The 72,089-nt window shown below is 42.1% G+C and overlaps 1 protein-coding gene and 5 non-coding genes across 6 annotated transcripts; 1 reads left to right on the forward strand and 5 right to left on the reverse strand.

The window, feature by feature from the left end:
* Positions 1–7,762: 7,762 nt before the first annotated feature.
* Positions 7,763–8,372, forward strand: LOC149593701 (uncharacterized). Its single transcript, XM_089861696.1, has 3 exons — positions 7,763–7,932; positions 7,993–8,179; positions 8,261–8,372. Exons 1-3 carry the CDS (start codon positions 7,765–7,767, stop codon positions 8,317–8,319), a joined length of 414 nt encoding a protein of 137 aa, XP_089717822.1. The 5' UTR covers positions 7,763–7,764; the 3' UTR covers positions 8,320–8,372.
* A 32,769-nt stretch (positions 8,373–41,141) lies between these two features.
* TRNAS-GCU (transfer RNA serine (anticodon GCU)) lies at positions 41,142–41,213 on the reverse strand. The gene has a single exon. It is a non-coding gene; the product is annotated as a tRNA-Ser (tRNA).
* Positions 41,214–42,801: 1,588 nt separating this feature from the next.
* Positions 42,802–42,874, reverse strand: TRNAY-GUA (transfer RNA tyrosine (anticodon GUA)). The gene has a single exon. It is a non-coding gene; the product is annotated as a tRNA-Tyr (tRNA).
* Positions 42,875–43,190: 316 nt separating this feature from the next.
* Positions 43,191–43,262, reverse strand: TRNAC-GCA (transfer RNA cysteine (anticodon GCA)). Its single transcript has one exon. It is a non-coding gene; the product is annotated as a tRNA-Cys (tRNA).
* A 3,113-nt stretch (positions 43,263–46,375) lies between these two features.
* TRNAC-GCA (transfer RNA cysteine (anticodon GCA)) lies at positions 46,376–46,447 on the reverse strand. The gene has a single exon. It is a non-coding gene; the product is annotated as a tRNA-Cys (tRNA).
* A 6,338-nt stretch (positions 46,448–52,785) lies between these two features.
* TRNAC-GCA (transfer RNA cysteine (anticodon GCA)) lies at positions 52,786–52,857 on the reverse strand. The gene has a single exon. It is a non-coding gene; the product is annotated as a tRNA-Cys (tRNA).
* Positions 52,858–72,089: the final 19,232 nt, after the last annotated feature.

The following is a 72,089-nucleotide window of genomic DNA, read 5'->3' on the forward strand; positions in this document are numbered from 1 at the left end:
TAAAGGGGGATTACCAACCCGAGCCTTTCACGTACGTTCAGACGAGACTGCGGCAGAGGGTTTTTTAACAGGGATATATAAAGCGCGCCGTCTTGTTTTTCCCTATCAAGGACAAATTGAATTCCTATTCCGAGTATTTCCCCATTTATTGCGCTTCACCGGACCTAAGCCGTTCCACAGCGCGCCTATTTCTCTCAGATTTCGCATCCTCCCGCCATCATCCTTGATTCGGCTTTGATTTGAACTAAAATCTATAAGTCCGGTAGATTGTACTGCGCATGACACGCCGATAACTCTGTTGTAATTTCCGTCTCTCTTCGAATTCCTCTTAAAGCAACTAGTATCCTTGGCCTTACATTCGTCGCACTATTCCAAAAGCGGATTATGCTTCACACATAAAGTACGTAAGTCCCAATTTTCCATAGCTTTGGCCATATATTTCATGACATTCCCGAAGTAAAAACTAAACAGACGAACAAAAAAGCTTTTAACCAATCATAAGTCCCCTAACCGTAGATAGCCTCTTTAATGCCAGACCAATCGGCGACGGCTATTACTATTTTCTTGCATGGGACCTCGACTCGACCTCGCCGGCGACATAACCGGGAAGCTTGAAAGGCAAATTTGCGGTATCGTTCGTTAGTCGTTATATTATATTCAACGTTTTAAAGCTCAAGTTTCGAAAATTTTCTAGTCATTTAATAAGTCAACTAAATATTATAATTTTTTTAATTTCAACTGAAAAATAGCTCTGCGAATAATAGTAGACTCGAAAACTAACTAAGCCTCGGCTAGGTATCGGCGGTATCCCGATTCCCGAGCCTCCAGCGGCTGGGCTCGACGTAGCCGCGAGAACAGAAAAAAATCCTCGTAAAAACCAGATACACGGCGTCTTAAATTGTCTAAGCAAAAGCTACCCAGATTGATAAGATCTTCGTGCCTTACTCCCAAATAATCTTTGGTATTGTGTATAGTTTTAACTAAAGAATATTCAGTCTTTATAGTAGTTTCCTAATTTATGTACCTGGTAAATCGGTTCTTAAAGCAGAAGGATCGCAAGGATCCGAAGGATCCGCCCTACCGAATTATATTCCTCCGCATAAGGGAGGTTTTTTCCCAGGAGCTTGGAGAACATCGTGTAGCTCCTCCAGGCACAATGGCACATGTTACGTACTTCATGTCTAAAGCCTAATCGGCTTCAGACTATACTAGACAAGAGCATGCTAAAAACGCGTTATTTTCAGAAGACCAGTTGCACTTTTCAATCCCATCCCTCATTCCTTCCATTATTTGTGTGAACGGTCAACGAAATGTTGTAGTATCTAAATTTATTTGGCGTGAAAACCATGAAAACCAGCCAATCTGGTTAGGATGGGCTGCCAGCCGCTGCTGCCTTGACCGGTCAATTCACTTTTTCAACGAAATGGAAAAAAAATCTCTTAGAAACTACATTTTTTAGCCACATCGTATGATATACATCTACGATGTGGACATTAGTATGACCTGCGCTGTTGGCGGTGGCATTGTAGGAGTATCTCTGTACTGCCTTCTTTGTACTGCCTTTGGTAGTATAAATTTTTTCTTTCCTAATTGAACGGAGAGTCATTGAAGTAAGAGTTAATATGAGATGATTAAGCATTGCATTAAATTTAACTAGTAAAGTTAAGCATTGTTTGGTTCATATTTGCTCTATGTTTCAAGCGAGAGAGAGGATTATGATATAGCCTTAAAATGGAATGTTAAATCTCCCTTTAAAATTCCTATCACCCGTCGACAAGTATTTCACGCTTTCAATCCCACTCCCCTATTTCAACATTCAAAGAAATCGTGGAGAATTTTAAAAGCAAAAGCTTCTCGGAACCGGGTTATTACAATTATAACATAAGTAAATTTCAAGTTTTCTGTTTATCTCGCACTATTACAAATATAACAGAAGTAAATTTCAAATTCTCTTTTTATGTCGCACTATTTCAATTATAACAAAAGTGAATTTATTGAAGTAAGAATAATTAAGTAGATACCGATGGGCTACTATTATGGCCAGACCTTGGGTCATCTTGTTTACATTTTACAGAACAAAATAAAACTATTCTGTTCGGAAAACACTGCTCTGTAGTGGTTTTAATGGTTTTTTGCAGTCATTTAAACGCAAAAATTATTTTTATGAGGTCACTATCTTCATGATTTCGGTATTATGGATGACAAATTTTTGGAGGGGCCCGTGGCCACTTCTAAACTTTTTGGGGGGGCTCGGGCCCCACGGGCCTATAGAACTCTACGCCTATGGATCAGACTGACTCCAAACCAATAATAAAGACAAGAGAGGAGGAGGCAGTCTAATTTTGGTTAAGAAAACCTTCAAAGTGAAGAGAAGAACGGATCTAGAACTTAGATCCAAAACCGTGTGGGTGGAGATGAGCGATTCTAACGACCAAAAAACGCTAATCGGTAACCATTACTTTGCACAAAGGCACCTAAAGAGGAATACGTGATGTACTTTGACAACTAGCCAAAGTGTTAGAAGACCAGGATATGCAAATATTCATGGTAGGTGACTTCAATGTCCCTGGAATAGACTGGGAACTTGGCCTGACTGATCAGTGCAATTCGGGGGTAAAACCAAAAGCGGAAGCGATTCTCCATTTCGTTCTTAGCCTCAATCTCACTCAACATAACTCCTTTCGGAATATATCGGGAAACATCCTGGATCTTGTCCTCAGCAACTGCAAATACCTTAAAATTAGAGCAGATGAGACACCACTGACTACAATCGATAACTATCATCTCTGTTGATATCCTTTGTGATTCATGAAAACTCAAATGGAAATATTAATGAGGATCAACAAGGGAAATATAATTTCAAGAAAGGTGACTATTCAGGCCTATATACATATTTACGAAATCATTCATGGCATGATACTGTATCTACTAAAGACATAGAAGTCTCCGTAGAAAAGCCGCACGAAATTATTGAAGCTGGATTGGAATTATATGTACCAAAGCAAGTCCGCAAAATATTATAAAATATCCTCACTGGTTTTCATCTGAACTCAGAAAGGCACTGCGTCGGAAACAAATCTTTCATAGAAAATTTAAACGGACAATGAATAAGGGAGACCTACAGAGATTTCAGGAACTGAGGAATCTAGCACAAAGGCTACTGAGAAGTGACAGGGACAAATATGGTCGTTCAATTGTAAAAGAATTGGAGGACAAACCTCAAAATCTCTGAAACTATGTAAACAACAGGGTCAAACCAAGGTTTGGCGAGAAAATAAGATTGGAAGTTAAAAATAAGATGACAATCACAGATAATGAGCTAATAGCTCGACAATTTAAAAGCTATTTTGAGGAAATAAGCGGCTGCAAAAGAAAAGAACTGAATTTGGAGGCGAAGGATATGTTGCGAGCGAAAATGAACGGACAAGAGCTTCAACCATTTCTAAAACTTCAACTGACAGAAAAGGATGTCTATGAAGGAATTAAAAGGCTTAAACCAGAAAAGGCCAGCGGAATGGATAACATTCCGGGGTTTGTAGTTAAAGCTTGCGCCCAGTCACTAACAGCTCCACTTCTGCACATATTCAACCTTTCCATGGAGCAAGGAGCCTTCCCTAAAAAATGGAAAACATCCTTAGCTGTCCCAATTCACAAGAAAATATCGAAAGGAGATGTAAACAACTACAGATCTATTTCCATCATCTCCGTTTTTGCCAAATTATTTGAGACAGTTGTTCAAAAATACGAGTAGTAGGAACCACCCAGATATGCAGAGATCCAAGATGGCCGCCACCCCAAGATGGCCGCCACTACCCAACTCCAACCAAACTTCCAACCCTAGATTGGTTTCAAACCAAGGTTTTGAGACAAGTCCGGACTGGCCCGAGCTCTTACAGGCTATTTTCAAACCCCATGACGTCATCTTCTTAACTCAAACCAAAACTTAAACTATATTCATCGCTGGCCTGCTAGTAATGGGCTCGATTTCGTAAAGAGTTAATTCCAAGATGGCGGCCAGAACATCATCCACCAAACTTCCAAACAAAGATTAAGCTAAACTCCTACCTGACCAACCCTACCTGCCAGCATGCTATGACTCTTTAGAGGGGTTTTACCCATTTTTTCCCCCAAAACAAGCTCGGCTTAGCCCTCGGAGGGTGTAGTTCTTTTTGCAAGATCCCCGTTTAAATTTAAGACCAAAGATTACGTTATTGTATGAGAAAATCTTACCTGACATTCCCTGCCTTCCACCGTGCTATATCGCCGTCGATGAATATTAACGGGGGTGTTTAACCCATTTTTCCCCAAACAAGCCCGGATTAGCCCTCCAACCAAAGATTGGGCCATGAAAAAAAATCCTACCTGACTTACCCTGCCTTCCACCATGCTATTAAGGGGGTTTTACCCCCTTTTAATAGCTCCAGACTACCACGAGTTCCTACCTTGTGTTATTTTCAACACCCATGACGTCATCTTCTTAATCAAAACAAAAACAAGCTATATTCAACCTTGGCGTCATCCCCCAATCTTACCCTGCCTGCTAGGGTGCTAGTAATGGGCGGTACCCCTTTAATAAACCCAAACCAGCCCGGACTTTAAAAAAGCTTACCTCCAGTCCTACCTTCCAGCGTGTTATTAAGGGGAAATGACCTATTTAATAACCCTCCAAACAAGCTCGGACTACCAGCCCTACTTGTAAAGCTGCTTTCAACCTGGGCATCCATGACGTCGTCCTTCCAACTCAAACTAATATGAAATTATTGGCGCCATATTTAAAAAACTTCTCTCCAGCCCCGCCTTCTAGCGGACTATTTTAGTAACCATTAATAGCTGTGACCCGTTCAATGGTCATGAACAAGTTCGAACCAGCCCCTCCTTCTAGCGGATTATTTTAGTAACTAATAAGGTAATTTACCCATTTAATCAATTAAAACAAGTCCGGACCAGCCCTAGTCGTAGAGGGTGCTTTCAACCTGGGTGACTATGACGTCATCCTCCAGACTCAGACTCAAACCAAAACTAAAATATATTAATTATATAATTATACGAGCCATGGCTTCTAGCGGGCTATTTTAGTAACTATTAAGGGAATTTACCCATTGAACAAATCGAAACTAGCCCGGATTAGTCTAGGCTTATCGATGTAGAGGTTGTAGCCCAAGAAAAAAAAACCGAAACAAGTTCAATCCCTGCCTTTCACCCTGTTATTTTAGGCTTTAAACTATACTTTAAATAGATGTCACCCATTGAAGGGTTTCCGAACTAGTCAAAACAAACCCAATTATGTCTGGTCCAACCAAGTTTCGTCCAAGTATAGATTTACCCCCCCTTTGATTGGACTAATAATGGGTGGATTACTTATGTAACTGCTACCGTTTGATTACTTAACCATGTAGATGTTCCAAGGATGATGTTTTAACTAGGGTGTCCTCGTTGGTTTAGCGAAAATAAACGTTGTCAGTGGTTAGTTGACGAACAGTAAGGTTTTCTCATGCGGTAAACGAAAAGGTAGCGGGTTCGAATCCCGGTGGATAAATAAACAAGCGCGGATTAACCTGGATTTGTATACAGGGTGTTACTGTTTTACGTAGATTGGACTATTTACCCTGACTACGCCATTAATACGGGTAACCAATTTAACTACGTTTGCCTTAACTCGAACACGTACAGACCGTCGCTGTTTAAATTTTCCCGCCAGCAATTTATGGCCTTTTATTATTCGCCGGCAAAAAAAACTTGATTTTGAAACAAATCAACTTTGTTTCCTTCTAATTCAAAAGTTAATGAAAAAACAGACACACATTTTAAAAGACAAAAGATATTTACTCTTACGTCTTGTACACAAATTTAATACAAAATAAACAAATGAGTAGCCACACAAAGGCGTTATTCTTAAAGTATCCATATATTTATACAAAAGAATTCATTTCTAAATACCTAAATTTTCCATTTAGCCGTTAAGAGAGAGAGAAATTTGGGTTTGCGGGAGTTTTATTCGTCTCAATATAGCCAGGGGGCAAAAAAAAGAGATTCTAAAAAAAGAAGGTCATTCTTCCCGGCTTCAGTAAGAGATATTTCCGGAAGCGTTTTACCAATTTTAACGAGACTAGAGTTTTAAACTAGATACAGAATAAATCTTTATAATTTTTAGCTTTAACAACGACAAATAGGACGGGGAAACTAATATTTTCATCCTTTTGTCAGGCGAAACTCAAATATTAGCCAATTAGTACGATCTTTAAGGGAAGATCCTGCTCCACATTCCGAAAACTCAAAACATTTAATCTGCATCAAGAATGCGTAAGGCAGAGCAGGATCCCCCCGTAAATAGTAATTTTAGCATTCCTTAATTACTTTACGAGAACCACCAAAGAACCCTCATTGGGCCCCCTGGTTTATGAATCTCGACAAGTAAACAAGCGGGTTTTTTGTCGCATATAAAAAGATTTCCTGTAAAGCTTTTACAGAAAAACCTCATTATGTGGCAAGAAACTCGCTTCCTTGCCTATTGAAACTCATAGATTAAAGGTAAATGATAACCCATTGGGGGGCCCGCGTAATTCCCGGAAAAAAAATCCGAGCCGCATCTTGACAAAATATTAATAATCCTCAAAATGCGGGCTGCAACAAAAAGAAGAAATTAGCTAAATTCTGGTACGTACCAAGTGGCTGTACATACCGAGTCATGATTCGAAACTTTGCCATCAAATAATCCCTGTTTTTTTGAAAACTTTTAATATAGAAAACATTTGGCTGCGAATCCATAATTTTAGGAGTGACGAGCCCCTCTTTATCGCTTTTTACGGGTTAACAATGGCGTTAAAGTACAGTCAACAAGATCGTAATGCGCGGCCGTCGAATTCATCTTAAATATTCAAGAAATTTTTTTCACAAATATATATTGCTAAGTCTAAATATATTTCCTTAACTTGCGCGCTAAAAATAAGAGATTCTACCCCGTTACTCACCGATTGTAAAGAGAGAGACGCATTCAGGGTTTCAAAGAGTTTAAATTGTTAACATTTAAAAAACCAGTATATATACCGGCAAAAAATTAGGTCACCCCACCCTTTTTTTACGTCTAGTCTTGTACTCACCTTGATTTTCTTTTTTTCCCACTACAAAAAGCCAGTTTTTTCCGCGTAATTTACTTTCTCTCTCTCTCTCTTAGCGGCGAAAGACTCGCAAATAACCTTGAGAGGGAGGATTGAAATATTTCCGTACCCGTTTACCTCGTTACAAAAGACCTAAGAATGGTTTAAAGTTACATGGTAACTCTCTCTTTAAAACACGACTCTTATATACTAGAATATCACGTAGATGTTTCAAGGTTGACGACTTGAAACTTTCCTTGTTTTGATGAAAATATTTTATTGGAAACGGGTCGGGTTTAATTAACTATTCACGTAGATGTTTCAAGGATGACGACTTAAAACCTTCCTTGTTTTGAGGAAAATATTTTATTGGATGCGGTTTAATTAACTATTGACGTAGATAGTTCGAGGATGACGACTTAAAACCTTCCTTGTGTTGAGGAAAATAATTTATTGGAAGCGGGTTAATTAACTATTCTTCACGCGCATTCTTCATCCATGATGAGTCTACGAACATTTTTCTTACATAGTTCCGTCGCGTATCTTGCTTTCTCTAACGCCTCAGAGGCTCAGAGAAAAGGAATATAATTCAAAGAGGGTAAGTATTAATTAATGTTATTTAGTTAGATTAATTACTAGTAGGATTAATTGTCTCAGTCGCAGGAGTATGATGTGGGATTTTGTTACCGATGCCTTGATGTCTCGACGATACGGAATGAATTTACATACTGTTGAACAACGAGATAATCGCTGGATTTTCGCTGTTCGTGCGATAAATCAGAAAGCGTTTCAACCGCATCAGTCTGGACTTAAAGATCAATCCTGGGCCTTGTTTCTAGTAAGTTATGTCATTTTTGTTAAATGGTAGAGTTGGAAAGTCAATTAGTATTAATTTCAGGATTACGGGAAGTTGAAAGGACGTAAAAAACCAGAGACGTCGGAAGAATACACCAAGTTGAGGTCTAATTTCTTTAATGCCATAATCAGATGCGCTTGTGATGGGATCATCTCAAAAGTTGATCGGCAAACGGCAGCTGATCTTGGTATTACACTCTTTAAGGATTATAAGTACTTTATGTATGAAGGTATGTCAATAGCGTTCATTTTTTTATCTTGAATTTATATTTTATTTTCATTTAATTCAATTTTTTTATTTTTAACTATAGGAGAAAATATTCAGAAATATGAACACCATTTCCCCATTGTTGATAGCAGTTGTAAGTAAATGTTTATTTATTTATGTTTAGGAGTGAAGTTCTAAACCTTTTTACTTAAATTTTTGGTCTTTCTCAAATTAATTCGCGACCCTTTTCAGAGTAATTCGCGACCTTTTTCCGAGTAATTCGCGACCTTTTTCCGAGTAATTAGCGACCCGTTTCCGAGTAATTAGCGACCCGTCTCCTATTAATTCAGGTTAATTAACATTAGTCTCTTAAACATTTTCAGCTTATGCATACTCGCACCACAACAACGGCAGCCAAGACTCGAATGATAAATACCCAAATCCTGATCGCGGCCAAAATGATTTTGAAGGTCCGTTGCCTCAAGGCGATTATCTTTTCAGCGTCAGTATTGACGAAAACGGCAAAGTCACCAACACAAAATTATTAGGAGCGATGCCAGATGGTTATGACGTTAACGTCAAATCTGTTGACGCTCCTTACGAGTTTGTCAACACCAAAAAAATGCGTTTTGAACGTGTGCAACAAAATAATAATGTCAACAATAACGACAGTAACTCTTCACATTCATCGGGTGACGAATCTAGTAGTAGTGATTTAATCGTTGAGGAACAACGTGACGCTGGTGGTCAAATTGTTGACAAAAATAGTACACCCATTGTTGTTAAATTAGATCCAGGTTTTATATTGACGAATTTTGGCGAATCTGGGGACGAAATAGGTCAAAATTTGGATGTAGATGGGTTAAGGGAGGTGAAAAGCAAAGTCCAATCTAATTATATCGCGAATGGACAAACTGTTCATGCTCAAAACGGTGGAATTCATAAAAAATGGGTAAATGGAGGTAGAAAACTGGAAAATGGATGTACCGGTAGAAACACGATTACTGTACAACCTCGTCAAAAAGTTAAAAATGGGCGAGTTCGTCTGAAATCTGTAAATGGACAAACTCGCGAATATTCGGTTAACGGAACTTCTCGTAAAAGTTCTGTAAATGGTACAATTTCACTTTGCGATAACGCTTCCAAATATAGTGTTAAACAGGAGCAAGTTGATATTAGCTGATAAATTTAATACCTCACTTAACAGTCATCAGACACGCATTAATTAAATTTTCATTACCCACAATCAATGAATTATTAACTTTAATCACCATGATTTCATTTTGACATTAACAGTCACTGCTGTTTTTTTGTTTTTTTCACGAACATATTCTCGAAGTTGTAAGCATTTAAAATGATTACGGGTAATCTATTTTCTTTAACGCATGAGCTGTATAAAATTTAGGTTAAATCTCAACACAAGGATGCCGTTGCTTTAGTTTTCGAGACTTCGGCTTTTGGGCAAATTTAGTCCTCTTTAACCCTCATAAATTAAGACACCGGTTTTATCACTCAATCCGATATACCAAGTTGGACTACAAAAGACCTCTATTCAATCTCTTGATTGATAAACTTTATCTTTTTCGCTTAATTTTATATTTATTTTTGCTATATTATTTTTTTTTTTAGTTATTTGATATATTATTTTTTCTATTTTAATTTTTGTTTTTTAGTTATTTTAATATATTATTTTTGTTAGTTATTTAATATTTTATTTTTGTTAGTTATTAGATATATTAGTTTAAAAAAAATATTTATAAGATATGGATTTATTATTTGGATAATTGTATTTTAACATGCAAATGTATACATTAAAAAAAGGTTCTAATTGATGCCTTGATAACCTCAAAAAAAAATAATCACACTTTACTTTAAAATAAGACAGATCTTGATGTCTTGGAGTTAAAAAAAAAAAAACTTTAATAATCTTTGAATAGCGGGAAAAATGTGTGGAAATTAGTTTAGCCTGAAGTGTTTAAGAAAGTATTTGATTAAAATATCTTTAAACTACTGTCTAACTTTTGTTTATTAAATTTCAACCCGTTTATAAAATTTAAATTGACCAAAAATATTTAATAGAACATATTATTGTGAAATAAAAAATGGCATAGTACGCTATAAAACGAATTTTATTTGCTTAATTTGCTCCAAATACCCACCTTAAAACTGTTGATTTTCAAAGAAACACGCACTTTTACCGGAGAAGTAATGCGGTAAAATGCTGTGTCTCGTATGGTGATGTCATAAGCGGATAATATGGCAGCTTCCTATAATTACCGGACGAAATAACACACAGCGATGCATTAGCATTTTCACCCAGCACATCAGAAGACGTTTAAAAAAAAAATCTACAGTTTAAACAACAAAATAAGCAATTAAAACAAGCCTAATGATTCTCTTTAGGGAGAAACAACTTGGAAGTACTTTCCATAACGAATTGCCTTCAATAATTTAAGCGAGACCAACTTGGTCTAAATTATTTCAATGGTGGAAAAATTAAATATTTACATTGGGTTTTTATTTAGAAAGCTTTTCACGCCTGGGTATTTAAAGGTTGCCTGATTTGAATTCAGTTCACAATTGGTCAGTTATTTAGGGTAAAATTTAGGTAATACGCCAGCGAATGTTTGTAAATTTGTTCTAGTTTAGACCGTGCTGCTGACGCGGGTGTACCAATTTTTTCAAAATAGATCAGTACTTTATCCGACATTTAGATGTACAAAAACAACTAAAGTCAACTTGATAAAATACGTTCTATGTTAATGGAACATTTATATTCATCAGGGTTCGTTCGTTATGGTGTTAGAATTTTTCTATGCTAATGGAACATTTATATTCAACAGGGTTCGTTCGTTAAGGTGTTAGAATTTTATAATAAATGCATGCATTTTAAAAATCTTTGGGGATTTACATTTGCAAGTGTATTTGGAACTATCTTGAGACATAGAACAAAAAATGTCCGTACATTCGCAACTAAGATCCAGAACACAATGCGCGTTATTTTTGGCTCAAATTTCCTTCTCCTCTCGTTCGCAAACGTCCTCGCATTGTCCGTTTTAACTTAAGACCAATCCCGGGTAACACTCACTGTACTGTTATCGGAAGATTTGGGAATGCAAACGGCTGTGATGTCGGAACAATTATCAATTTCCTCGATTTCGCATATATCGACGCACTTCAAATCGGAATAAGGGAAAAAACCAATGGGACATTGGCAATAATACGTTGCATTATTAGTTTCATTAACGTGACATTCTGCATTAAGATTCTGACATTGAATAGCCGCTTTTGCTTCGCAAAAGTCAACGCAAATGCCGTCTTCACTTTTATAGTGGCCAGCTAAGCATTCGCAGTAAAATGTAGTATTTCCCTGACTCGATACGGCGCATTCGGCTTTAAGCTCTGAGCAGGCATTATCTCCCATAGTTTTACAAATATTTTCGCATGTTTGGGGTATTATGCTCAAAAAGTCCAGCGGGACATTCGCAGTAATACGTTGAGTTGTCAGTTTCATCAACACGGCGTTCTGCTTTAAAATCCTGGCATTCACTGTCACCTTTCACTCGACAAATATCACCGCAAATTTGGTTTTCATCTTCTAATAGCCCGGCGGGACATTCACAATAAGAAACAAGATTTGCATACGCAAAAAAAAACATTTTCTCTCCCCATTATACAAGGTGTTTTCGCCTGCCATAAATCAAAATGTGTGTTCTTACTCGAAAACCTGAGAAACACGTGAAACAGTGTTACGATTAATTCATCATATAGGACATGTCAAGAAATTTCTCTATTATTGTCTCTTTGTTTTTATTCGCCTTTCAGCTCCAAATACATTAGGATTTTTTTCTTTTGCATTACCCTAGAGTAATATTTCAAAGTACATATCTTGTCAAAAATGATTGGCTAGCTTATTTACAGACTCCAAAAAAAGCTCTAGTATAAAAATAGAAAAGGAAACAAATGTATTCAACACGTTAATTTTACAGCTTAAAAATGAGCCTTGGCATTAATTTCACTGTTTCACGTGTTTCTCAGGTTTTCGAGTAAGAACACACATTTTGATTTATGGCAGGCGAAAACACCTTGTATAATGGGGAGAGAAAATGTTTTTTTTTTGCGTATGCAAATCTTGTTTCTTATTGTGAATGTCCCGCCGGGCTATTAGAAGATGAAAACCAAATTTGCGGTGATATTTGTCGAGTGAAAGGTGACAGTGAATGCCAGGATTTTAAAGCAGAACGCCGTGTTGATGAAACTGACAACTCAACGTATTACTGCGAATGTCCCGCTGGACTGTTTGAGGATAATACCCCAAACATGCGAAAATATTTGTAAAACTATGGGAGATAATGCCTGCTCAGAGCTTAAAGCCGAATGCGCCGTATCGAGTCAGGGAAATACTACATTTTACTGCGAATGCTTAGCTGGCCACTATAAAAGTGAAGACGGCATTTGCGTTGACTTTTGCGAAGCAAAAGCGGCTATTCAATGTCAGAATCTTAATGCAGAATGTCACGTTAATGAAACTAATAATGCAACGTATTATTGCCAATGTCCCATTGGTTTTTTCCCTTATTCCGATTTGAAGTGCGTCGATATATGCGAAATCGAGGAAATTGATAATTGTTCCGACATCACAGCCGTTTGCATTCCCAAATCTTCCGATAACAGTACAGTGAGTGTTACCCGGGATTGGTCTTAAGTTAAAACGGACAATGCGAGGACGTTTGCGAACGAGAGGAGAAGGAAATTTGAGCCAAAAATAACGCGCATTGTGTTCTGGATCTTAGTTGCGAATGTACGGACATTTTTTGTTCTATGTCTCAAGATAGTTCCAAATACACTTGCAAATGTAAATCCCCAAAGATTTTTAAAATGCATGCATTTATTATAAAATTCTAACACCTTAACGAACGAACCCTGTTGAATATAAATGTTCCATTAGCATAGAAAAATTCTAACACCATAACGAACGAACCCTGATGAATATAAATGTTCCATTAACATAGAACGTATTTTATCAAGTTGACTTTAGTTGTTTTTGTACATCTAAATGTCGGATAAAGTACTGATCTATTTTGAAAAAATTGGTACACCCGCGTCAGCAGCACGGTCTAAACTAGAACAAATTTACAAACATTCGCTGGCGTATTACCTAAATTTTACCCTAAATAACTGACCAATTGTGAACTGAATTCAAATCAGGCAACCTTTAAATACCCAGGCGTGAAAAGCTTTCTAAATAAAAACCCAATGTAAATATTTAATTTTTCCACCATTGAAATAATTTAGACCAAGTTGGTCTCGCTTAAATTATTGAAGGCAATTCGTTATGGAAAGTACTTCCAAGTTGTTTCTCCCTAAAGAGAATCATTAGGCTTGTTTTAATTGCTTATTTTGTTGTTTAAACTGTAGATTTTTTTTTAAACGTCTTCTGATGTGCTGGGTGAAAATGCTAATGCATCGCTGTGTGTTATTTCGTCCGGTAATTATAGGAAGCTGCCATATTATCCGCTTATGACATCACCATACGAGACACAGCATTTTACCGCATTACTTCTCCGGTAAAAGTGCGTGTTTCTTTGAAAATCAACAGTTTTAAGGTGGGTATTTGGAGCAAATTAAGCAAATAAAAGTCGTTTTATAGCGTACTATGCCATTTTTTATTTCACAATAATATGTTCTATTAAATATTTTTGGTCAATTTAAATTTTATAAACGGGTTGAAATTTAATAAACAAAAGTTAGACAGTAGTTTAAAGATATTTTAATCAAATACTTTCTTAAACACTTCAGGCTAAACTAATTTCCACACATTTTTCCCGCTATTCAAAGATTATTAAAGTTTTTTTTTTTTTTAACTCCAAGACATCAAGATCTGTCTTATTTTAAAGTAAAGTGTGATTATTTTTTTTTGAGGTTATCAAGGCATCAATTAGAACCTTTTTTTAATGTATACATTTGCATGTTAAAATACAATTATCCAAATAATAAATCCATATCTTATAAATATTTTTTTTAAACTAATATATCTAATAACTAACAAAAATAAAATATTAAATAACTAACAAAAATAATATATTAAAATAACTAAAAAACAAAAATTAAAATAGAAAAAATAATATATCAAATAACTAAAAAAAAAATAATATAGCAAAAATAAATATAAAATTAAGCGAAAAAGATAAAGTTTATCAATCAAGAGATTGAATAGAGGTCTTTTGTAGTCCAACTTGGTATATCGGATTGAGTGATAAAACCGGTGTCTTAATTTATGAGGGTTAAAGAGGACTAAATTTGCCCAAAAGCCGAAGTCTCGAAAACTAAAGCAACGGCATCCTTGTGTTGAGATTTAACCTAAATTTTATACAGCTCATGCGTTAAAGAAAATAGATTACCCGTAATCATTTTAAATGCTTACAACTTCGAGAATATGTTCGTGAAAAAAACAAAAAAACAGCAGTGACTGTTAATGTCAAAATGAAATCATGGTGATTAAAGTTAATAATTCATTGATTGTGGGTAATGAAAATTTAATTAATGCGTGTCTGATGACTGTTAAGTGAGGTATTAAATTTATCAGCTAATATCAACTTGCTCCTGTTTAACACTATATTTGGAAGCGTTATCGCAAAGTGAAATTGTACCATTTACAGAACTTTTACGAGAAGTTCCGTTAACCGAATATTCGCGAGTTTGTCCATTTACAGATTTCAGACGAACTCGCCCATTTTTAACTTTTTGACGAGGTTGTACAGTAATCGTGTTTCTACCGGTACATCCATTTTCCAGTTTTCTACCTCCATTTACCCATTTTTTATGAATTCCACCGTTTTGAGCATGAACAGTTTGTCCATTCGCGATATAATTAGATTGGACTTTGCTTTTCACCTCCCTTAACCCATCTACATCCAAATTTTGACCTATTTCGTCCCCAGATTCGCCAAAATTCGTCAATATAAAACCTGGATCTAATTTAACAACAATGGGTGTACTATTTTTGTCAACAATTTGACCACCAGCGTCACGTTGTTCCTCAACGATTAAATCACTACTACTAGATTCGTCACCCGATGAATGTGAAGAGTTACTGTCGTTATTGTTGACATTATTATTTTGTTGCACACGTTCAAAACGCATTTTTTTGGTGTTGACAAACTCGTAAGGAGCGTCAACAGATTTGACGTTAACGTCATAACCATCTGGCATCGCTCCTAATAATTTTGTGTTGGTGACTGCCGTTTTCGTCAATACTGACGCTGAAAAGATAATCGCCTTGAGGCAACGGACCTTCAAAATCATTTTGGCCGCGATCAGGATTTGGGTATTTATCATTCGAGTCTTGGCTGCCGTTGTTGTGGTGCGAGTATGCATAAGCTGAAAATGTTTAAGAGACTAATGTTAATTAACCTGAATTAATAGGAGACGGGTCGCTAATTACTCGGAAACGGGTCGCTAATTACTCGGAAAAAGGTCGCGAATTACTCGGAAAAAGGTCGCGAATTACTCTGAAAAGGGTCGCGAATTAATTTGAGAAAGACCAAAAATTTAAGTAAAAAGGTTTAGAACTTCACTCCTAAACATAAATAAATAAAAATTTACTTACAACTGCTATCAACAATGGGGAAATGGTGTTCATATTTCTGAATATTTTCTCCTATAGTTAAAAATAAAAAAATTGAATTAAATGAAAATAAAATATAAATTCAAGATAAAAAAATGAACGCTATTGACATACCTTCATACATAAAGTACTTATAATCCTTAAAGAGTGTAATACCAAGATCAGCTGCCGTTTGCCGATCAACTTTTGAGATGATCCCATCACAAGCGCATCTGATTATGGCATTAAAGAAATTAGACCTCAACTTGGTGTATTCTTCCGACGTCTCTGGTTTTTTACGTCCTTTCAACTTCCCGTAATCCTGAAATTAATACTAATTGACTTTCCAACTCTACCATTTAACAAAAATGACATAACTTACTAGAAACAAGGCCCAGGATTGATCTTTAAGTCCAGACTGATGCGGTTGAAACGCTTTCTGATTTATCGCACGAACAGCGAAAATCCAGCGATTATCTCGTTGTTCAACAGTATGTAAATTCATTCCGTATCGTCGAGACATCAAGGCATCGGTAACAAAATCCCACATCATACTCCTGCGACTGAGACAATTAATCCTACTAGTAATTAATCTAACTAAATAACATTAATTAATACTTACCCTCTTTGAATTATATTCCTTTTCTCTGAGCCTCTGAGGCGTTAGAGAAAGCAAGATACGCGACGGAACTATGTAAGAAAAATGTTCGTAGACTCATCATGGATGAAGAATGCGCGTGAAGAATAGTTAATTAACCCGCTTCCAATAAATTATTTTCCTCAACACAAGGAAGGTTTTAAGTCGTCATCCTCGAACTATCTACGTCAATAGTTAATTAAACCGCATCCAATAAAATATTTTCCTCAAAACAAGGAAGGTTTTAAGTCGTCATCCTTGAAACATCTACGTGAATAGTTAATTAAACCCGACCCGTTTCCAATAAAATATTTTCATCAAAACAAGGAAAGTTTTAAGTCGTCAACCTTGAAACATCTACGTGATATTCTAGTATATAAGAGTCGTGTTTTAAAGAGAGAGTTACCATGTAACTTTAAACCATTCTTAGGTCTTTTGTAACGAGGTAAACGGGTACGGAAATATTTCAATCCTCCCTCTCAAGGTTATTTGCGAGTCTTTCGCCGCTAAGAGAGAGAGAGAGAAAGTAAATTACGCGGAAAAAACTGGCTTTTTGTAGTGGGAAAAAAAGAAAATCAAGGTGAGTACAAGACTAGACGTAAAAAAAGGGTGGGGTGACCTAATTTTTTGCCGGTATATATACTGGTTTTTTAAATGTTAACAATTTAAACTCTTTGAAACCCTGAATGCGTCTCTCTCTTTACAATCGGTGAGTAACGGGGTAGAATCTCTTATTTTTAGCGCGCAAGTTAAGGAAATATATTTAGACTTAGCAATATATATTTGTGAAAAAAATTTCTTGAATATTTAAGATGAATTCGACGGCCGCGCATTACGATCTTGTTGACTGTACTTTAACGCCATTGTTAACCCGTAAAAAGCGATAAAGAGGGGCTCGTCACTCCTAAAATTATGGATTCGCAGCCAAATGTTTTCTATATTAAAAGTTTTCAAAAAAACAGGGATTATTTGATGGCAAAGTTTCGAATCATGACTCGGTATGTACAGCCACTTGGTACGTACCAGAATTTAGCTAATTTCTTCTTTTTGTTGCAGCCCGCATTTTGAGGATTATTAATATTTTGTCAAGATGCGGCTCGGATTTTTTTCTCCGGGAATTACGCGGGCCCCCCAATGGGTTATCATTTACCTTTAATCTATGAGTTTCAATAGGCAAGGAAGCGAGTTTCTTGCCACATAATGAGGTTTTTCTGTAAAAGCTTTACAGGAAATCTTTTTATATGCGACAAAAAACCCGCTTGTTTACTTGTCGAGATTCATAAACCAGGGGGCCCAATGAGGGTTCTTTGGTGGTTCTCGTAAAGTAATTAAGGAATGCTAAAATTACTATTTACGGGGGGATCCTGCTCTGCCTTACGCATTCTTGATGCAGATTAAATGTTTTGAGTTTTCGGAATGTGGAGCAGGATCTTCCCTTAAAGATCGTACTAATTGGCTAATATTTGAGTTTCGCCTGACAAAAGGATGAAAATATTAGTTTCCCCGTCCTATTTGTCGTTGTTAAAGCTAAAAATTATAAAGATTTATTCTGTATCTAGTTTAAAACTCTAGTCTCGTTAAAATTGGTAAAACGCTTCCGGAAATATCTCTTACTGAAGCCGGGAAGAATGACCTTCTTTTTTTAGAATCTCTTTTTTTTGCCCCCTGGCTATATTGAGACGAATAAAACTCCCGCAAACCCAAATTTCTCTCTCTCTTAACGGCTAAATGGAAAATTTAGGTATTTAGAAATGAATTCTTTTGTATAAATATATGGATACTTTAAGAATAACGCCTTTGTGTGGCTACTCATTTGTTTATTTTGTATTAAATTTGTGTACAAGACGTAAGAGTAAATATCTTTTGTCTTTTAAAATGTGTGTCTGTTTTTTCATTAACTTTTGAATTAGAAGGAAACAAAGTTGATTTGTTTCAAAATCAAGTTTTTTTTTGCCGGCGAATAATAAAAGGCCATAAATTGCTGGCGGGAAAATTTAAACAGCGACGGTCTGTACGTGTTCGAGTTAAGGCAAACGTAGTTAAATTGGTTACCCGTATTAATGGCGTAGTCAGGGTAAATAGTCCAATCTACGTAAAACAGTAACACCCTGTATACAAATCCAGGTTAATCCGCGCTTGTTTATTTATCCACCGGGATTCGAACCCGCTACCTTTTCGTTTACCGCATGAGAAAACCTTACTGTTCGTCAACTAACCACTGACAACGTTTATTTTCGCTAAACCAACGAGGACACCCTAGTTAAAACATCATCCTTGGAACATCTACATGGTTAAGTAATCAAACGGTAGCAGTTACATAAGTAATCCACCCATTATTAGTCCAATCAAAGGGGGGGGGGTAAATCTATACTTGGACGAAACTTGGTTGGACCAGACATAATTGGGTTTGTTTTGACTAGTTCGGAAACCCTTCAATGGGTGAAATCTATTTAAAGTATAGTTTAAAGCATAAAATAACAGGGTGAAAGGCAGGGATTGAACTTGTTTCGGTTTTTTTTTCTTGGGCTACAACCTCTACATCGATAAGCCTAGACTAATCCGGGCTAGTTTCGATTTGTTCAATGGGTAAATTCCCTTAATAGTTACTAAAATAGCCCGCTAGAAGCCATGGCTCGTATAATTATATAATTAATATATTTTAGTTTTGGTTTGAGTCTGAGTCTGGAGGATGACGTCATAGTCACCCAGGTTGAAAGCACCCTCTACGACTAGGGCTGGTCCGGACTTGTTTTAATTGATTAAATGGGTAAATTACCTTATTAGTTACTAAAATAATCCGCTAGAAGGAGGGGCTGGTTCGAACTTGTTCATGACCATTGAACGGGTCACAGCTATTAATGGTTACTAAAATAGTCCGCTAGAAGGCGGGGCTGGAGAGAAGTTTTTTAAATATGGCGCCAATAATTTCATATTAGTTTGAGTTGGAAGGACGACGTCATGGATGCCCAGGTTGAAAGCAGCTTTACAAGTAGGGCTGGTAGTCCGAGCTTGTTTGGAGGGTTATTAAATAGGTCATTTCCCCTTAATAACACGCTGGAAGGTAGGACTGGAGGTAAGCTTTTTTAAAGTCCGGGCTGGTTTGGGTTTATTAAAGGGGTACCGCCCATTACTAGCACCCTAGCAGGCAGGGTAAGATTGGGGGATGACGCCAAGGTTGAATATAGCTTGTTTTTGTTTTGATTAAGAAGATGACGTCATGGGTGTTGAAAATAACACAAGGTAGGAACTCGTGGTAGTCTGGAGCTATTAAAAGGGGGTAAAACCCCCTTAATAGCATGGTGGAAGGCAGGGTAAGTCAGGTAGGATTTTTTTTCATGGCCCAATCTTTGGTTGGAGGGCTAATCCGGGCTTGTTTGGGGAAAAATGGGTTAAACACCCCCGTTAATATTCATCGACGGCGATATAGCACGGTGGAAGGCAGGGAATGTCAGGTAAGATTTTCTCATACAATAACGTAATCTTTGGTCTTAAATTTAAACGGGGATCTTGCAAAAAGAACTACACCCTCCGAGGGCTAAGCCGAGCTTGTTTTGGGGGAAAAAATGGGTAAAACCCCTCTAAAGAGTCATAGCATGCTGGCAGGTAGGGTTGGTCAGGTAGGAGTTTAGCTTAATCTTTGTTTGGAAGTTTGGTGGATGATGTTCTGGCCGCCATCTTGGAATTAACTCTTTACGAAATCGAGCCCATTACTAGCAGGCCAGCGATGAATATAGTTTAAGTTTTGGTTTGAGTTAAGAAGATGACGTCATGGGGTTTGAAAATAGCCTGTAAGAGCTCGGGCCAGTCCGGACTTGTCTCAAAACCTTGGTTTGAAACCAATCTAGGGTTGGAAGTTTGGTTGGAGTTGGGTAGTGGCGGCCATCTTGGGGTGGCGGCCATCTTGGATCTCTGCATATCTGGGTGGTTCCTACTACTAATACGTTAGCCATTGGTTTCAACCAGCTCTGTCCCCTGCCCAGCATGGATTTTTGAAAGGCCGTTCTATCAACACGAATCTTATTACGTTTACAAATTACTTAGTTCCAAGAGTCACCAGTCAAAAGCAAGTGGACTGCCTATATATGGATCTGAGTAAAGCGTTCGACAGAATGGACCACGAAATACTTTTACTGAAGCTCTCTGGGTATGGCATGGAAGGAAAAATGCTCCAATGAATTGAGGACTACCTGAAAAACAGAACCAATATCCTAAAAATTAATCAGCACACTACAAAAATAAGTTATAAAAAAACGGTAAGAGTACCACAGGGTTCCGCGCTAGGGCCACTATTGTTCGTGATATTTATAAATGACTTACTTAGGGCCAATAATAGGTCATGTTTGGCATATGCCGATGATAACAAGGCATTTGGAGACGCCTTTTATTGCCCTAATGGAAACAGAAATAAATCGAAATCCCTAACCTTTATAAATGTATCCCGTCTAAGATTTTAAATAATTATTTTAATGGACGACCCTTTTGTTAAAGAAGAGTTACGTGATATATGTTTTAAGAAAAGCTAATTTAACGCGTGTATAACTATAAAAAGTACGATTTTGTATGTTGTTATGCACGTAATAAATTCAAATTCAATTCAATTCCATTCAATAATGAACTTTAGGTAATCGGACCAATTTCTAGCTCAATACTTCAGTTTTGCGCTAATTTCAGGTATACAAGTGGGGACCTAAACCGTCTTCCTACCTTATATCTGGGGACATTTGTGTATAAATTATTAGATTTTTAATTAATGTCAAAGCCTATATGGTTCCACCAAGTATTTCAAGATCTCTTTTAACACTCAGTGTCTAGTGTCATTTGAGACACTCGATTAGTTAAAATTCCTCCGTGTTGCCAAAAGTTTATTCTACCCCGCGACCGAGGCCTAAGTACGGGAAAAGTGCGCCGCGTAAAGGTTTTCCGCTGTCCATTGACGTCCTACTTCCTGAAAAAAGAGAAAATACAAGCCTTCATAGTCTCGAAAAAGGGAAAGGGGAAAAAAGGAAAAAAAATTTGATATGGCTCCAAGTAAAGATAAATGTCCCAAGTGCCAAAACCCATTCTACGGGCAAGAACATTACGTACCTTGTCGAGAATGCCTTGGAAGAGAACACGGAAAGTGCCTGAAGGTTTCCCGTGAAGAGAGCTACTTGTTCTGGTACGGTGAAGATAGAAAAAAAAGAAAATACATCTGCTCTGCGGGCAAATCGAAAATGACTCAAGACTCTAGGATCTCTAGTCCGCTCCCCAGTAAAGTATCCCAGGAGAGGATATATCATGTCTCAGATTCCACCTCTAATGTAAAGGCACCGGAATCAGAACTGGACAAGAATAACTTAAAATATCCTTCTAGGGGTGGCAAAGTTGTCAAAGAGGTGGGAATATTTGCTATACTAAATTTGTTTATAGCATAATCCTTTCTAAAGTGATTTCAGGAAGAACGCTACTATATCGGTTAAATGAACTTTTATATGTCAATAGGCCTAATGAACCAAAAAGAAAACGCTTGGGTTTGGTTTTCGTTTCTGTAATGCAGAGAAATTAACGGTTCAGAGTGAGCCAAAAGTTATTATAATAAAAAATAATTAGGCTTAGATTTTATAATCATTTTGGAAATTTGGGCCGCGTTCAGCAGAGCTCAGCGCTGTTAGCAGTGTCCTACAGAACGGGATTTTGTTTTTGAATTTTGACGTCACGGTGCTCAGCGCTGAGCTAGAGCGGTCTTCAAAGAAAATAGTCGGGTTTTTGGATAAAGTGACGTAAAACGCGTAGTTCTTGGCTTGGCCAAAAAAAACATGGAGGAATTAATACAAATAGCTCTTGCTGTTTCTGATGGGACTATAGCTATTTAATTGGCGTGAAACCAGTTGATTACGCAAGAATTTTAAGAGACATGTTAGTTTCTAATTTTATTTTAATTATAAAAGTTGTTGTTATCTATCTCTCTAAATATGTTATCATACAATTTTTGTTAAGCCTTGGTACCTTGCACGCTTTATTGCACTAGCGTCATTTCTAAAACACCGATGACCGGCGAAAAGCTATGACGACACAGCTGAACGCAGCCCAGACCAGTGAAAGGTCTGATCGTAATCGGATTATAGCTTTGTGTTTTCATGCTTTTTATGGTGGGCATTTACTTTAAGTGTGTGTAGCCACAAATTAGCTTTGGTGTTATGTAACGTTAACAGTCATGTTGACAAATAAGAAAATTGTTGAGGTGAAACGAGAGGATAGTGTATACACGGCAACCCTGTTGTAAATATGGCTTTGAACATAGAGGTTATACAGTTGAGGAGTAGAAAATTGGACCTTTACAAAACGTATAGGTAATATCCCTCCAAAGTTTTATCTCTTCATTTCCCGTTTTTCCCCCATCGGATGATTTTAATGTGTACAAGTATATCCTTATAGGACGTAAAATGTAGTCTGATTTACAGTATATTTGCTATGCTTTGTAGTCTGATTTACAGTATATTTGCTATGCTTTGTAGTCTGATTTACAGTATATTTGCTATGCTTTGTAGTCTGATTTACAGTATATTTGCTATGCTTTGTAGTCTGATTTACAGTATATTTGCTATGCTTTGTGGTCTGATTTACAGTATATTTGCTATGCTTTGTATACTGCTTTAATATTTCATAAATTTCAACTTCAGTATTTGTTCATAAAAAAAGAAACATTTCCATATCTGGGCAAATAAGTTTGTAAGTAGTCCTCTTGACTTGGAGAGGTAATATTTTGGTTTCCCCAACTTGTCATTTATTTACGTACAAAATATAACTCAATTAAATATGGAAATCTACGTTCACTGCTATGGAATTAAGAAGTTTCAATGCGGCTTGAGTTCCGTTAAAATTGGTGTTCTTTGTTTCGTTATCATAAAGTGAAACAGCATTTTTGTATCTTTCATTGAATTTGAGGAATTTTTTCCGGGTGGATTTGGAGGTTTTCCGACATCAATATCAAGTTTCTTCCCACGAAAATCTACTTGTAATTTCTGAATTTCCGCAAGAAACGGAAACAATGCTGGCTTGGTAGAAAACTTGCTATTTAATTTGAAGTGCAGTCCTTGTTGGTGCGTAATTCGTTGCATGAGAAGTGATTCCACGTTTCCGGTGGCTGCAGGGTGTTTGCCATCCAAGTGTTTACACATATAATCTAGATATTTCGTTACGTTTGGGTCATTTGTTGGAAATGTATCTTGCATTATTAACCATAGTTGGTCGAGCTCGCTCGGTGGAGCTAATGATAATCCCATGAGCTGGAGAACCATTAGTCTAACGTTATTGTTATTCTTATACTGTTCCGAGAGATGATTTAATTGCCCCAAAGCGGCTATCAAATTGATATTTTTAGCTGCTGCTCTTTTCTTTTTATTTCCCGATCTTTTTTAGACCTTCCTTAGTGGTGACATCGTAACGAATGATGAAATCTCGGAAATGTTGTTTGATTATATCGTTTTCTTCTTGGGAGTATAGATGGCTATTTGTTCTCCCGGTAAAAAAATTGTTCTAAACCTTAAATCGGAATGGCATTTTTGGGCTAAATTGCACAGTAAATACCCGTGAGGTTTCTCAGTTGCATCCAGATAACATTCTACTATAAATTTCGAGTTGTTGGGTTCCAATTGTTTAGAGAGGACCACTAATTGCATAAGATCTCTCACGGTTTTCATAAGAATCATGTAATGAGCCATTAAGGAAGTTTTTTTCAAATATATTTTGTAAATGGGTAATTACGAATAATTTCCTATGGTGTGATTGTTTAGTAATAATTTCTGATAAATTATTGTTCTTATTTTCTAATTTGAGATCATCTAAGATATTCATCATCTAATATTGTTTGAGAGCCGTCGTATACAGTGACATCGGGTAAACCTTGACGCGTAATTACACCAATTTCTTATAATTCATCGTAACAAGGCTGATATATACTGTAATGCCAAACAACTTACGGTGGAATTCATAAACGTCGTACGAAACGCAATTTAGTACAGGTAGAGGCAGAAAGTTTGCGCATGAGGCCCTGCCCTCGTTTGTACTGAATTGCGTAGCGTCCGACGTTTATGAATTCCACCTTAAATCGACTACAGGTTCGAAAACTTTATCCTTGTTTTCTATTATTGGTTTACATAAAACTGTTTTACCAGATCCCGAAGGACCGAAAATAATCCAATTTTCAGGTGTGGTGAATGGTATCATAGCTAATACTCGAATGACACTAATTTGAAATCATCATTCATAATTAAACGCGATTAATTAACACGTGAACGTGCGCGCCCCGGGTCGCGAATCCCAAACGCGGTAGGAGCCCCCCAACGGCACGCGGCGAAAAAAGCGCGCGGGGGGAGGAGGCAGGTCACCTCGAGCGCGTTGAAATAGTTTGGAATCTTCTTGAAAAGTAATTGCGCTATCCTGTCTCTCACTATGGTGGCTTTTTTAAGCCTTTAACATGGTCTGTCACTATTCAATGCAGTTGGTTTTCTACTGCTAAGTCAAAGAAGCTTGTACGGGCACGACCGGCTAAATGTACGCCATTTTTATAGGGGGGAATAGAGAATGATACCGATACGCCGTCGCACGCACGCCGATTGGTTGATTGCCCCTACGAGGGCCACGACACGTGCCATGAATCTGATAGACAGACAAATAAACCAATTTTTAAAAAATTAAAAAAATAATACAGTTTAATACTGAAATGTTTTGAACTAGTTAGTGATTTATGTTTAAAAATTTTGACACATTGGATTAAAAAATAGTGTTCTCACGTTAGCAGGGTATTAGTTTTTAATAACTATATATTTCAAAATGGATAAAATCCTTTTTTTCTGGCAATGGCTTACAAATAAATCTTTAGTTAGTTCCTAGTTTTGAGCAGAGAAATAATGATGAAGCGGAGAAGTTTTCTTATTAAGGTATATACTGTTTTTAAACCTGTATTGGACGTTGAAAATAAAATATATTTTTAGGGAAAACTTAGAAAAGAGCAAAAATTACATTGGAAAGGAAAGTTCAGATATTTTAATTTCACCAGTTACACCCCAACGCAGACATTACAAACATAGTCATCATCTATGTCGCTTTCACTATATCTAAAACATTGCCAGTGATACCACTTCGTGCAAAGATGACATTCACCCTATTTTTGAGTGTCGTCACTTCAGTGCATGAGAAAAATTTTCAATTTAGCCTTTTTACATTGATTAGTTGCACAATGGTTAAATAGGCGACAGGTGAAACGAACAATTTGGCAGTTTCTTCAACTTTTATGTTAATGTTGATAATGATGTCATCTACGTTTTCAGGACCCATTTCTACATCCTCTTCTTCTATTTTGGAAATTTGTTTTACCGCTATGTCAACCGCATCCTTATTTTGAACTACTAGCGTCAAACATTCTACAACTTTTTCCATTTCTCTAATAGTTTGTGATTTTCTTCAAAGCTTACTAGCTTTCAGTTGTGGCCATGCTTTAGGGTTATCCATGGATGAATACGCGTGTTCTGATTGCTGGTTTAACTTTCCCAAAGTGTTTTCATTTACTAAATGCTCTTTTGTTGCTGCTTTTACGTAAAAGTTCCCTTTTTCATACCTTATATTGCAGGTCCTTTTTTAACTGCACAGAAAAATCCTATTTTTTTCTGCTAATTTGTTATGTGGAATATTTACAACATCTTTGATGTTACTTTTTTTAATATTTGGAATTTCGTCAGTCGCATCGTTGGGTTTTCATGAATAACTAGTACCAAGGAGTGATTTAAGACACCCTTATTTGTTTCGTGACAGCTGTTATTACACCCAAGTTTCGACAGCTTCTGACACCATGAATTACAGGGCCTAACAGATCCACTTGCGTTGATTAACGATGGATCTGATGCGGTGACACACGCTTCCACTGCGGTTCCAAAAAAGGACCAGCGGATGGTCCTCACGACGTCCAAGGAGACCAAAACGCTTCGAACATGCAGGAGCAGGATGAAAATCAGTATAGCCTTGCACCAGGCAACGCCTACAAAATTTTAACACAGCCCGAGGCTTTGTTGCGAAAACTATCTGAGGGTGAAAATCACTACTCTATTCATCCGGTGAACGTCCAACCACGGAAAGATTTACTGGGCGCTTACCAAATGAAGCGCGTCGAAGCCGAGCCAGTTAGCACTTGGGACAAAAACTTGGAATACACGAGTTTCGTTCATTTGTTCCCTAAGGGTCGCTTTGGCAAGCACGATGATAGACCATTTGGGAAAATAACGGAAACCGGGTATCGTTTATCCCGTATTTTGAACAAAAGTCCAATTTTTAGACGAGACTACGCCTATCTCTACCATTCTTATCAAGAAAGCGAAATGAAACCGATTTCTATCAGTTTGAACTACGATCTTCGTGTTTAAAAACCCATGTGAATTTGGGTTGAAAATTTGCTCAGTCGAGTTGAATCTGGCGATAAAGAACTTGAGAGTAATTTAGCTACTTTCTTGGGTCATATTCGAGGAGCGAAGGACTACTGGTATAAAGTTCTTAGAAACGTTTTAGCGATGATTCGGGAATTTGGTCCTCCCTTCTGGCTTCTAACTTTTAATCCGGCCGAGTACGATGATATGGAACTGCACGATCACTTGAGAAAAGTGAATTCAGACGTTCCAGGAGTAGAGCCGATGACGGTGGCTGAATTGTTGAATTTCGACCCACTTAGCGTCAATTTGCACTTTCACAACAAAGTGCGGTCGCTGTTAAACAACTTCGTCTTGTGTAAGCAAAATCAAGTTCTTGGCATGATAGAAGATCATTTTTGGCGGGTTGAATACCAATCTCGAGGTTTACTTCACTAAAACATGCTTTTGTGGGCCAAGGACGCTCCAAAGATTGGAATTCTTCGCCCAAGGCTATTTTGGATTACGTGCAAATACACATTACGTGTTCAATTGAACTGCACCGGCTGGTAAAAAAATTACAATTTCACAACCTGTTGTTACAAGAAGGTGAAAAATTCCAAAAAAAAGACGGAGAGTGTGTCGTTACGGTTTCCCTCGAAACGTAACAAACGTTTCGACTATTAATTCCGTTAGATCAGTTACTCCTCACCGTAAAATGAAAAAGGTGCAGAAACGATTGTGCGACTTGCCAAGAAAAGAGCACTAAGAGTTAGTCATTGATTACAATCCCACGCTACTTTTGGCTTCCAAAGCCAACATGGATTTGCAATTTGTCGCTGACAAATCGGAAATAGTTACAAACTATGTTACGGCGTACGTGACAAAGGGAGACCGGGCTAACATGGACCAACCACTTTTTGCCTAGAAAGGGAACGAAAGTTTGTCCAGAAAATTAATTTAATTACCTATAGATGGAAATCTGTGACGTGCAAGCAAATAGGAATTTTTGAAGCTCTTTACAACAAGTCCGACAGCACTAGACTTATTAACACTAACTTTAAAGAAAACTGATCGAGAGTTTTGAAAGGTTACAAGGAACTCCCACGTTTGAGGGAAACTGACATATATATTCGTGTAAATGAATAGTTTCTTGGTTATGGGTATTATAAACTTGTCGCTGCGAAGCTAACTATAGTGAACTAAAATATTCGAGGACAACCAAAGTTGCTTAAAATGGTGGACAAACGAAACACATTGACACGAGGCACCATTTTGTAAAGGACTTGAGAGAAATGTTTTAAGTTTCGAGTATTGGCCAACTGACGTAATACTCGCAGACTTACTTACGAAGCTGTTAGAGCGAGTAAAATAAAAAGAACTATCATCGTCCCTGCGACTAAAATAGTACAAGTGCTGTAATATTGTATAACTTTGAGAGGGGTGTTGGAACAAAGTTAAATCTCGCGGCTAAATCTACTGTTTAGGCTTAACTAAAGGTTCTGGATCGCACCACTCTAGTATTAAAAACAAAACCACTATCTTATGATACTTGTATGATGTCTGTATGAACTTCATTCGGACATGGTATGATCAGTCCCTAACGCTCCATGACGTATTTAACGAAAATTTGAGCAAAGCTTCCTTTATGGATTTAGTTGCACCACAGGTGGCGTCCCAGGGTCAGGTGGACGTGGTCTATCTCGATCTTGCGAAGGCGTTCGATCGGTTGTCACATAGTGTTCTGGCGTTGAAACTTCGGCTGCTAGGCATCAACGGCGATATGTTACTCTGGCTTAAAGATTATTTACTGTCGCGATCGAATATCATCAAATGTAACGGTAAACTCACTACTGTCACCTATCCTATGAGATGCGGAGTTCCCCAGGGCTCATCACTGGGACCCCTACTCTTTAACATATATATTTACGATCTGCAATTTAAAATTCGACATTCTCATATTTTTCAATTTGCCGATGATAACAAGATCTGCAAAGTAGTTAATACCATTAGTGACACTATTGTATTGCAGCAGGATCTTAACTCATTTAGCTAATTGGTGCGAAATTAATAATCTACCCATCAACCCCGCCAAATCTGTACACGTCAGTTATACAAGACGTTATGGCAGGGCTATCCGGTCGCCTTACCGCATATAATCGATGGTCATCACGCGAAAAAGCATCATGAAGGATCTTGGATCCACATTCGATAGCCGTTTGTTGTTCCAGGACCACATCCATGACTGCGTTAATCGCTGCCGGCGCACCCTAGCGGTAGCGTTCAAATTGACGAGAAAATTTAAATCGATTAAACATTTTCGCCTGTTATACTTAAGCCTAGTTCGATCTCGTCTTGTTTTTGGCTGGGTTGCGTGGGGAGGCTGTGCCCAATATCTTCTGGATAGGATTGAAGGTGTACAACGTAAGTTTTTGCAATACTGCTCATACAGTTTTTTGCGCGACGAGGAGTACCGCTATGAACCTTTATTATTAATACTTAAGTTACCTACCATTGAGCATTATTGTAAAACTATTGACTTTAAATTTGTCTTTAAACTCCTTAACAATATAATCCCTCTTCCTGCTTTATTGGGAAACTTAAATATAAACGTACCTCGTCTTTTCCGAAATATTTCAAATACATTTTATGTAAATGGCTTCAGCCTTAATCCTATTAATCGCATGCAAAGATCATGCAATCTCCTACGTTTTAATCTAGATATATTCGCAATTAAACTAACGGACATCCGTTAACCCTTAATACATGTATAAAATAACATAGTACCAGCTTATCCATAGTTTACTCTTTGTCTTGTATTGTAAATTTGATTGTTGTTCTTTCGTTGTACACAATGTGCATGTTCACGTGAGTCTGTAAACGACTTTTTTCATGTACAATAAACATTCTTTTCATTTCATAACGGTAAAATTAATGAATGGGAAAATACTAAATGTAAACATATATGAACACTCTGAACCTAAATAATTATAATTAAAACGACCAAGCTTCATCTGTCTTTCTGATGGTAACCTTCTTTACAATGCAAAACAGGAATATAAATGTTTGTTCCTGAAACTATCAATATTATAAATATGTTCCATTGCTGGATAGTAGTCTGTCGCAAACAGTGTAGCGCACATCGACTTGTGCTTAAAGAAACATGCGTCAGTAAGAGTAAAAACAAGGATGATTAAACATGGCATCGAAATAGGGCGCCAGAACATTTAAACGCGAGGATAATTAAGTTTAGATCATTGCCATCAGTGTAGGACATTGACCAAAGGAAAACCGCACTACTGGTCCGACCATTAATCGATGACATTACGCATTGAGATTTATAGATGGGCGACGTATATCACCATTGCCGCTTCCAATGGAATCTAGCCTACTGTACCACCATACAAGGGACTAAGCTACACTTGTTGATGCCTCCACGATGACCAACCGAGATGAGACGCTCTAACAGCAATGCTCATCGCTTCACCAATGCATACAACCCGATTATATTACCCGAAAAATCAAGATCCAATAATCCTCAAATTCTAACCCTTTGTACTTCATTGTTTTAAAAATAAAGTTAATAATAACAAAGGCTTCATTTAATTTAACAATAGCAAAGATATTTACTGATATAATTATATGTTCAATTACATATATCATAAAATCCAATTCTAAAAAATCAAAATCAATACCATTTACGAATGTACATACCTTCGTCCTTGCTTAATGTGCACTTGTTAAACAACGAGGTTCTCTCCGCGGGAAAAAAATTTAAAGTATTTTCAAGATCGTGCACTAGATGGCGTAACATACATAGTCACAGGTGTTTGCCCTGAACTGACTTTCAGGGAGGCTATTTTTCATTCAGCTCTCGATATCGAAGTCGTATTCGATATCGATCGGCACCTCTTCGATCGAGAACTAGTTTCTCGATAAACGCTATTCTCTATTAAACCGAGATCGACATCGATGTGAGACGACTCGCCTGTCTCGACAAGAGAGTAGGTCACGTGGCTATGACGTACTTCCGTGTGTAGTCAGACCAATAAGATTTCATTATCACAATAGCAGACTGAAAAACAAAGTCACGCGGCGTTATTTTAGGCAATCCTTTTTTCATGTGTTCATTGACATGGGATAAAAGTCTTTAACTGTAGGATTGGTTTTGTAAATAATCAAAACAATATTTGTAATGTCTGAGAGACAAAGTCGCGTCCCAGTTTCACAACAAGAGACTATAGTAGAATTTTTGTCTCGTTATGAGCATTTTAAAACCAAAATATTTACAGCTTCATTCACATCCACAAGCTATGAAAGACTTTGGAGAGAATTAGCTGGAACTTTAAACAGTGATGACACAGGACCCACTAAAAGTGTGGATAAATGGAAAAAAGTAAGTAATGTCTCACGTTTATTATCATAAGTTATAAAACATGAAGGATATCCCCACTATATACAGACAATAAACCACCGTCCACCCCTGCCCTACTAGAAAAATTTAATGGAAACCAATTGGGAAAACCCAGTTTAGAAATCAATTAGAAACCAATAGTGTTTTCGCACATTTTCTTAGTAATGTGGTTTTCACCGACCCCTTAGGTGCTTACAGACTGGAAATCAAACACTAAAAATAAAGCAGCCAGAGTTAAGAAACGAATACGTGGCACTGGCGGTGGCGAAAAATCTTCAGAATTTTACAGCCTTAGAAGAAAGGCTCTTAGCCGTATATGGTGAAGAATTTCAACATGGGCTTCCCAACACATTCGAATTTGGACTTGTACGTACATTTTAATCAACTATGATAAAAGTTATTTGGTTTTTTAATGCTATTGTGGAAATTACAATGTAGCAAACAATAAAGGATAAATGAAACTGTTGATAGAACAAAAGCATGTGACTTGGGAAGCACAAACTCAAGTGCGTCGAACACAAACGCAAGTGCGTCAAACACAAACCCAAGTGCGTCGAACACAAACTCAAGTGCGTCAAACACAATGGATGTCAATGACGACGATCCAATATATCGTGGACTAGAAGAGGATAGTGTGTGAGAGTATTGTAGTGTAATAGAAGAAGGCCCAATAACAACGAAACGAAAAATGGAAACAAATTCCAAATGCAAGTTAAAATTTCATTTATTTGTTGTTTAAAACTATTGTTAACTTTCAAAAATAGGTACTCAAGACAAAAAGGGCAAATTTCCCCAAAAATGCACGAAGCAGTCTGCTTTGAAAACGTCTTCGGAACTGTTGGAGAAACTTTAATCGTCTCAAAACGAAGCTACAATGGCTATTGCGAAAGCCCCAATTAGACAAGCTGAAGCAACAGAGGCACTTGTTGTCCAGCAAAAGGTTTTCATTGAGCAACAAAAGCAATCAGTTGTAATAAGCAATGAAAGAAACACGATTGAAAAGTTGAAGTTGGCTGCAATAAGAATATCGAATGAATCAATGGCTGCTGTTTTAGAGCACCTTGTTAAAATAACAAAACTTCCCAGTATTTGCGTTTAAGCATTTATTATTATTTATTTTAATTAGTTTAGAGACAAACTTGACAAAACACGTAAATGTTTTCTAAAAACTTGAAGGATTTACGTTTATTATTTATCTAGTTCAAAGTTGGAAACGAAATAAGAAATTATTTATATATATATATTTATGTTTTATTTAATTCAAAACAATATAAACAAAGCTTAGTTACACAACTTGGGTATTGGAATATGATGAAATTAAATGACTTAAAATGTTAGTAGGGCCTTAATCTAATTATCCTCATGGGTGCATCGTCTCCTAATAATTTGTTGCCTCGTTGCTGTACCGGCTAAAAACCAATCATCACCTCTTGAGCCAACTGGACCTTGAACAGCATTAGTCTAGGCTCTATTATCGTGCCATAAACCATCTAATTCTCCAAGTTTTAATGGTTCTAGTTCATTGAAATCGTCCGGAACTCCTCTTAGTCGACATATGTTATGTAGAATTATGCAAACGTATATAATTTGTCTGGCTTTTTCTGGTGCATAATGCAATGCTCTATCTTTTAAGAGACAGCGGAAACGCTGTATAAGGACACCATTGCACCGTTCTATAACGGATCTCGCGCATTGCTGGCGCTTACTAAATCTTTCCTCCGGTGAATTTTCTGGAGCATTTACAATTGGTGTAATTAACCACGGAGTTAGTGGATATCCACTGTCACCTATTCGGGATAATAAATTTATATTTTAGTGCTTTTATCATAATTAAGATTAGAGTTCATATGTGCCTTGACCTAGAAGCCACGATCCCTTTAAATCTCCTTCTCTATAGAGTCTCTCCAAATAATCAGATATGTTTGAATTCTTGTAAATATATGTATCATGAGTTAGTTTTTTCCATGAATCTAAAATATATTTAGTAAAGTTTGATTTCACAGTTTCAGGAACAATGAAACATAAAAAACCTCCTTTAAATAGCAACTCTTCGAGCTTCTGTAGTAGGAAATTCTATGTATGTGTTTCCTAACTTTTCGGATGTTTCTTCCTTCTCCTGGCACGACCTGCAGAGGGGGTCGTCAGCAAGACCCATCAGATGGAGGTGCCTATTTAGCCGACAGTGTCCGGTCAGAAGACCGGTGGCCAGCCTAATATCCCATCTGCTGAGCGAAATTAGGTCTCTAGCACGAGACCTGCAGGGACCATTGACTAACTGTTTTGTCTGTCTCTGGCCATCCATGTCATGCCAGAGCTGGTTTTGTATGACAGTCATCCTGTCATGCAGGCTCCGTTTGACATGCCCGTAGGGGATGGGGACGGCCGGCTCCGGCCCCAAGAGCTTGGCCTCCGCGCCCCTTTTCGCAAATCTATCGGCTTGCTCATTGCCATAATAACCGCTATGCCCTGGCACCCAGTACAACAGAACCCTGTTGCAGGACGCCAGTTGCGCTAGCAGATCAAGGCAGCTACGCACCAGTTGAGAGGTAATCTGACACTGGTCCAGCGCATTCAGGGCGGCCTGACTGTCAGAATAGATCCTCACAGTCCGTCCGTTATACCCTTTGTTAATGCAGTAGTCTGCGCAATAACAGATCGCGGCAATTTCCGCTTGGAACACACTAGCAAAGGTGCCCAGGCAAGCAGAAAAACCGACCCTTGTAGTTTGGCAGTAATAGCCGGCGCCAGCGCCGGAATCAGTCTTGGAACCATCGGTGAACCAAATAGTTTCACCCCCAGTGCCAAGAGGCAGCAGGTTAGTCCACTCGGCCCGACTGGGAAAGTGGATGCTGAATGGCTTACTGAAATCAAAGCTGGTAACGGTTTTGTCAGAGCACATCGTTAACGACGGCTCAAGTGCAGCGTACTCCCGAAAGAGCTTCGTATGGCTGTAATCCCAAAGTCTTGGAACCCAACAGCCATTAATGTGGAGCCTGTAGTCCCCCTTGACAGCCTCCTCCTCAATGAAAAGATAAAGAGGTAGCATGTCAAGAAGCACCTCCAGGGAAGCAGTTGGGGTCGATCTCATGGCCCCTGTAACACCAATGCAGGCAAGCCTTTGAAGCTTGCGCAGGGCAGCCTGCACCGTCTTCAGCCGGACCCTTGTCCACCAGACAAGTGCCCCGTAAGATAGTATGGGTCTGATGATCCCAGTATAGAGCCAGTGTACAGCCTTGGGGTTGAGGCCCCAAGTCTGGCCGACTGAGCTCCTGGTCCTCCAGAAAAGCATCTTGGCCTTCTTGATACACCGATCAAGATGCGGCTTCCATGTGAGTCTGCAGTCAAAGATCACCCCCAGGTATTTCACCTCGGAGGACTTTGTCAGGACCTGGCCAAAGAAGGAGATATCATTGAACAGATCCTTAGTATTCTTCCTCGTAAACGGAACAAGGACAGTTTTATCAGGATTAACGGAAAGGTTAACCGCCTGACACCATTGCTCCACGCTAGAGAGAGCAGATCTCATAAGTGTGGTGACAGTATCCGAGAACTTCCCGGTAAAGACTATTGCTACATCGTCCGCATACCCGAAGCAGCTACAGCCCCCAGCACCCCCGAGTCTCTCCAAGAGTTCGTCCACCACCAGGCACCACAACAGGGGGGAGAGCACTCCACCCTGAGGGCAGCCCCGGCTGGTAGTCACCCCTAGAGAGTCCCCAAGGAGGGACTCCGACACCTCGCGGTCGGTATTATTATTATTATTGATGAGGAGGGTACGTGCCCTAGCACCGATGCCAAAGGCATATTGTGCATCCTCGTAATCAGGCCTTGAATAGGCCTGTAGCTGCAGCGTAGCGAAGAATTCGCTCCACCGTGAGAGAGGAGACCCTCGAGGGTTCAAGGGTGTGTGAATCAAAATATTCTAATCTAAGCGAGGCGAAGTAGTCGCACTCGCAAAGTACGTGGGCGGATGTTTCTTCCTTCTCCTGACACGACCTACAGAGAGGGTCGTCGGCAAAACCCATCAGATGGAGGTGCCTATTAAGCCGGCAATGCCCGGTCAAAAGACCGGTGGCCAGCCTAATATCCCATCTGCCGAGCGAAATTAGGTCCCTAGCACGAGACCTGCAGGGACCATCGACAAACAACTTTGTCTGTCTCTGGCCCTCCATGCTGTGCCAGAGCTGATTTTGTATGACAGTCAACCTGTCATGCAGACACCGTTTGACGTGCCTGTAGGGGATGGGGACGGCCGGCTCCGGCCCCAAGAGCTTGGCCTCCGCACCCCTTTTCGCAAATCTATCGGCTTGCTCATTGCCATAATATCCGCTATGCCCTGGCACCCAGTACAGCAGAACCCTGTTGCAGGATGCCAGTCGCGCTAGCAGGTCGAGGCAGCTACGCACCAGTTGAGAAGTAATCTGACACTGGTTCAGAGCGTTCAGGGCAGCCTGACTGACAGAATAAATTCTCACAGTCCGTCCGGTATACCCTTTGTTAATACAGTAATCTGCGCAATAACAGATCGCGGCAATTTCAGCCTGGAACACACTAGCGAAGGTGCCCAGGCAAGCAGAAAAGCCGACGCTTGTGGTTTGACAGTAATAGCCGGCGCCAGCGCCGGAATCAGTCTTGGAGCCATCGGTGAACCAAATGGTTTCACCCCCAGTGCCAAGAGGCAGCAGGTTAGTCCACTCTGCCCGACTGGGGAAGTGGATGCTGAATGGCTTAGTGAAATCAAAACTGGTAACGGTTTTGTCAGAGCACATCGTAAGCGACGGCTCAAGTGCGGCGTACTCCCGAAAGAGCTTCGTATGGCTGTAATCCCAAAGTCTTGGAACCCAACAGCCACTAATGTTGAGCCTGTAGGCTCCCATGACAGCCTCCTCCTCAATGAAGAGATGAAGAGGAAGCATGTCAAGGAGCACCTCCAGGGAAGCAGTTGGGGTCGATCTCATGGCCCCCGTAACACCAATGCAGGCAAGCCTTTGAAGCTTGCGCAGGGCAGCCTGCACCGTCTTAAGCCGGACCCTTGTCCACCAGACCTATCGCGGTCGGTAAGCATGGACTTGATCCAGCGGCCAAGAGTGTCGCTGATGCCAAATCTCTTAACAGCTTCAGTAATAACCGAGCTAGAGACCTTGTCAAAGGCCCCCTCAATATCGAGGAAGACGGCCAGTGAAATTTCCTGAAACTCGAATGCCCTGTCCAGGCAATTCGTGAGGCCGTGAAGGGCCGTCTCAGTTGATTTACCTTTTTGGTAAGCAAATTGTGAAGAAGAGAGAGGAGTTACCGAAAGTACCTCGTCTCTAATGTACCTGTCCACCAGCTTCTCCAGGATTTTGAGGAAGAAGGAGGTCAGGCATATGGGCCTAAATGCCTTCGCCTCGAGGTAGGAAACCTTCCCGGGCTTGGGAATAAAGATGACCCTAGATCGCTTCCAATCACAAGGTATGTGACCGAGAGCAATGCAAAGTCTATAGATTTTGCATAACGGAGAGGCGATGTGGTCTAAGCCCTCCTGCAAAAGCCGAGGGAAGACCCCATCGGGTCCCGGAGACTTGTAGGGCTCAAAACAGTTGACAGCCCAACGAAGCTTGGGAATCGTAACAACCTGCCTGGCTACAAGCCAGTCCTCTCTCTTCGCCCTGTGCAGAACAGGGTATAGAGAGTCAGGGTTTGTTGGATTGATTGGAGTGGAGTCAGGGAAGTGGACCTCCAGCATATGCTTGAGAGTCTCAGCCCCAGACTTAGTGTACACACCCTCCTGCAACTTAATAGTGTTAAGACGATGTGTGTTGTCGTGCGCTAGGATCTTCATGACCCTAGCCGTGGCAGTGACATTGGAGACTTGCTCACAGAAGGTCCGCCAAGAGTCCTTCTTAGCAGCTCTAATGGCCCTGTTGTAGGTATTAAGGGACTGCCTGTATCCAGTCCAATCTCCCGTGCGCTTGGCTTTGTTGAAGAGCCTGCGCGTGTATTTCCGAAGCCGGCTGAGATCCGCATTCCACCAAGGGACAAGCCTCGAGCGGTTAACGGTCTTGAGTGGGCAGTTCCGGTGAAACGACTCAATGATAGAGCTCTCTAAGTCACCAGCAGCCCTATCAAGTTCGTAAGGTGAAGTGAGTTTAGGGGTGTGACCATCTCCGTAGCGTAGGATAAGGTCTTCCTTATCGCCGGTCCAATTGGTCCGTTTTGGATTGCGTACCTCCGTCCCCGCCGGGACAGAGGTAGTCGCGACAGTAAAGCAGATGTGCCTATGATCCGACAGAGACGGCTCAGTAGACACATGCCAGTTAGGCACGGAAGACGCGAGGTTTTCCGTGGCTAGCGTGAGGTCAATGACCTCCCTTCTATTAGAAGTAACAAAAGTGGGTTCATTGTTTTGATTAAGAATATGGAGTTTACAACCAACTAAATATTCTAGTAAATCATCACCTCTCCTGTTGCAGTCAGAACTGCCCCACGTGATGTGATGAGCGTTGGCGTCGCAGCCAATGATTAGTTTGTCCCCTCTCCTTTCACATTGATCGACCAAATTGATCACCTCAATTGTCGGGAGAGAGTCCGCGTCGTGGGCAAAGTAAGCAGAGGCGGCCGTGATAGTCAACTTGGCATTCCCAGTGGCCAGGACTAGCTTCACGGCCGCCGTGTCCTGGGACGTGTACAGCGGTAGAGAGATACAGCAAAGATCCCTCCGAACCAGAATACACGCCCTAGGTCTAGCAGCAGTATGGTCATAAAATAGTGACCCTGCCGCGTCAAGACCGAGGATTTTGCCATGGCATATCCACGGTTCTTGTATGAGGGCCAGATCAAGACCCTCTATAGCAAACCTCCTGCAGAGTACCGCAGAGGCCGCCTTACTATGGTGCAGATTGATTTGAATCGCACGTAGCGTCCCCATGGTCCTTAAGAGAGGGGTTCAGAAGGGACCTAGCTACACCTCATCAGTCCCGAGAGGGCCAGTGGCACCTCCCCCCTGACAGGCAAGCTCCCAGTCCCAAGATCCTCCTCCTCACCAGGACCACTAGAACGCTCATCGGCTGAACCCCGAAGGGTCCCATCCGATTCTTCCAGTAGGGTGGACTCATCCATGGAAGAACAAACTTCCGAATGAGCCCCCCCCCTCCCCCTCTGTGCCTAGAGCGACGCCAGAGAGCTCCACAGCGAGATCCCCCATCTCACTATTCCCACCCCCTGCCGCAGACTCGGCTACAGTGGTTTTAGTGGCTTCCGTGTTCTGAAGGAGTTTGAAGGAACCCTTGTCCACTCCAGTGTAGCCCACGAAGCCAGCATTCTTAATGGCGTCCAGCGAGGAGCCATCAATAGACAGTACCCAGTATCGCACTGCCCTGTCCACGTATGTCCGAATGCACTTCCAGTGTTCGGTAGCAAAGCCATCGTTAAGGGCCTTTAGGCGCCGGAACAGCACCGCCGGCTCTTTAGTGATCTGGTCTCTGGTGCGGAACATTACCTTAAACGGCTTAGGGAGTTCGCTAGCCCTCATTACTGAGAGCACCGCATCCCCCACCACCGAGTCGGCTAAGTTTTCCTTCAACCATTGACCAGTGAACGTATCCTCACAGGAGTATACCAGGGCCCCGGCCGTCAGGCTAAAATTCGCAAGGCGCGGTAGACGGCTCCCCGAAGGTATCCCATCCAGCGCCCCTAGAATCGCCTTCTGAATAAGGCCCACGTCCTCCTCCGTGATGGCCGCCTTCGGATAGCCTTTTTTAACAATGGCCATCTTCTCGGCGCTGGCAACGGCACTATAGGACTTAGCCTTTTTAGCCGCCGCCTGCGAGGTACTGGGCGAGGGAGTCGAATCCTCCGTTCTAGGCCTCTTCAAATGGGTGTCACGTGTCGCCGCACCCCCAGCGGGGGTGGAGACCGTTCCAGACCCAGATTTGGCCTTTTCCCGAGCAATCTGTCGTTTACGGCGACGTTGCACGGTGCGTTTCGAAGCCTGACCAGTCACACGCACCGATAAATCGGCACGAGTATCGCTGGATACAGGCCCTAGCGTAGTGGTATCAGTGTGGGTTCTGCCCTGAGCAGACCCCTGCACCGTAGGTTTAGTAGTTTTGGAGTTGTTTTTATTTGAGGTTTCCATAAGAATCCCACGAGTAAGGGGGCAAGTAAACGGTCACCACCCGGTAGTCCCCCACCCGGGTGGAAGGCTAGATACAACGGGGTGTCGCCTGGTGCCCCGAGGGGACCGTTAGCGATGCCGCAGTTTTACTTCCCCGGTACCATGCAGCCCTCGGCACGATGCCTCAACACCTTGGCTTGGGAAGGACGCGTATCCGCTCAGCCCACACATCGCAGTGGTTACCAGCTCTCACCACCGAGGAGGTGTGATACATCGCATTGATGAGGACCCAAGCTAGCGTGTGTGAAGTTAAGAACGCGAGCGGGAAGCCAAAGCAAGGGGGGGAAAGAGAAAACCCCATCTAGCTTGCGTCCCCAACTTCGAGAGCTTCACATAACTCGAATGCTTTAGATTTATCTCTCAGCACCGTTTCTCTACGTAAATTTTTCCGATTCTCAATTTGGATAGTCAAATTCAATAACTCAAGACGAGCCACCGCTAATGCCATGTTTAAGTTTGAGAAAACGGGCTGGCAGACGACGTGAAGAAAATGTAACACAAGTTACACAACCTCGCGTTGATTGGTTCTAGCCTCTATCGAAACCGATCTCACCAGCTAAATTGGCGTCGAAATCGACTTCGCATTTTTCCGCTAAAGTATACTGAGAATAGCGTTTTTCGAGAAGTCGCGAGATCGATTCGAGATCGAGAGACTTCTCGATCGAAAGAATGAAGAATAGCCTCCCAGCCGAAGAAGATGTTGTCGATGTGGTGGCAGGCGAAATGGGTGTTGGCGATCCGGTGGCAGGCGAAATGGGTGCTGGCGATGCGGTGGCAGGCGAAATGGGTGCTGGCGATGCGGTGGCAGGCAAAATGGCGGCTGGCGATCCGGTGGAAGGCGAAGAAGATGTTGGCGATCCAGTGGCAGGCAAAATAGGTGCTGGCGATCCGGTGGCAGGAAAAATAGGTGCTGGCGATCCGTTGGCAGGTGAAGAAGATGTTGGCGATGCGATGGCAGGCGAAATGGGTGTTGGCGATCCGGTGGCAGGCAAAATGGGTGCTTGCTAACCGGTGGCAGGCGAAGATGTTGGCGATGCGGTGGCAGGCGAAATCGGTGCTGGCGATCCGGTGGCAGGCGAAATCGGTGCTGGCGATCCGGTGGCAGGCAACTTGGGGGCTGTCGATCCGGTGGCAGGCGAAGAAGATGTTGGCGACGCGGTGGCAGGCAAAATGGGTACTGGCAGTCCGATGGCAGGCAAAGAAGGTGTTGGCGGTCCGATGGCAGGCAAAGAAGGTGTTGGCGTTCCGATGGCAGGCGAAATGGGTACTGGCGATGCGGTGGCAGGCGAAATGGGTGTTGGCGATGCGGTGGCAGGCAAAATGGGTGCTGGGGATCTCTCTTAAAAAACTCAGTATTACCACTTATCTATGGTGAAGTAGTTATCACGTCCGCCTAACACGCGGAAGGTCTCAGGTTCGAGCCCTGGTAGATACACGTTTTAACAATCGTGATTGGACATAATTTAGCAAGATCTCTTGTGTTACCACGTATCTATGGTGTAGTGGTTATCACTCGAGTTCACCCTGAAAGAGCACGGATCATTGCATTTATTTTAGTTAAATAGACGTTACGGCTATGAACAAGGGGGAATAGCTCAGTGGTAGAGCATTCGACTGCAGATCGAGAGGTCCTTGGTTCAAACCCGTGTTCCCCCTGTAACAGCACGGATCATTGCCTTTATTTTAGTTAATTAGACATTACGGTTAGGAACAAGGGGGAATAGGTCAGTGGTAGAGCATTCGACTGCTGATCGAGAGGACCTTGATTCTAAAATAAAGGGAATGATCCGTGCTGTTACAGGGGGAACTCGGGTTTTAACCAAGGTCCTCTCGATCAGCAGTCGAACTTTCTACCACTGAGCTATTCCCCCTTGTTTATAGCCGTAATGTCGAATTAACTAAAATAAAAGGAATGATCCGTGCTGTTACAGGGGGAACTCGGGATTGGACCAAGGACCTCTCGATCAGCAGTCTAATGCGCTACCACTGAGCTATTCCCACTTGTTCATAACCGTAATGTCTAATTAACTAAAATAAAGGCAATGATCCGTGCTGTTACAGGGGGAACACGGGTTTGAACCAAGGTCCTCTCGATCTGCAGTCGAATGCTCTACCACTGAGCTATTCCCCCTTGTTCCTAACCGTAATGTCGAATTAACCAAAATAAAGGCAATGATCCGTGCTGTTACAGGGGGAACACGGGTTTGAACCAAGGTCCTCTCGATCTGCAGTCGAATGCTACACCACTGAGCTATTCCCCCTTGTTCAAGGCGAAATGTCGATTTAACTAAAATAAACGAAATGATCCGTGCTGTTACAGGGAGAACACGGGTTTGAACCAAGGACCTCTCGATCTGCAGTCGCATGCAATACCACTGAGCTATTCCCCTTGCTCATAGCCGTAATGTCTATTTAACTAAAATAAACGGAATGATCCGTGCTGTTACAGGGGGAAATCGGGTTAGAACCAAGGACCTCCCGATCAGCCGTCGAATGCTCTACCACTGAGCTATTCCCCCTTGTTCAGGACCGTTTTGTCGTTTTAACTAAAATAAACGGAATGATTCGTGCTGTTACAGGGAGAACTCGGGTTTGAACCAAGTACCTCTCGATCTGCAGTCGAATGCTACACCACTGAGCTATTACCCCTTGTTCAAGGCGTAATGTCGATTTAACTAAAATAAACGAAATGATCCGTGCTGTTACAGGGAGAACACGGGTTTGAACCAAGGACCTATCGATCTGCAGTCGCATGCAATACCACTGATCTATTCCCCTTGCTCATAGCCGTAATGTCTATTTAACTAAAATAAACGGAATGATCCGTGCTGTTACAGGGGGAAATCGGGTTAGAACCAAGGACCTCTCGATCTGCCGTCGTATGCTCTACCACTGAGCTATTCCCACTTAACTAAAATGAACGGAATGATCCGTGCTGTCACAGGGGGAACTCGGCTTTGAACCAAGGACCTCTCAATCTGCAGTCGAATGCGACACCACTGAGCTATTCCCCCTTTTTCAAGGCGTTATGTCGATTTAAGTAAAATAAACGAAATGATCCGTGCTGTTACAGGGAGAACTCGGGATTGAACCAAGGACCTCTCGATCTGCAGTCGCATGCAATACCACTGAGCTATTCCCTTTGCTCATAGCCGGAATGTCTATTTAACTAAAATAAACGGGATGATCCGTGCTGTTACAGGGGGAAATCGGGTTAGAACCAAGGACCTCTCGATCTGCCGTCGAATGCTCTACCACTGAGCTATTCCCACTTGTTCATAATCGTAATGTCGATTTAACTAAAATAAACGAAATGATCCGTGCTGTTACAGGGAGAATTGGGGTTTGAACCAGGGACCTCTCGATATGCAGTCGCATACTCTACCACTGAGCTATTCCCCCTTGCTCAGGACCGTATTGTCGTTTTAACTAAAATAAACGGAATGATTCGATCTGTTACAGGGAGAACTCGGGTTTGAACCAAGGACCTCTCGATCTACAGTCGAATGCTCTACCACTGAGCTATTTCCCTTGCTCATAGCCCAATGTCTATTTAACTAAAATAAACGGAATGATCCGTGCTGTTACATGGGGAAATCGGGTTTGAACCAAAGACCTCTCGATCTGCCGTCGAATGCTCTACCTCTGAGCTATTCCCACTTGTTCATAATCGTAATGTCGATTTAACTAAAATAAACGGAATGATCCGTTCGGTTACAGGGGGAAATCGGGTTAGAACCAAGGACCTCTCGATCTGCCGTCGAGTGCCCTACCACTGAGCTATTCCCACTTGTTCATAATCGTAATGTCGATTTAACTAACATAAACGAAATGATCCGTGCTGTTAACGGGGAAACTCGGGTTTGAACCAAGGACCTCTCGATCTGCAGTCGAATGCTCTACCGTTGAGCTATTCCCCCTTGTTCAAGGCCGTAATGTCGATTTAACTAAAATAAACGGAATGATCCGTGCTGTTACAGAAAGAACTCGGGTTTGAACCAAGGTCCTCTCGATGTGCAGTCGAATGCTCTACCACTGAGCTATAACCCCTTGTTCCTAACCGTAATGTCGAATTAACCAAAATAAAGGCAATGATCCGTGCTGTTACAGGGAGAACTCGGGTTTGAACCAAGGACCTCTCGATCTGCAGTCGAATGCTCTACCACTGAGCTATTCCTCCTTGTGCAGGACCGTATTGTCGTTTTAACTAAAATAAACGGAATGATCCGTGCTGTCACAGGGTGAACTCGGCTTTGAACCAAGTACCTCTCGATCTGAAGTCGAATGCTACACCACTGAGCTATTCCCACTTGTTCATAATCGTAATGTCGATTTAACTAAAATAAACGAAATGATCCGTGCTATTTTAGGGAGAATTGGGGTTTCAACCAAGGACCTCTAGATCTGCAGTCGCATACTCTACCACTGGGCTATTCCCCCTTGCTCAGGACCGTATTGTCGTTTTAACTAAAATAAACGGAATGATTCGTGCTGTTACAGGGAGAACTCGGGTTTGAACCAAGGTCCTCTCGATCTGCAGTCGAATGCTCTACCACTGAGCTATAACCCCTTGTTCCTAACCGTAATGTCGAATGAACCAAAATAAAGGCAATGATCCGTGCTGTCACAGGGGGAACTCGGGTTTGAACCAAGGACCTCTCGATCTGCAGTCGAATGCTCTACCACTGAGCTATTCCCACTTAACTAAAATGAACGGAATGATCCGTGCTGTCACAGGGGGAACTCGGCTTTGAACCAAGGACCTCTCAATCTGCAGTCGAATGCGACACCACTGAGCTATTCCCCCTTTTTCAAGGCGTTATGTCGATTTAAGTAAAATAAACGAAATGATCCGTGCTGTTACAGGGAGAACTCGGGATTGAACGAAGGACCTCTCGATCTGCAGTCGAATGCGAGCTTTCCCTCCTTGTTCCTAGCCGTAATGTCGATTTAACTAAAATAAACGGAATGATCCGTGCTGTTACAGGGAGAACTGAAGTTCGAACCAAGGACCTCTCGATTTGCAGTCGAATGCTCTACCACTGAGCTATTTCCCTTTGTTCTTAGCCGTAATGTCGTTTTAACTAAAATAAACGGAATGATCCGTGCTGTTACAGGGAGAACTCGGGTTTGAACCAAGGACCTCTCGATCTGCCGTCGCATACTCTACCACTGAGCTATTCCCCCTTGTACAGGACCGTATTGTCGTTTTAACTAAAATAAACGGAATGATCCGTGCTGTCACAGGGGGAACTCGGCTTTGAACCAAGTACCTCTCGATCTGCAGTCGAATGCTACACCACTGAGCTATTCCCCCTTGTTCAAGGCGAAATGTCGATTTAACTAAAATAAACGAAATGATCCGTGCTGTTACAGGGAGAACACGGGTTTGAACCAAGGACCTCTCGATCTGCAGTCGCATGCAATACCACTGAGCTATTCCCCTTGCTCATAGCCGTAATTTCTATTTAACTAAAATAAACGGAATGATCCGTGCTGTTACAGCGGGAAATCGGGTTAGAACCAAGGACCTCTCGATCTGCCGTCGTATGCTCTACCACTGAGCTATTCCCACTTAACTAAAATGAACGGAATGATCCGTGCTGTCACAGGGGGAACTCGGCTTTGAGCCAAGGACCTCTCTATCTACAGTCGAATGCTACACCACTGAGCTATTCCCCCTTTTTCAAGGCGTTATGTCGATTTAAGTAAAATAAACGAAATGATCCGTGCTGTTACAGGGAGAACTCAGGTTTGAACCAAGGACCTCTCGATCTGCAGTCGCATGCAATACCACTGAGCTATTCCCCTTGCTCATAGCCGTAATGTCTATTTAACTAAAATAAACGGGATGATCCGTGCTGTTAAAGGGAAATCGGGTTAGAACCAAGGACCTCTCGATCTGCCGTCGAATGCTCTACCACTGAGCTATTCCCACTTGTTCATAACCGTATTGTCGTTTTAACTAAAATAAACGGAATGATTCGTGCTGTTACAGGGAGAACTCGGGTTTGAACCAAGGACCTCTCGATCTGCAGTCGAATGCTCTACCACTGAGCTATTCCCCTTGCTCACAGCCCTAATGTCTATTTAACTAAAATAAACGGAATGATCCGTGCTGTTACATGGGGAAATCGGGCTTGAACCAAGGACCTCTGGATCTGCCGTCGAATGCTCTACCACTGAGCTATTCCCACTTGTTCATAATCGTAATGTCGATTTAACTAAAATAAACGAAATGATCCGTGCTGTTACATGGAGAACTCGGGTTTGAACCAAGGACCTCTCGATCTGCAGTCGCATGCAATACCACTGAGCTATTCCCCTTGCTCATAGCCGTAATGTCGATTTAACTAAAATAAACGGAATGATCCGTGCTGTTACAGAAAGAACTCGGGTTTGAACCAAGGACCTCTCGATCTGCCGTCGAATGCTCAACCACTGAGCTATTCCCACTTGTTCATAATCGAAATGTCGATTTAACTAAAATAAACGGAATGATTCGAACTACTACAGGGCGAACTCGGGTTTGAACCAAGGACTTCTCAATCTGCAGTCGAATGCTCTACCACTGAGCTATTCCCTTTTGTTCAAGACCGTAATGTCGTTTTAACTAAAATAAACGAAATGATCCGTGCCGTTACAGGAAGAACTCGGGTTTGAACCAAGGACCTCTCGATCTGCCGTCGAATGCTCTACCACTGAGCTATTCCCACTTGTTCATAATCGTAATGTCGATTTAACTAAAATAAACGAAATGATCCGTGCTGTTACAGGGAGAACTCGGGTTTGAACCAAGGACCTCTCGATCTGCAGTCGCATGCAATACCACTGAGCTATTCCCTTTGCTCATAGCCGTAATGTCTATTTAACTAAAATAAACGGAATGATCCGTTCGGTTACAGGGGGAAATCGGGTTAGAACCAAGGACCTCTCGATCTGCCGTCGAGTGCCCTACCACTGAGCTATTCCCACTTGTTCATAATCTTAATGTCGATTTAACTAACATAAACGAAATGATCCGTGCTGTTAACGGGGAAACTCGGGTTTGAACCAAGGACCTCTCGATCTGCAGTCGAATGCTCTACCGTTGAGCTATTCCCCCTTGTTCAAGGCCGTAATGTCGATTTAACTAAAATAAACGGAATGATCCGTGCTGTTACAGAAAGAACTCGGGTTTGAACCAAGGACCTCTCGATCTGCCGTCGAATGCTCTACCACTGAGCTATTCCCACTTGTTCATAATCGAAATGTCGATTTAACTAAAATAAACGGAATGATTCGAACTACTACAGGACGAACTCGGGTTTGAACCAAGGACTTCTCAATCTGCAGTCGAATGCTCTACCACTGAGCTATTCCCTTTTGTTAAAGACCGTAATGTCGTTTTAACTAAAATAAACGAAATGATCCGTGCTGTTACAGGAAGATCTCGGGTTTGAACCAAGGACCTCTCGATCTGCCGTCGAATGCTCTACCACTGAGCTCTTCCCACTTGTTCATAATCGTAATGTCGATTTAACTAAAATAAACGGAATGATTCGTGCTACTACAGGGGGAACTCGGGTTTGAACCAAGGACTTCTCAATCTGCAGTCGAATGCGCTACCACTGAGCTATTCCCCTTTGTTCATAGCCGTAATGTCGATTTAACTAAAATAAACGCAATTATCCGTGCTGTTACAGGGAAAACTCGGGTTTGAACCATGGACCTCTCGATCTGCAGACGAATGCTCTACCACTGAGCTACTCCCTTTGTTCAAGGCCGTAATGTCGATTTAACTAAAATAAACGGAATGATCCGTGCTGTTACAGGGAGAACTCGGGTTTGAACCAAGGACCTCTCGATCTGCAGTCGAATGCTCCACCACTGAGCTATTCCCCCTTCTTCAAGGCCGTAATGTCGATTTAACTAAAATGAACGGAATGATCCGTGCTGTCACAGGGGGAACTCGGCTTTGAACCAAGGACCTCTCGATCTGCAGTCCAATGCTACACCACTGAGCTATTCCCCCTTGTTCAAGGCGTTATGTCGATTTAAGTAAAATAAACGAAATGATCCGTGCTGTTACAGGGAAAACTCGGGTTTGAACCAAGGACCTCTCTATCTGCAGTCGCATGCAATACCACTGAGCTATTCCCCTTGCTCATAGCCGTAATGTCTATTTAACTAAAATTAACGGAATGATCCGTGCTGTTACAGGGGGAAATGGGGTTAGAACCAAGGACCTCTCGATCTGCCGTCGAATGCTCTACCACTGAGCTATACCCCCTTGCTCAGGACCGTATTGTCGTTTTAACTAAAATAAACGGAATGATTCGTGCTGTTACAGGGAGAACTCGGGTTTGAACCACGGACCTCTCGATCTGCAGTCGAATGCTCTACCACTGAGCTATTCCCCTTTGTTCATAGCCGTAATGTCGATTTAACTAAAATAAACGCAATTATCCGTGCTGTTACAGTGAGAACTCAGGTTTGAACCAAGGTCTTCTCAATCTGCAGTCGAATGCTCCACCACTGAGCTATTCCCCCTTCTTCAAGGCCGTAATGCCGATTTAACTAAAATGAACGGAATGATCCGTGCTGTCACAGGGGGAACTCGGCTTTGAACCAAGGACCTCTATATCTGCAGTCGAATGCTCTACCACTGAGCTATTCCCACTTGTTCATAGTCGTAATGTCGATTTAACTAAAATAAACGAAATGATCCGTGCTGTTACAGGGAGAACTCGGGTTTGAACCAAGGACCTCTCGATCTGCAGTCGAATGCGAGCTTTCCCTCCTTGTTCCTAGCCGTAATGTCGATTTAACTAAAATAATTGGAATGATCCGTGCTGTTACAGGGGGAACTCGGTTTTGAACCAAGGAACTCTCGATCTGCAGTCGAATTCGAGCTTTCCCTCCTTGTTCCTAGCCGTAATGTCGATTTAACTAAAATAAACGGAATGATCCGTGCTGTTACAGGGAGAACTGAAGTTCGAACCAAGGATCTCTCGTTCTGCAGTCGAATGCTCTACCACTGAGCTCTTCCCCCTTCTTCAAGGCCGTAATGTCGATTTAACTAAAATAAACATAATGATCCGTGTTGTTACAGGGAGAACTCGGGTTTGAACCAAGGACCTCTCGATCTGCAGTCGCATACTCTACCACTGAGCTATTCCCCCTTGTTCAAGACCGTAATGTCGATTTAATTAAAATAAACGGAATGATTCGTGTTACTACAGGGGGAACTCGGGTTTGAACCAAGGACTTCTCAATCTGCAGTCGAATGCTCTACAACTGAGCTATTCCCCCTTGTTCAAGGCCGTAATGTCGATTTAACTAAAATAAACGCAATGATCCGTGCTGTTACAGTAAGAACTCGGGTTTGAACCAAGCACCTCTCGATCTGCCGTCGAATTCTCTACCACTGAGCTATTCCTACATGTTCATAATCGTAATGTCGATTTAACTAAAATAAACGGAATGAATCGTACTACTACAGGGGGAACTCAGGTTTGAACCAAGGACTTCTTAATCTGCAGTCGAATGCTACACCACTGAGCTATTCCCCCTTGTTCAAGGCGTAATGTCGATTTAACTAAAATAAACGCAATGATCCGTGCTGTTACAGGGAGAAGTGGGTTTGAACCAAGGACCTCTCGATCTGCAATCGAATGCTCTACCACTGAGCTATTCCCCCTTGTTCAAGGCCGTAATGTCGATTTAACTAAAATAAACGAAACGATCCGTGCTGTTACAGCGAGAACTGGGGTTTGAACCATGTACCTCTCGATCTGCAGTCGAGCGCTCTACCACTGAGCTATTCCCCCTTGTTAATAGCCGTAATGTCGATTTAACTAAAATAAACGCAATGATCCGTGCTATTACAGGTAAAACTCGGGTTTGAACCATGGACCTCTCGATCTGCCGTCGAATTCTCTACCACTGAGCTATTCCTACATGTTCATAATCGTAATGTCGATTTAACTAAAATAAACGGAATGAATCGTACTACTACAGGGGGAACTCAGGTTTGAACCAAGGACTTCTTAATCTGCAGTCGAATGCTACACCACTGAGCTATTCCCCCTTGTTCAAGGCGTAATGTCGATTTAACTAAAATAAACGCAATGATCCGTGCTGTTACAGGGAGAAGTGGGTTTGAACCAAGGACCTCTCGATCTGCAATCGAATGCTCTACCACTGAGCTATTCCCCCTTGTTCAAGGCCGTAATGTCGATTTAACTAAAATAAACGAAACGATCCGTGCTGTTACAGCGAGAACTGGGGTTTGAACCATGTACCTCTCGATCTGCAGTCGAGCGCTCTACCACTGAGCTATTCCCCCTTGTTAATAGCCGTAATGTCGATTTAACTAAAATAAACGCAATGATCCGTGCTATTACAGGTAAAACTCGGGTTTGAACCATGGACCTCTCGATCTGCAGTCGAACGCTCTACCACTGAGCTATTCCCCCTTGTTTATAACTGTAATGTCGATTTAACTAAAATAAACGGAATGATCCGTGCTGTTACAGGGGGAAATCAGGTTTGAACCAAGGACCTCTCGATCTGCAGTCGAATGCTCTACCACTGAGCTATTCCTCCTTGTGCAGGACCGTATTGTCGTTTTAACTAAAATAAACGGAATGACCCGTGCTGTCACAGGGTGAACTCGGCTTTGAACCAAGTACCTCTCGATCTGAAGTCGAATGCTACACCACTGAGCTATTCCCACTTGTTCATAATCGTAATGTCGATTTAACTAAAATAAACGAAATGATCCGTGCTATTTTAGGGAGAATTGGGGTTTCAACCAAGGACCTCTAGATCTGCAGTCGCATACTCTACCACTGGGCTATTCCCCCTTGCTCAGGACCGTATTGTCGTTTTAACTAAAATAAACGGAATGATTCGTGCTGTTAAAGGGAGAACTCGGGTTTGAACCAAGGTCCTCTCGATCTGCAGTCGAATGCTCTACCACTGAGCTATAACCCCTTGTTCCTAACCGTAATGTCGAATGAACCAAAATAAAGGCAATGATCCGTGCTGTCACAGGGGGAACTCGGGTTTGAACCAAGGACCTCTCGATCTGCAGTCGAATGCTCTACCACTGAGCTATTCCCACTTAACTAAAATGAACGGAATGATCCGTGCTGTCACAGGGGGAACTCGGCTTTGAACCAAGGACCTCTCAATCTGCAGTCGAATGCGACACCACTGAGCTATTCCCCCTTTTTCAAGGCGTTATGTCGATTTAAGTAAAATAAACGAAATGATCCGTGCTGTTACAGGGAGAACTCGGGATTGAACCAAGGACCTCTCGATCTGCAGTCGAATGCGAGCTTTCCCTCCTTGTTCCTAGCCGTAATGTCGATTTAACTAAAATAAACGGAATGATCCGTGCTGTTACAGGGAGAACTGAAGTTCGAACCAAGGACCTCTCGATTTGCAGTCGAATGCTCTACCACTGAGCTATTTCCCTTTGTTCTTAGCCGTAATGTCGTTTTAACTAAAATAAACGGAATGATCCGTGCTGTTACAGGGAGAACTCGGGTTTGAACCAAGGACCTCTCGATCTGCCGTCGCATACTCTACCACTGAGCTATTCCCCCTTGTACAGGACCGTATTGTCGTTTTAACTAAAATAAACGGAATGATCCGTGCTGTCACAGGGGGAACTCGGCTTTGAACCAAGTACCTCTCGATCTGCAGTCGAATGCTACACCACTGAGCTATTCCCCCTTGTTCAAGGCGAAATGTCGATTTAACTAAAATAAACGAAATGATCCGTGCTGTTACAGGGAGAACACGGGTTTGAACCAAGGACCTCTCGATCTGCAGTCGCATGCAATACCACTGAGCTATTCCCCTTGCTCATAGCCGTAATTTCTATTTAACTAAAATAAACGGAATGATCCGTGCTGTTACAGCGGGAAATCGGGTTAGAACCAAGGACCTCTCGATCTGCCGTCGTATGCTCTACCACTGAGCTATTCCCACTTACCTAAAATGAACGGAATGATCCGTGCTGTCACAGGGGGAACTCGGCTTTGAGCCAAGGACCTCTCTATCTACAGTCGAATGCTACACCACTGAGCTATTCCCCCTTTTTCAAGGCGTTATGTCGATTTAAGTAAAATAAACGAAATGATCCGTGCTGTTACAGGGAGAACTCAGGTTTGAACCAAGGACCTCTCGATCTGCAGTCGCATGCAATACCACTGAGCTATTCCCCTTGCTCATAGCCGTAATGTCTATTTAACTAAAATAAACGGGATGATCCGTGCTGTTAAAGGGAAATCGGGTTAGAACCAAGGACCTCTCGATCTGCCGTCGAATGCTCTACCACTGAGCTATTCCCACTTGTTCATAACCGTATTGTCGTTTTAACTAAAATAAACGGAATGATTCGTGCTGTTACAGGGAGAACTCGGGTTTGAACCAAGGACCTCTCGATCTGCATTCGAATGCTCTACCACTGAGCTATTCCCCTTGCTCACAGCCCTAATGTCTATTTAACTAAAATAAACGGAATGATCCGTGCTGTTACATGGGGAAATCGGGCTTGAACCAAGGACCTCTGGATCTGCCGTCGAATGCTCTACCACTGAGCTATTCCCACTTGTTCATAATCGTAATGTCGATTTAACTAAAATAAACGAAATGATCCGTGCTGTTACATGGAGAACTCGGGTTTGAACCAAGGACCTCTCGATCTGCAGTCGCATGCAATACCACTGAGCTATTCCCCTTGCTCATAGCCGTAATGTCGATTTAACTAAAATAAACGGAATGATCCGTGCTGTTACAGAAAGAACTCGGGTTTGAACCAAGGACCTCTCGATCTGCCGTCGAATGCTCAACCACTGAGCTATTCCCACTTGTTCATAATCGAAATGTCGATTTAACTAAAATAAACGGAATGATTCGAACTACTACAGGGCGAACTCGGGTTTGAACCAAGGACTTCTCAATCTGCAGTCGAATGCTCTACCACTGAGCTATTCCCTTTTGTTCAAGACCGTAATGTCGTTTTAACTAAAATAAACGAAATGATCCGTGCCGTTACAGGAAGAACTCGGGTTTGAACCAAGGACCTCTCGATCTGCCGTCGAATGCTCTACCACTGAGCTATTCCCACTTGTTCATAATCGTAATGTCGATTTAACTAAAATAAACGAAATGATCCGTGCTGTTACAGGGAGAACTCGGGTTTGAACCAAGGACCTCTCGATCTGCAGTCGCATGCAATACCACTGAGCTATTCCCCTTGCTCATAGCCGTAATGTCTATTTAACTAAAATAAACGGAATGATCCGTTCGGTTACAGGGGGAAATCGGGTTAGAACCAAGGACCTCTCGATCTGCCGTCGAGTGCCCTACCACTGAGCTATTCCCACTTGTTCATAATCTTAATGTCGATTTAACTAACATAAACGAAATGATCCGTGCTGTTAACGGGGAAACTCGGGTTTGAACCAAGGACCTCTCGATCTGCAGTCGAATGCTCTACCGTTGAGCTATTCCCCCTTGTTCAAGGCCGTAATGTCGATTTAACTAAAATAAACGGAATGATCCGTGCTGTTACAGAAAGAACTCGGGTTTGAACCAAGGACCTCTCGATCTGCCGTCGAATGCTCTACCACTGAGCTATTCCCACTTGTTCATAATCGAAATGTCGATTTAACTAAAATAAACGGAATGATTCGAACTACTACAGGACGAACTCGGGTTTGAACCAAGGACTTCTCAATCTGCAGTCGAATGCTCTACCACTGAGCTATTCCCTTTTGTTAAAGACCGTAATGTCGTTTTAACTAAAATAAACGAAATGATCCGTGCTGTTACAGGAAGAACTCGGGTTTGAACCAAGGACCTCTCGATCTGCCGTCGAATGCTCTACCACTGAGCTCTTCCCACTTGTTCATAATCGTAATGTCGATTTAACTAAAATAAACGGAATGATTCGTGCTACTACAGGGGGAACTCGGGTTTGAACCAAGGACTTCTCAATCTGCAGTCGAATGCGCTACCACTGAGCTATTCCCCTTTGTTCATAGCCGTAATGTCGATTTAACTAAAATAAACGCAATTATCCGTGCTGTTACAGGGAAAACTCGGGTTTGAACCATGGACCTCTCGATCTGCAGTCGAATGCTCTACCACTGAGCTACTCCCTTTGTTCAAGGCCGTAATGTCGATTTAACTAAAATAAACGGAATGATCCGTGCTGTTACAGGGAGAACTCGGGTTTGAACCAAGGACCTCTCGATCTGCAGTCGAATGCTCCACCACTGAGCTATTCCCCCTTCTTCAAGGCCGTAATGTCGATTTAACTAAAATGAACGGAATGATCCGTGCTGTCACAGGGGGAACTCGGCTTTGAACCAAGGACCTCTCGATCTGCAGTCCAATGCTACACCACTGAGCTATTCCCCCTTGTTCAAGGCGTTATGTCGATTTAAGTAAAATAAACGAAATGATCCGTGCTGTTACAGGGAAAACTCGGGTTTGAACCAAGGACCTCTCTATCTGCAGTCGCATGCAATACCACTGAGCTATTCCCCTTGCTCATAGCCGTAATGTCTATTTAACTAAAATTAACGGAATGATCCGTGCTGTTACAGGGGGAAATGGGGTTAGAACCAAGGACCTCTCGATCTGCCGTCGAATGCTCTACCACTGAGCTATACCCCCTTGCTCAGGACCGTATTGTCGTTTTAACTAAAATAAACGGAATGATTCGTGCTGTTACAGGGAGAACTCGGGTTTGAACCACGGACCTCTCGATCTGCAGTCGAATGCTCTACCACTGAGCTATTCCCCTTTGTTCATAGCCGTAATGTCGATTTAACTAAAATAAACGCAATTATCCGTGCTGTTACAGTGAGAACTCAGGTTTGAACCAAGGTCTTCTCAATCTGCAGTCGAATGCTCCACCACTGAGCTATTCCCCCTTCTTCAAGGCCGTAATGCCGATTTAACTAAAATGAACGGAATGATACGTGCTGTCACAGGGAAAACTCGGGTTTGAACCATGGACCTCTCGATCTGCAGTCGAATGCTCTACCACTGAGCTACTCCCTTTGTTCAAGGCCGTAATGTCGATTTAACTAAAATAAACGGAATGATCCGTGCTGTTACAGGGAGAACTCGGGTTTGAACCAAGGACCTCTCGATCTGCAGTCGAATGCTCCACCACTGAGCTATTCCCCCTTCTTCAAGGCCGTAATGTCGATTTAACTAAAATGAACGGAATGATCCGTGCTGTCACAGGGGGAACTCGGCTTTGAACCAAGGACCTCTCGATCTGCAGTCCAATGCTACACCACTGAGCTATTCCCCCTTGTTCAAGGCGTTATGTCGATTTAAGTAAAATAAACGAAATGATCCGTGCTGTTACAGGGAAAACTCGGGTTTGAACCAAGGACCTCTCTATCTGCAGTCGCATGCAATACCACTGAGCTATTCCCCTTGCTCATAGCCGTAATGTCTATTTAACTAAAATTAACGGAATGATCCGTGCTGTTACAGGGGGAAATGGGGTTAGAACCAAGGACCTCTCGATCTGCCGTCGAATGCTCTACCACTGAGCTATACCCCCTTGCTCAGGACCGTATTGTCGTTTTAACTAAAATAAACGGAATGATTCGTGCTGTTACAGGGAGAACTCGGGTTTGAACCACGGACCTCTCGATCTGCAGTCGAATGCTCTACCACTGAGCTATTCCCCTTTGTTCATAGCCGTAATGTCGATTTAACTAAAATAAACGCAATTATCCGTGCTGTTACAGTGAGAACTCAGGTTTGAACCAAGGTCTTCTCAATCTGCAGTCGAATGCTCCACCACTGAGCTATTCCCCCTTCTTCAAGGCCGTAATGCCGATTTAACTAAAATGAACGGAATGATACGTGCTGTCACAGGGGGAACTCGGCTTTGAACCAAGGACCTCTATATCTGCAGTCGAATGCTCTACCACTGAGCTATTCCCACTTGTTCATAGTCGTAATGTCGATTTAACTAAAATAAACGAAATGATCCGTGCTGTTACAGGGAGAACTCGGGTTTGAACCAAGGACCTCTCGATCTGCAGTCGAATGCGAGCTTTCCCTCCTTGTTCCTAGCCGTAATGTCGATTTAACTAAAATAATTGGAATGATCCGTGCTGTTACAGGGGGAACTCGGTTTTGAACCAAGGAACTCTCGATCTGCAGTCGAATTCGAGCTTTCCCTCCTTGTTCCTAGCCGTAATGTCGATTTAACTAAAATAAACGGAATGATCCGTGCTGTTACAGGGAGAACTGGGGTTTGAACCAAGGACCTCTCGATCTGCAGTCGAATGCTCTACCACTGAGCTCTTCCCCCTTCTTCAAGGCCGTAATGTCGATTTAACTAAAATAAACATAATGATCCGTGTTGTTACAGGGAGAACTCGGGTTTGAACCAAGGACCTCTCGATCTGCAGTCGCATACTCTACCACTGAGCTATTCCCCCTTGTTCAAGACCGTAATGTCGATTTACTTAAAATAAACGGAATGATTCGTGTTACTACAGGGGGAACTCGGGTTTGAACCAAGGACTTCTCAATCTGCAGTCGAATGCTCTACAACTGAGCTATTCCCCCTTGTTCAAGGCCGTAATGTCGATTTAACTAAAATAAACGCAATGATCCGTGCTGTTACAGTAAGAACTCGGGTTTGAACCAAGCACCTCTCGATCTGCCGTCGAATTCTCTACCACTGAGCTATTCCTACATGTTCATAATCGTAATGTCGATTTAACTAAAATAAACGGAATGAATCGTACTACTACAGGGGGAACTCAGGTTTGAACCAAGGACTTCTTAATCTGCAGTCGAATGCTACACCACTGAGCTATTCCCCCTTGTTCAAGGCGTAATGTCGATTTAACTAAAATAAACGCAATGATCCGTGCTGTTACAGGGAGAAGTGGGTTTGAACCAAGGACCTCTCGATCTGCAATCGAATGCTCTACCACTGAGCTATTCCCCCTTGTTCAAGGCCGTAATGTCGATTTAACTAAAATAAACGAAACGATCCGTGCTGTTACAGCGAGAACTGGGGTTTGAACCATGTACCTCTCGATCTGCAGTCGAGCGCTCTACCACTGAGCTATTCCCCCTTGTTAATAGCCGTAATGTCGATTTAACTAAAATAAACGCAATGATCCGTGCTATTACAGGTAAAACTCGGGTTTGAACCATGGACCTCTCGATCTGCAGTCGAACGCTCTACCACTGAGCTATTCCCCCTTGTTTATAACTGTAATGTCGATTTAACTAAAATAAACGGAATGATCCGTGCTGTTACAGGGGGAAATCAGGTTTGAACCAAGGACCTCTCGATCTGCAGTCGAATGCTCTACCACTAAGCTATTCCCCCTTGTTCAAGACCGTGATGTCGTTTTAACTAAAATAAACGGAATGATCCGTGCCGTTACAGGGAGAACTCGGGTTTGAACCAAGGACCTCTCGATCTGCCGTCGAATGCTCTACCACTGAGCTATTCCCACTTGTTCATAATCGTAATGTCGATTTAACTAAAATAAACGGAATGATTCGTGTTACTACAGGGGGAACTCGGGTTTGAACCAAGGACTTCTCAATCTGCAGTCGAATGCTCTACAACTGAGCTATTCCCCCTTGTTCAAGGCCGTAATGTCGATTTAACTAAAATAAACGCAATGATCCGTGCTGTTACAGTAAGATCTCGGGTTTGAACCAAGGACCTCTCGATCTGCAATCGAATGCTCTACCACTGAGCTATTCCCCCTTGTTCAAGGCCGTAATGTCGATTCAACTAAAATAAACGGAATGATCTGTGCTGTTACAGGGAGAACTCGGGTTTGAACCAAGCACCTCTCGATCTGCCGTCGAATTCTCTACCACTGAGCTATTCCTACTTGTTCATAATCGTAATGTCGATTTAACTAAAATATACGGAATGAATCGTACTACTACAGGGGGAACTCAGGTTTGAATCAAGGACTTCTTAATCTGCAGTCGAATGCTACACCACTGAGCTATTTCCCCTTGTTCAAGGCGTAATGTCGATTTAACTAAAATAAACGCAATGATCCGTGCTGTTACAGGGAGAACTGGGTTTGAACCAAGGACCTCTCGATCTGCAATCGAATGCTCTACCACTGAGCTATTCCCCCTTGTTCAAGGCCGTAATGTCGATTTAACTAAAATAAACGAAACGATCCGTGCTGTTACAGGGAGAACTGGGGTTTGAACCATGGACCTCTCGATCTGCAGTCGAACGCTCTACCACTGAGCTATTCCCCCTTGTTAATAGCCGTATTGTCGATTTAACTAAAATAAACGCAATGATCCGTGCTATTACAGGGAAAACTCGGGTTTGAACCATGGACCTCTCGATCTGCAGTCGAACGCTCTACCACTGAGCTATTCCCCCTTGTTTATAGCTGTAATGTCGATTTAACTAAAATAAACGGAATGATCCGTGCTGTTACAGGGGGAAATCAGGTTTGAACCAAGGACCTCTCGATCTGCAATCGAATGCTCTACCACTGAGCTATTCCCCCTTGTTCAAGGCCGTAATGTCGATTCAACTAAAATAAACGGAATGATCTGTGCTGTTACAGGGAGAACTCGGGTTTGAACCAAGCACCTCTCGATCTGCCGTCGAATTCTCTACCACTGAGCTATTCCTACTTGTTCATAATCGTAATGTCGATTTAACTAAAATATACGGAATGAATCGTACTACTACAGGGTGAACTCAGGTTTGAACCAAGGACTTCTTAATCTGCAGTCGAATGCTACACCACTGAGCTATTCCCCCTTGTTCTAGACCGTAATGTCGTTTTAACTAAAATAAACGCAATGATCCGTGCTGTTACAGGGAAAACTCGGGTTTGAACCATGGACCTCTCGATCTGCAGTCGAACGCTCTACCACTGAGCTATTCCCCCTTGTTTATAGCTGTAATGTCGATTTAACTAAAATAAACGAAATGATCCGTGCTGTTACAGGGAGAACTCGGGTTTAAACCAAGGACCTCTCGATCTGCAGTCGCATGCTCTACCACTGAGCTATCCCCCTTGCTCAAGACCGTAATGTCGTTTTAAGTAAAATAAACGGAATGATCCGTGCTGTTACAGGGGGAAATCAGGTTTGAACCAAGGACCTCTCGATCTGCCGTCGAATGCTCTACCACTGAGCTATTCCCACTTGTTCATAATCGTAATATCGATTTAACTAAAATAAACGGAATGATTCGTGTTACTACAGGGGGAACTCGGGTTTGAACCAAGGACTTCTCAATCTGCAGTCGAATGCTCTACAACTGAGCTATTCCCCCTTGTTCAAGGCCGTAATGTCGATTCAACTAAAATAAACGGAATGATCTGTGCTGTTACAGGGAGAACTCGGGTTTGAACCAAGCACCTCTCGATCTGCCGTCGAATTCTCTACAACTGAGCTATTCCTACTTGTTCATAATCGTAATGTCGATTTAACTAAAATATACGGAATGAATCGTACTACTACAGGGTGAACTCAGGTTTGAACCAAGGACTTCTTAATCTGCAGTCGAATGCAACACCACTGAGCTATTCCCCCTTGTTCAAGACCGTAATGTCGTTTTAACTAAAATAAACGCAATGATCCGTGCTGTTACAGGGAAAACTCCGGTTTGAACCAAGGACCTCTCGGTCTGCAGTCGAACGCTCTACCACTGAGCTATTCCCCCTTGTTTATAGCTGTAATGTCGATTTAACTAAAATAAACGAAATGATCCGTGCTGTTACAGGGAGAACTCGGGTTTAAACCAAGGACCTCTCGATCTGCAGTCGCATGCTCTACCACTGAGCTATTCCCCCTTGTTCAAGACCGTAATGTCGTTTTAAGTAAAATAAACGGAATGATCCGTGCTGTTACAGGGGGAAATCAGGTTTGAACCAAGGACCTCTCGATCTGCCGTCGAATGCTCTACCAATGAGCTATTCCCACTTGTTCATAATCGTAATGTCGATTTAACTAAAATAAACGGAATGATTCGTGTTACTACAGGGGGAACTCGGGTTTGAACCAAGGACTTCTCAATCTGCAGTCGAATGCTCTACAACTGAGCTATTCCGCCTTGTTCAAGGCCGTAATGTCGATTTAACTAAAATAAACGCAATGATCCGTGCTGTTACAGTAAGAACTCGGGTTTGAACCAAGGACCTCTCAATCTGCAATCGAATGCTCTACCACTGAGCTATTCCCCCTTCTTCAAGGGCGTAATGTCGAATCAACTAAAATAAACGGAATGATCTGTGCTGTTACAGGGAGAACTCGGGTTTGAACCAAGCACCTCTCGATCTGCCGTCGAATTCTCTACCACTGAGCTATTCCTACTTGTTCATAATCGTAATGTCGATTTAACTAAAATATACGGAATGAATCGTACTACTACAGGGTGAACTCAGGTTTGAACCAAGGACTTCTTAATCTGCAGTCGAATGCTACACCACTGAGCTATTCCCCCTTGTTCAAGACCGTAATGTCGTTTTAACTAAAATAAACGCAATGATCCGTGCTGTTACAGGGAAAACTCGGGTTTGAACCATGGACCTCTCGATCTGCAGTCGAACGCTCTACCACTGAGCTATTCCCCCTTGTTTATAGCTGTAATGTCGATTTAACTAAAATAAACGAAATGATCCGTGCTGTTACAGGGAGAACTCGGGTTTAAACCAAGGACCTCTCGATCTGCAGTCGCATGCTCTACAACTGAGCTATTCCCCCTTGTTCAAGGCCGTAATGTCGATTTAACTAAAATAAACGCAATGATCCGTGCTGTTACAGTAAGAACTCGGGTTTGAACCAAGCACCTCTCGATCTGCCGTCGAATTCTCTACCACTGAGCTATTCCTACATGTTCATAATCGTAATGTCGATTTAACTAAAATAAACGGAATGAATCGTACTACTACAGGGGGAACTCAGGTTTGAACCAAGGACTTCTTAATCTGCAGTCGAATGCTACACCACTGAGCTATTCCCCCTTGTTCAAGGCGTAATGTCGATTTAACTAAAATAAACGCAATGATCCGTGCTGTTACAGGGAGAAGTGGGTTTGAACCAAGGACCTCTCGATCTGCAATCGAATGCTCTACCACTGAGCTATTCCCCCTTGTTCAAGGCCGTAATGTCGATTTAACTAAAATAAACGAAACGATCCGTGCTGTTACAGCGAGAACTGGGGTTTGAACCATGTACCTCTCGATCTGCAGTCGAGCGCTCTACCACTGAGCTATTCCCCCTTGTTAATAGCCGTAATGTCGATTTAACTAAAATAAACGCAATGATCCGTGCTATTACAGGTAAAACTCGGGTTTGAACCATGGACCTCTCGATCTGCAGTCGAACGCTCTACCACTGAGCTATTCCCCCTTGTTTATAACTGTAATGTCGATTTAACTAAAATAAACGGAATGATCCGTGCTGTTACAGGGGGAAATCAGGTTTGAACCAAGGACCTCTCGATCTGCAGTCGAATGCTCTACCACTAAGCTATTCCCCCTTGTTCAAGACCGTGATGTCGTTTTAACTAAAATAAACGGAATGATCCGTGCTGTTACAGGGAGAACTCGGGTTTGAACCAAGGACCTCTCGATCTGCCGTCGAATGCTCTACCACTGAGCTATTCCCACTTGTTCATAATCGTAATGTCGATTTAACTAAAATAAACGGAATGATTCGTGTTACTACAGGGGGAACTCGGGTTTGAACCAAGGACTTCTCAATCTGCAGTCGAATGCTCTACAACTGAGCTATTCCCCCTTGTTCAAGGCCGTAATGTCGATTTAACTAAAATAAACGCAATGATCCGTGCTGTTACAGTAAGATCTCGGGTTTGAACCAAGGACCTCTCGATCTGCAATCGAATGCTCTACCACTGAGCTATTCCCCCTTGTTCAAGGCCGTAATGTCGATTCAACTAAAATAAACGGAATGATCTGTGCTGTTACAGGGAGAACTCGGGTTTGAACCAAGCACCTCTCGATCTGCCGTCGAATTCTCTACCACTGAGCTATTCCTACTTGTTCATAATCGTAATGTCGATTTAACTAAAATATACGGAATGAATCGTACTACTACAGGGGGAACTCAGGTTTGAATCAAGGACTTCTTAATCTGCAGTCGAATGCTACACCACTGAGCTATTTCCCCTTGTTCAAGGCGTAATGTCGATTTAACTAAAATAAACGCAATGATCCGTGCTGTTACAGGGAGAACTGGGTTTGAACCAAGGACCTCTCGATCTGCAATCGAATGCTCTACCACTGAGCTATTCCCCCTTGTTCAAGGCCGTAATGTCGATTTAACTAAAATAAACGAAACGATCCGTGCTGTTACAGGGAGAACTGGGGTTTGAACCATGGACCTCTCGATCTGCAGTCGAACGCTCTACCACTGAGCTATTCCCCCTTGTTAATAGCCGTATTGTCGATTTAACTAAAATAAACGCAATGATCCGTGCTATTACAGGGAAAACTCGGGTTTGAACCATGGACCTCTCGATCTGCAGTCGAACGCTCTACCACTGAGCTATTCCCCCTTGTTTATAGCTGTAATGTCGATTTAACTAAAATAAACGGAATGATCCGTGCTGTTACAGGGGGAAATCAGGTTTGAACCAAGGACCTCTCGATCTGCAATCGAATGCTCTACCACTGAGCTATTCCCCCTTGTTCAAGGCCGTAATGTCGATTCAACTAAAATAAACGGAATGATCTGTGCTGTTACAGGGAGAACTCGGGTTTGAACCAAGCACCTCTCGATCTGCCGTCGAATTCTCTACCACTGAGCTATTCCTACTTGTTCATAATCGTAATGTCGATTTAACTAAAATATACGGAATGAATCGTACTACTACAGGGTGAACTCAGGTTTGAACCAAGGACTTCTTAATCTGCAGTCGAATGCTACACCACTGAGCTATTCCCCCTTGTTCTAGACCGTAATGTCGTTTTAACTAAAATAAACGCAATGATCCGTGCTGTTACAGTGAAAACTCGGGTTTGAACCATGGACCTCTCGATCTGCAGTCGAACGCTCTACCACTGAGCTATTCCCCCTTGTTTATAGCTGTAATGTCGATTTAACTAAAATAAACGAAATGATCCGTGCTGTTACAGGGAGAACTCGGGTTTAAACCAAGGACCTCTCGATCTGCAGTCGCATGCTCTACCACTGAGCTATCCCCCTTGCTCAAGACCGTAATGTCGTTTTAAGTAAAATAAACGGAATGATCCGTGCTGTTACAGGGGGAAATCAGGTTTGAACCAAGGACCTCTCGATCTGCCGTCGAATGCTCTACCACTGAGCTATTCCCACTTGTTCATAATCGTAATATCGATTTAACTAAAATAAACGGAATGATTCGTGTTACTACAGGGGGAACTCGGGTTTGAACCAAGGACTTCTCAATCTGCAGTCGAATGCTCTACAACTGAGCTATTCCCCCTTGTTCAAGGCCGTAATGTCGATTCAACTAAAATAAACGGATTGATCTGTGCTGTTACAGGGAGAACTCGGGTTTGAACCAAGCACCTCTCGATCTGCCGTCGAATTCTCTACAACTGAGCTATTCCTACTTGTTCATAATCGTAATGTCGATTTAACTAAAATATACGGAATGAATCGTACTACTACAGGGTGAACTCAGGTTTGAACCAAGGACTTCTTAATCTGCAGTCGAATGCTACACCACTGAGCTATTCCCCCTTGTTCAAGACCGTAATGTCGTTTTAACTAAAATAAACGCAATGATCCGTGCTGTTACAGGGAAAACTCCGGTTTGAACCATGGACCTCTCGGTCTGCAGTCGAACGCTCTACCACTGAGCTATTCCCCCTTGTTTATAGCTGTAATGTCGATTTAACTAAAATAAACGAAATGATCCGTGCTGTTACAGGGAGAACTCGGGTTTAAACCAAGGACCTCTCGATCTGCAGTCGCATGCTCTACCACTGAGCTATTCCCCCTTGTTCAAGACCGTAATGTCGTTTTAAGTAAAATAAACGGAATGATCCGTGCTGTTACAGGGGGAAATCAGGTTTGAACCAAGGACCTCTCGATCTGCCGTCGAATGCTCTACCAATGAGCTATTCCCACTTGTTCATAATCGTAATGTCGATTTAACTAAAATAAACGGAATGATTCGTGTTACTACAGGGGGAACTCGGGTTTGAACCAAGGACTTCTCAATCTGCAGTCGAATGCTCTACAACTGAGCTATTCCGCCTTGTTCAAGGCCGTAATGTCGATTTAACTAAAATAAACGCAATGATCCGTGCTGTTACAGTAAGAACTCGGGTTTGAACCAAGGACCTCTCAATCTGCAATCGAATGCTCTACCACTGAGCTATTCCCCCTTCTTCAAGGGCGTAATGTCGATTCAACTAAAATAAACGGAATGATCTGTGCTGTTACAGGGAGAACTCGGGTTTGAACCAAGCACCTCTCGATCTGCCGTCGAATTCTCTACCACTGAGCTATTCCTACTTGTTCATAATCGTAATGTCGATTTAACTAAAATATACGGAATGAATCGTACTACTACAGGGTGAACTCAGGTTTGAACCAAGGACTTCTTAATCTGCAGTCGAATGCTACACCACTGAGCTATTCCCCCTTGTTCAAGACCGTAATGTCGTTTTAACTAAAATAAACGCAATGATCCGTGCTGTTACAGGGAAAACTCGGGTTTGAACCATGGACCTCTCGATCTGCAGTCGAACGCTCTACCACTGAGCTATTCCCCCTTGTTTATAGCTGTAATGTCGATTTAACTAAAATAAACGAAATGATCCGTGCTGTTACAGGGAGAACTCGGGTTTAAACCAAGGACCTCTCGATCTGCAGTCGCATGCTCTACCACTGAGCTATTCCCCCTTGTTCAAGACCGTAATGTCGTTTTAAGTAAAATAAACGGAATGATCCGTGCTGTTACAGGGGGAAATCAGGTTTGAACCAAGGACCTCTCGATCTGCCGTCGAATGCTCTACCACTGAGCTATTCCCACTTGTTCATAATCGTAATGTCGATTTAACTAAAATAAACGGAATGATTCGTGTTACTACAGGGGGAACTCGGGTTTGAACCAAGGACTTCTCAATCTGCAGTCGAATGCTCTACAACTGAGCTATTCCCCCTTGTTCAAGGCCGTAATGTCGATTTAACTAAAATAAACGCAATGATCCGTGCTGTTACAGTAAGAACTCGGGTTTGAACCAAGGACCTCTCGATCTGCAATCGAATGCTCTACCACTGAGCTATTCCCCCTTGTTCGAGGCCGTAATGTCGATTCAACTAAAATAAACGGAATGATCTGTGCTGTTACAGGGAGAACTCGGGTTTGAACGAAGCACCTCTCGATCTGCCGTCGAATTCTCTACCACTGAGCTATTCCCCCTTGTTCAAGGCCGTAATGTCGATTTAACTAAAATAAACGAAACGATCCGTGCTGTTACAGCGAGAACTGGGGTTTGAACCATGTACCTCTCGATCTGCAGTCGAGCGCTCTACCACTGAGCTATTCCCCCTTGTTAATAGCCGTAATGTCGATTTAACTAAAATAAACGCAATGATCCGTGCTATTACAGGTAAAACTCGGGTTTGAACCATGGACCTCTCGATCTGCAGTCGAACGCTCTACCACTGAGCTATTCCCCCTTGTTTATAACTGTAATGTCGATTTAACTAAAATAAACGGAATGATCCGTGCTGTTACAGGGGGAAATCAGGTTTGAACCAAGGACCTCTCGATCTGCAGTCGAATGCTCTACCACTAAGCTATTCCCCCTTGTTCAAGACCGTGATGTCGTTTTAACTAAAATAAACGGAATGATCCGTGCTGTTACAGGGAGAACTCGGGTTTGAACCAAGGACCTCTCGATCTGCCGTCGAATGCTCTACCACTGAGCTATTCCCACTTGTTCATAATCGTAATGTCGATTTAACTAAAATAAACGGAATGATTCGTGTTACTACAGGGGGAACTCGGGTTTGAACCAAGGACTTCTCAATCTGCAGTCGAATGCTCTACAACTGAGCTATTCCCCCTTGTTCAAGGCCGTAATGTCGATTTAACTAAAATAAACGCAATGATCCGTGCTGTTACAGTAAGATCTCGGGTTTGAACCAAGGACCTCTCGATCTGCAATCGAATGCTCTACCACTGAGCTATTCCCCCTTGTTCAAGGCCGTAATGTCGATTCAACTAAAATAAACGGAATGATCTGTGCTGTTACAGGGAGAACTCGGGTTTGAACCAAGCACCTCTCGATCTGCCGTCGAATTCTCTACCACTGAGCTATTCCTACTTGTTCATAATCGTAATGTCGATTTAACTAAAATATACGGAATGAATCGTACTACTACAGGGGGAACTCAGGTTTGAATCAAGGACTTCTTAATCTGCAGTCGAATGCTACACCACTGAGCTATTTCCCCTTGTTCAAGGCGTAATGTCGATTTAACTAAAATAAACGCAATGATCCGTGCTGTTACAGGGAGAACTGGGTTTGAACCAAGGACCTCTCGATCTGCAATCGAATGCTCTACCACTGAGCTATTCCCCCTTGTTCAAGGCCGTAATGTCGATTTAACTAAAATAAACGAAACGATCCGTGCTGTTACAGGGAGAACTGGGGTTTGAACCATGGACCTCTCGATCTGCAGTCGAACGCTCTACCACTGAGCTATTCCCCCTTGTTAATAGCCGTATTGTCGATTTAACTAAAATAAACGCAATGATCCGTGCTATTACAGGGAAAACTCGGGTTTGAACCATGGACCTCTCGATCTGCAGTCGAACGCTCTACCACTGAGCTATTCCCCCTTGTTTATAGCTGTAATGTCGATTTAACTAAAATAAACGGAATGATCCGTGCTGTTACAGGGGGAAATCAGGTTTGAACCAAGGACCTCTCGATCTGCAATCGAATGCTCTACCACTGAGCTATCCCCCTTGCTCAAGACCGTAATGTCGTTTTAAGTAAAATAAACGGAATGATCCGTGCTGTTACAGGGGGAAATCAGGTTTGAACCAAGGACCTCTCGATCTGCCGTCGAATGCTCTACCACTGAGCTATTCCCACTTGTTCATAATCGTAATATCGATTTAACTAAAATAAACGGAATGATTCGTGTTACTACAGGGGGAACTCGGGTTTGAACCAAGGACTTCTCAATCTGCAGTCGAATGCTCTACAACTGAGCTATTCCCCCTTGTTCAAGGCCGTAATGTCGATTCAACTAAAATAAACGGAATGATCTGTGCTGTTACAGGGAGAACTCGGGTTTGAACCAAGCACCTCTCGATCTGCCGTCGAATTCTCTACAACTGAGCTATTCCTACTTGTTCATAATCGTAATGTCGATTTAACTAAAATATACGGAATGAATCGTACTACTACAGGGTGAACTCAGGTTTGAACCAAGGACTTCTTAATCTGCAGTCGAATGCTACACCACTGAGCTATTCCCCCTTGTTCAAGACCGTAATGTCGTTTTAACTAAAATAAACGCAATGATCCGTGCTGTTACAGGGAAAACTCCGGTTTGAACCATGGACCTCTCGGTCTGCAGTCGAACGCTCTACCACTGAGCTATTCCCCCTTGTTTATAGCTGTAATGTCGATTTAACTAAAATAAACGAAATGATCCGTGCTGTTACAGGGAGAACTCGGGTTTAAACCAAGGACCTCTCGATCTGCAGTCGCATGCTCTACCACTGAGCTATTCCCCCTTGTTCAAGACCGTAATGTCGTTTTAAGTAAAATAAACGGAATGATCCGTGCTGTTACAGGGGGAAATCAGGTTTGAACCAAGGACCTCTCGATCTGCCGTCGAATGCTCTACCAATGAGCTATTCCCACTTGTTCATAATCGTAATGTCGATTTAACTAAAATAAACGGAATGATTCGTGTTACTACAGGGGGAACTCGGGTTTGAACCAAGGACTTCTCAATCTGCAGTCGAATGCTCTACAACTGAGCTATTCCGCCTTGTTCAAGGCCGTAATGTCGATTTAACTAAAATAAACGCAATGATCCGTGCTGTTACAGTAAGAACTCGGGTTTGAACCAAGGACCTCTCAATCTGCAATCGAATGCTCTACCACTGAGCTATTCCCCCTTCTTCAAGGGCGTAATGTCGATTCAACTAAAATAAACGGAATGATCTGTGCTGTTACAGGGAGAACTCGGGTTTGAACCAAGCACCTCTCGATCTGCCGTCGAATTCTCTACCACTGAGCTATTCCTACTTGTTCATAATCGTAATGTCGATTTAACTAAAATATACGGAATGAATCGTACTACTACAGGGTGAACTCAGGTTTGAACCAAGGACTTCTTAATCTGCAGTCGAATGCTACACCACTGAGCTATTCCCCCTTGTTCAAGACCGTAATGTCGTTTTAACTAAAATAAACGCAATGATCCGTGCTGTTACAGGGAAAACTCGGGTTTGAACCATGGACCTCTCGATCTGCAGTCGAACGCTCTACCACTGAGCTATTCCCCCTTGTTTATAGCTGTAATGTCGATTTAACTAAAATAAACGAAATGATCCGTGCTGTTACAGGGAGAACTCGGGTTTAAACCAAGGACCTCTCGATCTGCAGTCGCATGCTCTACCACTGAGCTATTCCCCCTTGTTCAAGACCGTAATGTCGTTTTAAGTAAAATAAACGGAATGATCCGTGCTGTTACAGGGGGAAATCAGGTTTGAACCAAGGACCTCTCGATCTGCCGTCGAATGCTCTACCACTGAGCTATTCCCACTTGTTCATAATCGTAATGTCGATTTAACTAAAATAAACGGAATGATTCGTGTTACTACAGGGGGAACTCGGGTTTGAACCAAGGACTTCTCAATCTGCAGTCGAATGCTCTACAACTGAGCTATTCCCCCTTGTTCAAGGCCGTAATGTCGATTTAACTAAAATAAACGCAATGATCCGTGCTGTTACAGTAAGAACTCGGGTTTGAACCAAGGACCTCTCGATCTGCAATCGAATGCTCTACCACTGAGCTATTCCCCCTTGTTCGAGGCCGTAATGTCGATTCAACTAAAATAAACGGAATGATCTGTGCTGTTACAGGGAGAACTCGGGTTTGAACGAAGCACCTCTCGATCTGCCGTCGAATTCTCTACCACTGAGCTATTCCCCCTTGTTCAAGGCCGTAATGTCGATTTAACTAAAATAAACGAAACGATCCGTGCTGTTACAGCGAGAACTGGGGTTTGAACCATGTACCTCTCGATCTGCAGTCGAGCGCTCTACCACTGAGCTATTCCCCCTTGTTAATAGCCGTAATGTCGATTTAACTAAAATAAACGCAATGATCCGTGCTATTACAGGTAAAACTCGGGTTTGAACCATGGACCTCTCGATCTGCAGTCGAACGCTCTACCACTGAGCTATTCCCCCTTGTTTATAACTGTAATGTCGATTTAACTAAAATAAACGGAATGATCCGTGCTGTTACAGGGGGAAATCAGGTTTGAACCAAGGACCTCTCGATCTGCAGTCGAATGCTCTACCACTAAGCTATTCCCCCTTGTTCAAGACCGTGATGTCGTTTTAACTAAAATAAACGGAATGATCCGTGCTGTTACAGGGAGAACTCGGGTTTGAACCAAGGACCTCTCGATCTGCCGTCGAATGCTCTACCACTGAGCTATTCCCACTTGTTCATAATCGTAATGTCGATTTAACTAAAATAAACGGAATGATTCGTGTTACTACAGGGGGAACTCGGGTTTGAACCAAGGACTTCTCAATCTGCAGTCGAATGCTCTACAACTGAGCTATTCCCCCTTGTTCAAGGCCGTAATGTCGATTTAACTAAAATAAACGCAATGATCCGTGCTGTTACAGTAAGATCTCGGGTTTGAACCAAGGACCTCTCGATCTGCAATCGAATGCTCTACCACTGAGCTATTCCCCCTTGTTCAAGGCCGTAATGTCGATTCAACTAAAATAAACGGAATGATCTGTGCTGTTACAGGGAGAACTCGGGTTTGAACCAAGCACCTCTCGATCTGCCGTCGAATTCTCTACCACTGAGCTATTCCTACTTGTTCATAATCGTAATGTCGATTTAACTAAAATATACGGAATGAATCGTACTACTACAGGGGGAACTCAGGTTTGAATCAAGGACTTCTTAATCTGCAGTCGAATGCTACACCACTGAGCTATTTCCCCTTGTTCAAGGCGTAATGTCGATTTAACTAAAATAAACGCAATGATCCGTGCTGTTACAGGGAGAACTGGGTTTGAACCAAGGACCTCTCGATCTGCAATCGAATGCTCTACCACTGAGCTATTCCCCCTTGTTCAAGGCCGTAATGTCGATTTAACTAAAATAAACGAAACGATCCGTGCTGTTACAGGGAGAACTGGGGTTTGAACCATGGACCTCTCGATCTGCAGTCGAACGCTCTACCACTGAGCTATTCCCCCTTGTTAATAGCCGTATTGTCGATTTAACTAAAATAAACGCAATGATCCGTGCTATTACAGGGAAAACTCGGGTTTGAACCATGGACCTCTCGATCTGCAGTCGAACGCTCTACCACTGAGCTATTCCCCCTTGTTTATAGCTGTAATGTCGATTTAACTAAAATAAACGGAATGATCCGTGCTGTTACAGGGGGAAATCAGGTTTGAACCAAGGACCTCTCGATCTGCAATCGAATGCTCTACCACTGAGCTATTCCCCCTTGTTCAAGGCCGTAATGTCGATTCAACTAAAATAAACGGAATGATCTGTGCTGTTACAGGGAGAACTCGGGTTTGAACCAAGCACCTCTCGATCTGCCGTCGAATTCTCTACCACTGAGCTATTCCTACTTGTTCATAATCGTAATGTCGATTTAACTAAAATATACGGAATGAATCGTACTACTACAGGGTGAACTCAGGTTTGAACCAAGGACTTCTTAATCTGCAGTCGAATGCTACACCACTGAGCTATTCCCCCTTGTTCTAGACCGTAATGTCGTTTTAACTAAAATAAACGCAATGATCCGTGCTGTTACAGGGAAAACTCGGGTTTGAACCATGGACCTCTCGATCTGCAGTCGAACGCTCTACCACTGAGCTATTCCCCCTTGTTTATAGCTGTAATGTCGATTTAACTAAAATAAACGAAATGATCCGTGCTGTTACAGGGAGAACTCGGGTTTAAACCAAGGACCTCTCGATCTGCAGTCGCATGCTCTACCACTGAGCTATCCCCCTTGCTCAAGACCGTAATGTCGTTTTAAGTAAAATAAACGGAATGATCCGTGCTGTTACAGGGGGAAATCAGGTTTGAACCAAGGACCTCTCGATCTGCCGTCGAATGCTCTACCACTGAGCTATTCCCACTTGTTCATAATCGTAATATCGATTTAACTAAAATAAACGGAATGATTCGTGTTACTACAGGGGGAACTCGGGTTTGAACCAAGGACTTCTCAATCTGCAGTCGAATGCTCTACAACTGAGCTATTCCCCCTTGTTCAAGGCCGTAATGTCGATTCAACTAAAATAAACGGAATGATCTGTGCTGTTACAGGGAGAACTCGGGTTTGAACCAAGCACCTCTCGATCTGCCGTCGAATTCTCTACAACTGAGCTATTCCTACTTGTTCATAATCGTAATGTCGATTTAACTAAAATATACGGAATGAATCGTACTACTACAGGGTGAACTCAGGTTTGAACCAAGGACTTCTTAATCTGCAGTCGAATGCTACACCACTGAGCTATTCCCCCTTGTTCAAGACCGTAATGTCGTTTTAACTAAAATAAACGCAATGATCCGTGCTGTTACAGGGAAAACTCCGGTTTGAACCATGGACCTCTCGGTCTGCAGTCGAACGCTCTACCACTGAGCTATTCCCCCTTGTTTATAGCTGTAATGTCGATTTAACTAAAATAAACGAAATGATCCGTGCTGTTACAGGGAGAACTCGGGTTTAAACCAAGGACCTCTCGATCTGCAGTCGCATGCTCTACCACTGAGCTATTCCCCCTTGTTCAAGACCGTAATGTCGTTTTAAGTAAAATAAACGGAATGATCCGTGCTGTTACAGGGGGAAATCAGGTTTGAACCAAGGACCTCTCGATCTGCCGTCGAATGCTCTACCAATGAGCTATTCCCACTTGTTCATAATCGTAATGTCGATTTAACTAAAATAAACGGAATGATTCGTGTTACTACAGGGGGAACTCGGGTTTGAACCAAGGACTTCTCAATCTGCAGTCGAATGCTCTACAACTGAGCTATTCCGCCTTGTTCAAGGCCGTAATGTCGATTTAACTAAAATAAACGCAATGATCCGTGCTGTTACAGTAAGAACTCGGGTTTGAACCAAGGACCTCTCAATCTGCAATCGAATGCTCTACCACTGAGCTATTCCCCCTTCTTCAAGGGCGTAATGTCGATTCAACTAAAATAAACGGAATGATCTGTGCTGTTACAGGGAGAACTCGGGTTTGAACCAAGCACCTCTCGATCTGCCGTCGAATTCTCTACCACTGAGCTATTCCTACTTGTTCATAATCGTAATGTCGATTTAACTAAAATATACGGAATGAATCGTACTACTACAGGGTGAACTCAGGTTTGAACCAAGGACTTCTTAATCTGCAGTCGAATGCTACACCACTGAGCTATTCCCCCTTGTTCAAGACCGTAATGTCGTTTTAACTAAA

Source organism: Phalangium opilio, unplaced genomic scaffold, assembly GCF_054372755.1.
Source record: "Phalangium opilio isolate 3A_F unplaced genomic scaffold, DU_Popi_V2 ptg000487l_1, whole genome shotgun sequence".
In the NCBI taxonomy this organism is placed as follows: Eukaryota; Metazoa; Arthropoda; class Arachnida; order Opiliones; family Phalangiidae; genus Phalangium; species Phalangium opilio.

Bases quoted from the DNA above. Each gene is read 5' to 3' on its own strand.
- LOC149593701 (XM_089861696.1), top strand. From the start codon at position 7,765: ATGTGGGATTTTGTTACCGATGCCTTGATGTCTCGACGATACGGAATG. The intron at 7,933-7,992 runs GTAAGTTATGTC...TATTAATTTCAG, and splicing joins AATCCTGGGCCTTGTTTCTA to GATTACGGGAAGTTGAAAGG. The intron at 8,180-8,260 runs GTATGTCAATAG...TTTTAACTATAG, and splicing joins TAAGTACTTTATGTATGAAG to GAGAAAATATTCAGAAATAT.